Genomic DNA, 72089 nt, shown 5'->3' with positions numbered 1-72089 from the left:
AAAGAGATAGGAGTAGCACATCCTGGCTATTGTTGAGGCAGTGACAGCCTGTCTGCAGGTCTATGTGACCATGTTAGGTGGGACCCATGGCTTCAGAGCCTGGCTGCCACACCATGTAGAAATATGGGTCTACAATTAGTTAACAAATAAAGCTATTTTGGTCAGTAGCTTAACAGAATAGGGCAAGGCAAGAGTTCCAAGCACATAGAGGAGGAGAGAGTAGGCAGAGTAAGTGAGAGGCCATGTAACTGCCACAAGAGACAGATTACTCCAGCAGAGCCCACCAATACTTTGCCAGTAGGCCATGACATCGTGGTGATGTACAGATTAATGCAGATGGGTTAGTTTAAGATATAAGAGCTAGCTAAAAATATGCTTAAGTCATTTGCCAAACAGTATTGCAAATAATATAATTTCTGTGTGATTATTTTAGGTCTAAATTGCCAGGAACAAATGATCAGTCTCTGCCAATATTCTACTGCATTTTTCTCACTTCCTCTGCTACAAATACTGCCCAAACTGCCAATATCTCTTAATTGCACAATTACAATATTCTCCCAATGAGTCTGCTAATCTTATTTTTGTTTCCAGTATTATTCTGAATGTAGCCATCAAAACAACCCACTGGTTTAAGCAGAGGCAGCTTGTTCATTTCCCGGCTGCCAGACCCAAAATAATCACACAGAAACTATATTAATTGCAATATAAATATAAATATATTATTGCAATATATTTGGTCAATGGCTTAAGTGTATTTCTAGCTAGCCCCCACATCTTAAATTAATCCGTTTCTATTATTTTATATTTTACTACGAGATTCATGGTTTACCACTAAGGTTCTCAGGTGTCTGTCTCCTTCAGTGGCTACATTGTGTCTCCCTGACTCCACCTTCTTTCTCCCAGCTTTCAGTTTAGTTTTCCTGCCTAGCTCTATTCTGCCCTGCCACAGATTAAAACAGCTTCTTCATTAACCAATGATAATAAAACATATCCACAGCATATGGAGGGAAATCGCCATAACACTGAGAGGTAGCAAATGACTGAAACACCTCAGACAACCCACTTCATTCATAGCAGAAACTAAACTCAAGCAATATGGTTTTTGTCCTCCCTAATATGTTTCCTGTGCCTCTCTGGCCTTGCTGAACTTTTCTTCTCTTATATTCCACCCACCCACACTTATGTCTTTGCTTTCTGGAAATCACTATGGATGGTGTTATTAAGTTCTTTGTATCCTCTCTCAGGTCCTTCCTAGGTATTTAGTCCAAAGTAGCCTCAGTGTAGATTTTCCTTGTCAGCTCTCTAAAATAGTAGCTCCCCCTTTCAACAAATGTCCTACTTATTTTACTTCTATAATTACTAGGTATTATCCAAATATTACTGTAGATAGAGACTGTGTTTTCATATTCTGGCCACCCTTACCCAAATAACTACACAGAAACTATAATAATTACAAAATTATTTGGCTAATGGTTAAGGCATATTCCTAACTAGCTCTTACATCTTAAATTAACCCATTTATATTAATCTGTGTTTTACCATGAGGCTGTGGCTTACTGATAAAGTCTTAGCATCCTTCTTCTTTGGCAGCTACATGGCATCTCCCTGCACTCAGTTTAGTTTTTCGGCCTAGTTCTATTTTGCCATACAAAGCAGATTCTTTATTAACTTATGACAGTAAAGCATATTTATAGCATATAGAGGGGACTTCTACATCATCTCCTCTCTTCTGTTTAAATAAAATCAAAAGTTTTCACTTTAACATAGTAAAATTACATACAACAAGACAGGTATCTAGCAACAATTATGGTTATAATATTTGTTTGTTAGTCTAAAGTTTCATATCTAATTTATCTTTTATCTTAAATAATGAAAATTATAACTATCTGTCTTCAAGTCCATCAAAGACCTCAGAAGGATATAATATTACCTAAGTCAACAGGAAGTGCATTATAAGAAACTTCCAAACTATAGAATTGACAGAGACATCTTACTGCCTGGACAGTCACCCAAAGTTCTTTTGTAACATTGAAGGCACCCATCTTAGGCTTACTAGCCCATTGTATCTGCCATAGTTTTCCAGGAAGCAGGAAATTTGAAAGACTGTTTTGCCTATATTGGCAGTTTGTCAGTCACTTTCTTCTGTGTCCTGCAGAATGTCTAGCAGTTTCCTCTGTGGAGCAGGAACCCTGAAGGACCATCCCATCTTTTGGAAAGTTTAACAATCATTTTTCTGTGGATCCTGCATATCCAGTTCATACACTATACCATCAAGTAGTTCAGGTAAGAGCAGTTTCTTGTCTAAATGGATAGTTTTGTCACATTGAAGGCAAATTTCATAATGAGTTTCTTCAATGCTCATCAACCTCTCTGAAGTAATTGGTGCTGCCAGAAATAGACATATCTCACTGTTGAGAAAAGTCTAAATTTTAAAAACATTTTAAATGCCATATTCTTTAGGTATTCTAAAGGTTTGAAGAATACTTATCCATTTACAATATATCTTTGTATATCTAGAAACCCCAACTAACATAATAAAAGTTTGATAACTACAGATGAATAGTAATCTGTATTTCTTAACTATATATTACATTTGTAAATGAGTTGTACAAACCCAATACCTTAAACAAGCACAAAAATACATATACACAAAGTAACAAAACTGACCTTAAATTTATATCAATAGACCAAGGTTCATACCAAAGCAAAGTATTTATTTCTGTATCATATCTCCTTTATTGTTTTTTAGAAACTGACTGTGACCATTAATCACTTATAATCAACTCACTTTAAGTGAAAAAATATATAAGCAATCATTTTGGGCATAGTTCTGTCCAAGATGCTTCCTGCTGTTTGTTAAACAAAGTATTTTTAGGGTTTATGGAGACCTTTCAGGGGGCCTTATTCCATCAAACCACATCATCCTGGAAGAAATCCACAGGTTCTCATTTTCTGTGGAAACAAAAGCAGAACCACTTTTGCAAAGCAATATATCCTTACACCCAAATTTTGAAGTCTGGAAACCATATATATATGAATAGATAGATAGATGATAGATATAGATAGATAGATGATAGATAGATAGATAGATAGATAGATAGATAGATAGATAGATAGATAGATAGATAGATAGATGATAGATAGATAGATTTGGCTTAGCAGTCCCCATAACAAATATTTCTCTGCAGACAAAAAATTCAAAGAAAACACAATAATATACATAATATAGACTCTCTGAGTATTTTCCATAATGTTTATTTCATTATCTTTACTCATTTAATCTATAACTATCTATACTTTTTCTTCTCTCTCTCTTAAGTCCATATACACTTTTCCAACACTGATACTTTCAGAGGTCTTTTTCATCTGAATCTGTCTTATTGTATATCTTTAATCATTTTCTGACCAGGAGAGGTTTTTCTTTTTTTCTTTTTGAAATGCTTAGCAGGCAATGACTAAGATTAATGCTACAACTTTACCTGTTGGCTCCACCCTGTCCAACATGGCAGAGGTATATTCTCTGCCTCTGTGAGCCATGCTTGCGTCTCCAGCTCCAGGAATACAGCAGGTCTATGTCACAATTAAGCAACTTGTAGCACTCTGCTCATAAATCCCACTTAGTGCTTTGTAGCAGGACCTCCTGAGAGAGCCATTCATGCCACCAGTACAAACCAGTAAGCCATTTCTTAATGGGGCCATGCCTCTGCTTGCAGCCAGCAAACAGAGCCTACCTGAAAATGAAAATGCGCCTACCAAGAAACTGTGCTTGGCTTCCCTCTCTGTGGGTCTAGAAGTCCTGTTTCTTTTTTCTTAAGCTTTTTTATGTCTTATGTGCATCCATGCCCCAGAAAGTGGATACCATTTTGTAGATGGAAACTTCACTTTCATTTTCCTGCCACCATAACTCAAATAGTCACATGGAAACTATACTAATTACAACACGGTTTGGCCAGTGGTTCAGGCATATTCATAACTACCTCTTATATCCTAAATTAACCCATTTCTACTAATTTATGTATCATCACAAGGCTGGGGCTTATTGATAAAGTTCTGACATCCTTGTCCTTCTGCAGCTACATGGCATCTCCCTGGCTCTGCCTTCTCTCCCCCTGCATCCAGTTTAGTTTTCCTGCCTTGCTATATTCTGCAGGTTTTTTTTATTAACCAATGGTAATAAAACATATTCACAGCATATAGAGAGGAATCCCACATCATATCACAGTAAATTTATGATTTGTTATATTTAATATGCATCTCTCCCATTGTAATGACTGCCGTGTGTGGTTGGGAGCATCTCATTTGTTTAGTGCTTCAGCACCTGGAACCAAGCCTGAAGCAGAGGAGGTTCTCACAGCACCCTGAAAAATAGGACAACTAAATGCCTTGCTGCATCATTTTTAGATTGCAGATATAGTAACAGCCTTCTTTTCTTACATTTCTTTCAAAAACAGTAAAGGCTATTTTAAAAATTTCTTGTATCCTTTACAGCTTTCTATTTTCACTTAAAAGCAGGAAAAGTTGCATAGCTATAAGAGTGTAGGATATGAACTTTGACTGTTTGAGTTAAAGTCTCAGATTAGCCAACTGAACCTTGGCTGAGACAAAATACTGAATGTCATGTCAGGCACTGCCTGTGTCTTTGCTGTCAGATGGACCAGTTCCACATTTGAAAATGGGAAGTCTGATTCATCATCAGAGGAAGGATGCAGACACACTCCTTCCACCAAGGCCAAAATACAGATGAGGCAAGTCTTTTGCTATAAGAGAAGTTGAGTGGGTGTTGAAGGTGCAGCTCAGTGGTAGAATACTTGCCTGCAAGGACAAGGACCTGGGTTTGATCCCCTTCATTTAAAAAAATCAACTTAAGGATTAAAGTTACATAAGAAGTGAATCAAGAGTCTCAGATCTAAGATATACACCCGATGGCTATGAAAAGGTTTATCTCTCTCAGCTGAGACTCAATATAGGAGTCAATGCCCTGAGAGGCTGGAAGTTTCCCTGAGATAATAACTTATTACATTTGCATACATACAGAATTTAACTGTCTTTGGCAAGATAATTTATGAAGCCTGAAAGGAAAATATAACAAATTCCAGGTTATGCTACTATGGCAAGGATTTCTTTTTCTTTGAACTGTTTAATATTTTTTGACAACTAACAATGTATCACTCAATTTATGTTTTTATGAAAAGAAAATAAAGTATAGCATGTGTGGGGAGTGATCACTTCACTGACACATTTTTCCACTTTACTTCATCTGCTTTTCCCAGCCTGTGGATTGGAATCTTGTTTCTTCACATTCTAACACTTATTTCATCATGGGACTTGCTTTAGTCAACCAAATGCTAACTAATTGACTGGACACCAGCAAATGTTTCTCTGCCTTTGCGTGAGGTTGCAGTCAAGCTACCTTGTTGAAAACTGAGATTTAGAAAACATAGCTAAGTCATTCTCGTTGTTCCTTGTGGTCATTAAGCAATAGCCAGGCAACAGCAACCTCTTCAGGTCAGCTCCACAGCCAAACAGCCATATATGTGTCAATATGCTACTGCTTTTTAAATTTTATTTTCTTATTATGGTGATTGATGTGGATGTGTGGGTGCACATGCATTCATATGTGTGCTATTATGTGCTTGTGACCATCAGAAGACAAGTTTTGGGGGTCTCCAGGGTTGGGTTATCAGGCTCTTATGAGTAGCAAACTCTACAGATTTTGGAGAAACATCAAGAATTTTTGACATACATCTCAGCTTTCAATATAACAGAGCAAATATCCTTAAAAGTTCATCTCATTTTTTTTGACCACGTAAAAATAAATTTTAAGATGGCAACATTTTTGCTTCATTTCTATCATTTTTGTTGTTTAAATTAACTTTAAATATTAACTACATCGTAAAGTTATAAAGAACATTCATTATTTTGTAGCTTAGAAACCTGGAGTTCCCCTTAGACAATTTCTAAACCCACAAGTTATTACATAGCATAATACTTGCATTACTTTGATTAAAATAGGTAAGCACTGAATTTTTTTTTTCAAATAGTCTGAAATCTGAAGATCTACAGAAAAGAATTATAGTTAAAGGGAAGCATATGAACAGTGTGAGCCTAATACCCTAGGCTTCAAATGATCTTTTATCAGCTATGCATTTGTGGTTTTCATCATTTGCAGTATGTTCACAAAAAGTATGTTCACACAATATATAACATTTTCACACACAGTACTGAAAACTATAACATAATGTGTTATTTTCCATTGAAACTACAAATAACCTATTGTCAGATTAAAGATTTTTTAAATGTAGAAAATATTATATAAGGTAGACAATTTAAGTAAATGCTAAAAAAAAATCCTGAATTTTTAAAAGGTCCTTGAGCATTATCCTAAAAACAAATTCTTTGCTTAACAATTTAAATTCTACTTCATGAGTGAAAGGAGTAAAAATAACTGCCTTAATTATTTTATTTAATAATGAAGTAAGGAAACTTTGTAGAAAAGATTTTATGTCTTATTAGATTAGATAGAAGCATGTTATATGTTTTAAGGATTTATTTTATCATAGAAATTAGAACTATGCTATATTAGGGAGGAGAAAATATACACAGCAATCACTTTTACATACATAAAAATAATGTGAAAGATACAAAATTGAATAGGAAATGAACATGGAAACTTAAAGATTGCTCTGCCCATGGTACAGTAAGTGATGTGTGTGTGTCAACCATGTTGCAAGAAACTGTCACTACAACCAACAATGAAGCTGGAGTCAACCTCTTAAAGGATCAGAAACCATTATTATCTAAATAAAGCACCCCAGCAGACTTCTAAACAAACTAAACCTGTTCATCCATGACAAGAAATATTTGATGTAATTCATAAAAGGCTCTCATGCGTTATGGTAGAAATAATCACAGCAGTGTATTTATTCTGTCTCTGTAAGACCACCTGTGATATGGCTCATGCTTGGCCTGGCTGTTTCTATCTCTTGTGGCTGTTGGTGTATTTAAATGGAAGTGCAATTAGCTACATAGTAGAAAATATCACATATCATGATTGGGGCATGCAAAAGTCTTATACTGCACTTTGTGGCTTCTATTAACTACTGGTTTGGTGGTCCTCCTACTTAATGAGAAGGTGCTGCCCTGACAAAAATGCATTTCACTTTGACCCTTTCTGGGTCAAACTAAATTTCTGAGGAAAAATTTAAGGAAGGTTACAATATTGGGAATATTTCACAAGACTTTGTATTGCCTTAAAGAAGATAAAACATAAACATTTCTCATTGCTGGAAATTTCCCTTTGAGTTGAAATGCATGTTTATCATCACAAACCAGATGAATTTAAACAGTCTGCAAAGTTACCATTCAGCACAGTAAGAAGGAACTGCACATACATTTTGCCATAGGTTATCTGAGTTCCATGTTCTGAAAGACAGAGACGCTTCCTAAGGATCTTACACTTTTTCAATTAATTATCCAAGTCATTCACAAGTTATGAATTGTTATGATTTTCTATTTTGACTTGCTTTCTGTGAGTAGATTTCTCTCTCATACATTGAGAAATTCATGTGATTTAAAATACTGTACTGTAGGATTTTAGTTGGATTCATGAGGTTTAGCTCAGATCTTTATTTTATACTTTTCTCTTTGCAGTTTCATTGATATAGGAAAAAATCCACTAATCATTTTTCATCTGAATGACCACCTAAATGCTACTGACTGAGAACAGTAAAAATTTACAAAATTCAACCTCGTTAGCTTGAAATCTTTATTAAGGGAAAAGAAGTTGAATTTGTCTTCTTTTACTTAAGAGATTTATGTGAAATAAAAATAAACTGCAGGAAATACCAAACTCTTGCATCTCTTTACAACATTTTCATTCATTTATTTATTTATTTATTTATTTATTCATTCATTCATTCATTCATTCATTCATTCATTTAATTGTTTGGGGTTTTCGAAACAGAATCTTATGTAGCCACATCTTGTGTCAAACTAGCAATGTAACCAAGGATGACTTTGACCCTCTGACTCTCCTACTCCCACCTCCCACATGTTAGGGTCACAAGTGTATAACACCACATCTAGATGATATATGTTTTATTATCAAGACCACTGTTTTACATTCTGTTGGAGATATATTAGAATATATAAGTACAATAATGATAGAAATGGAAAAGAAGGAAATAAGACAATTTGAGAGCTTGGTATGAATGCATTTTAAACAAGAAAACCGATAATACACACACACACACACACACATATATATATATTTACATATATATGTCTAAGATCCTTTTTTTGACATGTCATTAATTGAAGCATGTTTAACTCTAATTACAACAGCTTTTTGACAAAATTAGATGCTATACTACATTAAATGTGTATATTCATTGATTGACCTACCCAAATGTCAAAAATATTAAAATATCAACAATCAAGTTACAAGTTTGCAATCATCATACATAGGAGCATTTTCACTATATAATAGCCTTGTGTGTGTACACACAGCCATGGCTTGTGAGCACATTTAGAGAGACTGACTTCCAGCTGGTGCGGATGTGCATAGATTTGTCTCTCCTAGAGATCTTTCCCACTGTTCAGCTGCAGATGCCTCAGGCATTTGGTGGCAGAGAGGAAAAAGATGAACATCCACCCAGTTCAATACTCAGCAGTCTAAAGCTCCTACCATCTAAAATACAGTTCTTAAAATTCTAAATGCAGCTGAATAAATCTGTTACATAGTGACAGAGGAAAAAAGAAGAAAGATGTAACAACGATACTTTTTTTTTTTTTTTTTTTTTTTTTTTTTGATTTTTCGAGACAGGGTTTCTCTGTGGCTTTGGAGCCTGTCCTGGAACTAGCTCTTGTAGACCAGGCTGGTCTCGAACTCACAGAGATTCACCTGCCTCTGCCTCCCAAGTGCTGGGATTAAAGGCGTGCGCCACCACCGCCCGGCCAACAACGATACTTTTTAAGGGAGGTGTGTAGCTGCTCTGGTTAAGATCTGGGGCGAGCAGAAGGGTCAGCTTTGGGGACAGTGACTCCTTCGCCGCTCTTCACTCTTAGACTCATGCCTACTTAGTGTTCTTTTTATTTTAATGTTCTCCCAGAAAATCACGTTATCTGGAAATGAAGAAATAAAAGTTTAGAAAAACTGAAATATCAAACTTTTAAACATTTTTTGCCTGGTGATCTTCAACCAGCCACCTGGCAGTAGCGTTTAGATTTTTCTCAAGATAAACAGCCGTTATTTCAGCTTCTGGGCAAGGGTCCAGGGAGTGAGTGGAAGGACATGAAGCACACTCCATGTTCTTCTTGGTCATATGTAAATAATTTACCCTGCCAATCCAAAGGAGGGGGGAAGCTTTTCAACCCAGGACTGGTGCTCTCTGTGTGCCTGACCCGGTGTGGTTCAAAGCATAGGTAGACACCTACCTGGGGATCACAACGTGAGAGTGGAAGACCTTACTGTGAGCCCCTAGAGAGTGTCAGGAAAGTGCAAAGTTTGGCTCGTTTTAACAGCGTTGTCATTTGAATCCAGTCCACAGCAAAATGACAAAGTAAAACCATAAATAATATTCTAAAAGTAGAGTGATAACAAACGATATTTATAAAAAAAAAATAAACTAAATACAAAGCAAGGCAAACGAAAGTACTAGACACTATGAGCTACAAACAATTGTTGTGTCGTGTACATACCTTTACATACACTGAAGTAATGTACATATAGACTTCCCCTAAATACATAAGGTCTTCCAGGACAAGAGCCCATGCCTTCTGCTTTTGTTGTGCTCTGAGTCTAACATACATACATTGTATGTACATTCTGTACATACATTCTGTACATACAATGGGTACTTAACACATTGCTAATGATCTATTCATCCACTCAGTAATGCTCCTCTGCTGTTAAGATACTGAGAGAAGTAAATGTAGATGATGCTAGAAAGACAGATTTGGGTAGATGGATATTCTCTTTAAAAAGATGAGTCAGTGGAGGAGCATTATTATGGAAACAAATGTAACAAAAGAATTTCAAACGAAAAGAACTAGGTTTAGTGAGATACAGGAATAGCTAAAATATTTGAAGATGTTTTTCTTGTACTTTTCCTAGCAATACTACTCACATACAGGTGTCTGTTTTTATTAGTTATCAAAAATATTGTTATTGTGTCCCCTCTTGTACTTCCTCCATATCTTCCCTACTGCTTGAAAAGTATATGTATGAAACTAATAATAACCGAGGTAGAAGCTACTACTTACAACCATCCACACACACACTCGTGTCTGATCGTTGTGTCTTTACAAAAGAGAAGCGCTCCTCTGCATAGATTGCCCTTGAATCTCAGTTGAAATATGATGGTCTCTGCCCTAATTATAAAGTTCTTTCTTCACATTGTTGAGGTCTTGTGGGGTCAGACCCTTAACTTTGTAGAGTTTACCCTTCTGAAAGTTTTTACCTAAGAGAGAGAAAATTGGGACTTTGTTTCCAAAATACCACTACCATAACATTCTAGAGTTACTGATTAAATTAAATCAAGATAGAACATGAATGCCTTGGATAATCACAAACTAAGAATGTGTACAGAAACTGGACAGTACAACATTTATTTGGGAGATGTTTTTACAATGGCTAATAGGGCATTTTAAATACAAGTAAGGTAGTGAAACTAGAAAGAGAAAGCTTCATATGTTATTAGAGCTGGGTCTTTTTTTTTTTTTTTTTTTTTTTTTTTGGTTTTTCGAGACAGGGTTTCTCTGTGGTTTTGGAACCTGTCCTGGAACTAGCTCTGTAGACCAGGCTGGTCTCGAACTCACAGAGATCCGCCTGCCTCTGCCTCCCGAGTGCTGGGATTAAAGGCGTGCGCCACCACCACCCGGCTAGAGCTGGGTCTTAACAGATAAAATATGTAGAAAGTGATATTGATTGTGATTTTTATTATTTATTGGGAATCCTTTTAATTTCTTTTGCGTGGTCATTTCATTATATAGTTTGCATATTTGGTAAACTGTGTGATCTAATCATTATATTTGAACTATCTTTAAGTTCTTTCTAAGCTGGCAAATGAAAACCTTTTCAATTAACAATAAAGATAGAACTGACAAGACTAGAATATAAAATCAAAGATACTCTCAGTCAAAATGTATAAAATTGATGGCTACAGAAAATAAACAAGTGAACAGAACAGAACAAAGGAACATAATTAGAGATATCATTTTTAGCAATAAGTCAAACATTTCATTATCACTTGAATGGAGAGAGTCATAGTTATGCATTTCTAAAATTCATATATCCATATTAAAACTTACAAAGAGTTATTGTCATTCTCCCCCTTTTCATGCATACAACAATGACATTGTTCTCTTGTTATCATGAGTGGATGACTGTATCCTGCAGGCACTTTGTCTATAGTCATTCACAAGCATAATTTATTCATCCCAAGGTGTATGTTGGCCAACATTGGACAAGGTTGTTCGTTCTATGAAAGAAACAATTCCTGAGAGACTTCCTTTTCTTCTTTGGTACTATTATCATGCAGACTTGGATATTAATCTCCAAAGGTGATCATGCACTACTTCAAATACTTTCTAGTCCACATGCAAATGAACTCCACAGAAACTATGTTCATGGCTTGATTATTGGGTTTTCTTCATTGTTATTTTTCAAAGATATGGGAATCTGAATATGTAAATTGAGGTGTAAATGTAAGTCTGTCATCTCAATCTCTTTTCTTTTGCATTCTCCGACACTTCCCCTAAGCTGTTCTGCAGTTGACTTTTTCTGTGGTTTTAATTCCCATTAAAATAGGAATGGCATGTCAAGGAAAACAACAAAAAAATGTGTCCTGAAACTGGGACTATTATCTAGACATCAGTAATGGTGCTGCAGGGGGCCTGTGAAGATCTTCTGTGTCTTAATTAGGGTTTCTGTTGCTGTGGAGAGACACCATGGCCATCACAACACTTATAAACATTTAATTGGGGTGGCTTACAGTCCAGAGGGTTACCCCATTATTGACATGGGACATGGTGGTGGGCAGATAGACGTGGTACTGGAGAAGTAGCCAAGTATCCTACATCTTGACTTGCAGGCAGTAGGAGGTGGTCTAAGACACTGGATTGAATTTATATGAGACCCCAAAGCCCATCTCTCCACAGTGACACACTTCCTTTAACAGGCCATATCTACTTGAACAAAGCCATTCTTCCTAATAGTGACAGTCCCTATAACATTATCACAGAAAGCATGAAATGTGATGTTCCACTCACTGTGTCACAGCTTGTTCTAAGTTCCAGAAGTCAGTTTCACGTGAATTTATCTAGCTATAACCTCATCCAGGTTGGTGTTGTACATCATTTTGAAACATTTTCTTCAAAACTGAAATTTCTTCAATGACAAAATATCTTCACTCTTCAAAGTGAGGATTCTGTATTACTTTTAGGCAGTTTGCCACATAACTAAAGTTGGAAAAAAATGAAGTTTTTATGGTCTATAAATTATTTGCCCTAAAGAGTCAATTTATAATGAATAGATTCCTTTTCACACACATACATACATACACATGTGTATATATATACATAAATTATACATATATTAATATATATATATATATATATATATATCTGATTTTGGAAACAGTGTGGTTTATCTCCATAGATGAAGGTGAAAGATAAATTAGGGACAGAGAAAGAAAATTAGTTTTCTTAATGAAAACTAACCCCTTTGAAGTATTTGCTGTTGCTGCCATCAGTAATTGTGTTCCCAGGGACTGCAAAAGCTCTTTAAAATCTGTCCTTACAGCCGGCTAGCCTTTCTGTCTACACATGTTTGTTCACATCATGTGGTAACTCGCTCTTTTTTCTGTATATGAGACTTGCATGCTCAGTGTGGCTTGGCTCAGTAAGAATTCTATTCCTTGATTTTTTTGATGAGGCTGAAGACCACATACATGCCAAGATTTCAAAGTAGTTATATGAGGATATGGAAATGGATTAATTTATCTAAAAAAAAAAAAAAAAACAAATAAACAAGTTAGCTGAAGGAGCAATTCCATATCCCACAGAGGTTTATCTGGAGATAAAACAAAATATTTCCAGTGCTCCTGTGGTCTATCCTTCTCAACAAGGACAGATAGATTAGGATGAGGTTAAAACATATAAGCTTGATGTGGTCCAAATTTATCTGCTTTCATCATATCATTGTATTCGTTATAGCTTGTAGCATATAAAAGAGAAGCTAAAAGGCAGACAGGGAAGGGGTGCTAAAAGATAAACAATAAGAACCTAAGAATTTCCATTTAAAATGAATCTGACTGCAGTATAAAAAGACTTCCTCCACAAGACTCACAATGTGCATTGTTTAACAGCTATGAAAATAATCTGCATTCCAACTAAGGAGTTTAATGCAGGAAAAATGTGGTTAAAAGTTATTCTACTCTTACTGTACTATACTGACCCAGTTGTGGTTTGGAAGTCTATTGGGCTCTTGATATTTTTTATAGCTAATTTTCTTCTGTATCTACCACCTGCTGAAAATTTGCATGTGATTTGAGAGACAGCTCAGCAAAGTAACTGTTTGTTTCCAATAGGCTACCCTTTTAGGGCATTGATGAATAAATATATGTTTTTAAATGTCTCTTCTCATTCTCCACAAGAATCATTGTCCTGTCAAGTAGCCTGCTCTCTACTAGGCTCCTTACTATAGAAGATGATACCAATTAAATGACTACTCTCATCCAAACTTACTCAGCAATAAACTTATTATATAAGTTATATAAAATGAGCTAAATAGTCCAATTAATGTGGGAAAAGAAACTAATTTAGTTCTTTAACTTATGATAGACTACTTTTTTCTAAACTATATTTATCCAGCAGAATTAATAACAAATCATCATGTTTTCACACATGTCATTTTCAGTGTGAGTGTAGAACCAAAGCTTGTGTTTGTGGAACTTATGTGGAGATCCGTAACGCCATCATCTAAAAATAGAGTGTGGCTTCTTTCCAAAATTCATATTCAAAGATGCACTGACACTTTGCAGAGCTATTATACTATTCCATGTAACTAATTCAAGCCCAAAGTTATCACAATAAAATTGCCATTTTTGAAATAATGTGATTTTGAAAGCTATTATCAATGCAAAGTTTCTGATTTTCAAAAAAAAATAAACTTTTAACAGTACATAAAAGATTATCTACAGAAGTTTTCACTTATATTCGCATTAAAATACCATTGGCATTTGAGGTTAAACTCATCTAACATGCCTATATGCCAACCCATTTCTTTTCTTTGCATTTTATATTTAAAATAAAACTTAAGTTTTACATAAAGAAACAAGTATTTTTATTAACAATATGATAAATTTATTTGGAGTCAATATTTCTAAACAAATAACACATTATTTTGATTAGCCATTATACAATAACAATTTTTAAATGAATATGAAACACTCATTTAGGTGTGCTAAATTCTTACAAATCTGCTGAGAGCTTATAGACTGATTGCCATCATAAGCATTAGATAGAAAGTGAACTATATGGGATCTGAGAAATCATGAAGCAAATCAACTGAGGAACACAGAGTCATTGGGTTGAATCAGATTTGGATGAAATGATAGTGGTTCTGTGGCAGCATGAAAAGGTTTAATAGGTTTCTGAGATAAGAAAGAAAGAAAGAAAGAAAGAAAGAAAGAAAGAAAGAAAGAAAGAAAGAAAGAAAAAGGTATAATAGGAAGTTAACAGGATGAATTTCTGTTCACCAACTTCTTGAGGGACTCATACACAATTTGATTGTCAATACTTTATAAATGATTATAGGTTAAATACTATACATCTTCAACATATAATTCAGCTTTATTGGAAGTTACATTAATCACAAAGCAGATTTATCATGAATTTTTATTTATCAGAATTTAAAAGCAAATGCTGTTAATATTACAAACATGAAATATTACAAACAGGGAAAATCATTCTCAAAAGAGAGTAACAGTTGAAGTCCTAAATATGTTAAACCCTAATCTCAGACACAGTTGTTACATATATTATCAAAAGTGGCAGTATTAAATTGTATCAATTGTAGCATACAAGACTTTTTGTGTGCGTGTACACATGTAAGGATAATTCTTCCAATCTTTAATCATTTGAAAACTGTTGCAGGAGGTCCTTCCGCTCCTCCAGCCAACAGCCGCTGAGATACCAGCCCATTGGGGCGTGGTCTCTCTCCCTTTAAAAAAGCGGCCACTTCCCTCCTCGCTCTCTCTTACTTCCTGCTCCTCTTCCAGTGACTAGACTCCCTTCCTGATTGCGCAGAGGGCTGTTGTCTGGGACAGTGATCTGTAAGTTTTTTCCCCTTTAAATAAATAAGCATTCTATTAATCATAAATCCAAACTGGTGTGGGATTGCTTGTGACTTACGCCTTCCTTCGCCTTCAGAATACTAATCCAACAAATTTTCAATTATATCAGAAGAAAATATTTCATAGTAATAATAATGTCATTGTATCATTAAACCTAACCATTTTCCTAGGGTTACTATTGTTGTGAAGAGACACCATGACCTCATCAACTCTATAAAGGAAAACATATAATTTGGACTGACTTACATTTCTGAGATTTACTCTACTATCATCATGGCAGGAAGCACAGTGGCATGCCTGCAGACATGGCACTGGAGAGGTAGCTAAGAGTTCTACATCTGGACCTGCAAGCACCCAGAAGAGAGAATGAATTACAATGGGCCTAACTTAAGCAACTGAGTAGAGTATCTCTCACAAAAGTTTGTTTTGGCAATCCTGGGTTTTTTGCTTTTCCATATGAAGTTGAGTACTGTACTTTCTAAGTCTGTGAAGAATTTTGCTGGGATTTTGATGGGCATTGCATTGAATCTGTAGATTAAAAAAGGGTTGGAGTAGCTTGAATGAAAATGACCTCATAGGCTTATAGGGCACTTTTAGGTTTGGTTTTTGCTGGAGCAGGTATTACTTTGTTGCAGGAAGTGTGTCACTAGGGGCAGTCTTTGAGGTCTCAGATGCTTAAGCTAGGCCCAGTATAATTCATTCTCTCTTCCTGCTGCTTGACAAGATTGCTGGGCAAAAATTGGGAACTGGGGGGTTGGGTGGGATGGGGGAAAGGGGAGACGGGGAGAGACAAGTGAGAAGGGGAGGATGGGGAGAGCTTGGGGGAATGGGATGGTTGGGATAATGGAAGGATGGATATGGGAGCAGGGAAGTATATATCTTAATTAAGGGAGCCATTTTAAGGTTGGCAAGAGCCTTGACTCTAGAGGGGGTCCCAGGGGTCCAGAGAGATGTCCCCAACTAGGTCCTTGGGCAGCTGAAGAGAGAGAGCCTGAAATGGCCCGATCCTATAGCCATACTAACAAATATCTTGCATATCACCATAGAACCTTCATCTGGCGATGGATGGAGATAGAGGCAGAGACCCACATTAGAGCACTGGACTGAGCTCCCAAGGTCCAAATGAGGAGCAGAAGGAGGGAGAACATGAGCAAGAAGTCAAGACCGTGAGGGGGGCACCCACCCACTGAGATAGTGGGGCTGATCTATTGGGAGCTCACCAAGGCCAGCTGGACTGGGACTGAAAAAGCATGGGATAAAACCAGACTCTCTGAATATGGTGGACAATGAGGGCTGCTGAGAAGCCAAGGACAATGGCACTGGATTTTGATCCTACTGCATGTACTGGCTTTGTGGGAGCCTAGCCTGTTTGGATGCTCACCTTCCTAGACCTGGATGGAGGGGGGAGGACCTTGGACTGACCACAGGGCAGGGAACCCTGACTGCTCTTCTGGAGAGGGAGGGGGAGTGGGGTGTGGGGAGTGGGGGGAAGGGGAGGGAAAAGAGAGGTGGAGAGGAGGCGGAAATTTTTAATAAAAAAAATATAAAATAAAATAAAACCAAAAAAATGGAGTAGCCCTAAATAGAGAACTCTCAACAGAGGAATATAAAATGGCTGAAAGACCCTTAAGGAAATGCTTAACATCCTTAGCCATCAGAGAAATGCAAATCAAAACAACTCTGAGATTCCATGTTACACCTGAAAGTGGCTAAGATCAAAAACACTGATGACAACTTATGCTGGAAAGGATGTGGGGTAAAGGGAACACTCCTGTGTTGCTGGTGGGAATACAAGCTGGTACAGCCCCTTTGGATACCAGTATGGTGATTTCTCAGAAAATAAGGAAACAACCTTCCTCAAGACCTACTAATACCACTTTTGGGTATATAACCAAATGATGCTCAAGTATATCGCAAGGACATGTGCTCAACTATGTTCATAGCAGCATTGTTTGTCATAGCCAGAACCTGGAAACAACCTAAATGGCCTCGACCAAGGAATAAATAAGAAAAATGTGGTACATTATACAATAGAGTATGACAGCAGAAGAAAATAATCACATCTTGAAATTTGCAGGCAAATGGATGGATGTAGAAAACATCATATTGCGTGTGGTAACCCAGACCCAGAAAGACAAATATTATATTTAGTCACTTATAAGTGGCTTTTAGACATAAAGCAAAGAAAACCAGTCTACAAATCACAATCCCAGAGAACCTAGACAACAATGAGGACCCTAAGAGAGACATATATGGATCTAATCTACATGGAAAATAGAAAAAGACAAGATCTCCTAAGTAAATTTGTAGCATGGGTGCCATGGGAGAGGGTTGAAAAGGAGGTGAGAGAATGGAGGGAGCAGAGAAATGTATATAGCTCAATAAAATCAATAAATAAATACTTAAAAATTAAAAAAGAAAAGTTAATGTTTAATAACTATTTCAATTCCAATTATATGAACTGAAGTGTTATATCTAACAAAATAGATTGAATAAATGTAGAAACTAAATCCATATGAATATGAATCAAAATTAACCCATACGATTTGATAGAATAAGGGAATACTCCTCCATTGCTGGTGGGAGTGCAAACTTGTACAGCTACTATGGAAATCAATATGGCAGTTCCTCAGAGAACTGGGAATCAATCTACCTCAGGACACAGCTATATTCCTCTTGGGCATATACCCAAAGGATGCTCAATCCTAACACAAAGACACTTGCTCAATTATGTTCATAGTGACTTTATTCATAATAGCCAGAAACTAGAAACAGCCTAGATATCCTTCAGCCAAAGAGGAAGACTATAAGGGGGAAGCTTGGATCTCCTTGAAAAGAAAAAATAAAATAGATTTTGAGGGTGAACTAAAGGTGGGTAGAGATAGAAACAGAAGGGGTACTGTGGGGGTGGAAGGAGGAAGAGAGAATGGGAAGAGATGACTGGAATTAGAGGGCATTTGAGGAGTGATGTGAAAATCTAATATGGTAAAATGTCCCAGAATTCTGTGAGGGTGACTCCTAGTGTTGACTCTAGTAATGGAAGACTTAGAACCTAAACTGGCCATTTTCTGTAACCAGACAATTTCTAGTGTTGGGACTGGGACAACAAGTCAGCCACAAATATTTTTACCTATAATTTGTCAAGTCTTCAAGATGTTCTGGAAAAATGAAGCAATAAATCTTGTAGGAATGGGCAATAAATGACTGGTCTAACTTGAGGTCCGAGCCTCAAGAGGAAGCCCATGCCCATGCCTGGATGACTGGGAAGTGGAAGCTAGGTATCCCAGAGACCTAGGATAGAAAAAAAATCATTAAAATAATTTCTAATAATATTCTACTATACTCAGAAATCAGTGTCTAGCACAAATGTTATCAAGGAGACTTTCTGAACTGATAGGTGATGGGAGCAGATGCGGAGACCCACAGCTGAACATTAGGTAGACAGAGAGATAAATTAGATATCTCCATTATATCCCTCCCTTAGAAGGTCAGGGATATCTGAAGAAGAGGAAAAGGAAGAACTGGAGGACCTGAGAGGACAAGGATACCAGGAAAACACAGCCCACAAAATCAACTAATCGGGGATCATGGAGTCTCACAGAGACTAAAGTGGTAGTCATGGAGCCTGCATGGGTCTGTGCTAGGTCCTCTTCAAGTAAGTTGTAGTTGATAGCTTGGCACTTTGATGGGAATCCTAACAGTGGGAGTGGGGATGTCTCTGACTCTTTTGGCAGCACTTGGAACCCTCTTTCTCCTACTGGGTTGCCTCTCCCAGCTCTCATATGAAGGTTTGTGTTTAATTCTATTGCAACTTGTTATGGAATATAGGGCTGATAACACTGGGATGTCTACTCTTTTATGAAGGGAAATGGTGAAGTGGATCCTGAAAAGAGGTGAGACTGGAAGCAGTGGAGAGAAGGGCAGCTGCATCCTGGATGTATAGTAGAGGAAAGAATAAAAAAATAGAAATTTTGGGGAAAATGCAATAAAATATAATACAATATCGAACACAATTTAAGATGTTTTCACTTTATGTGTGCATGTTTGTAATGTGTATGTATGTACACCCATGCCACAATGTGTGTGTGGAGGGGTCAGAGGACAACTTGTAAGAGATGGTTCTCTCTCTTTCTGCCATGTGGGTCCAAAGAATTGAACTCAGGTTATCACATTTGATAGGAAACTACCTTTACCTGCTGAGCCACCTCTGAAGCCCCACAAAAAAAAAAAGAGAAAGAAAGAAAGAAAGAAAGAAAGAAAGAAAGAAAGAAAGAAAGAAAGAAAGAAAGAAAGGGCAAGAAATGGACTGAAAAATCTTCAACATTTAATATTTTGCATCAATATTTATTTTTTTATTTCAATGTGTTTTAATGGGATTCTAAAGACAGTAAAACCAGTGTTAAGATGTGGTTATCAATGAACATTAAAGGTTAAGAAGTGACTTAAAGAAAAGGCTTAGAAAAGCTTCATAATTCTTTAGAGATTATATATATATAGATATATATAAACAAAAATTATTTATTGCAAAGGAAATTATTTAATTTTTAGATACAGGATGGCAAGCAAACCCTTACTAATATTTTAAACCAGACTATTACTATGCTATAGCTTGCTTTTTGCCACACAAGTTAACTGGGGTTTTCCTGTCCTTGTGTCCTATTAAAAACCCACTGGCTATTTCTTAGATTCATCAACTGTACTAAACGAACGTCAATGTTTTTTTTAATTAAAAAAAATCAAAGGATCTCAAAGTTAACATGACAGAAAATAATAAAAACTTTTGAATTACACCAACTATCTTCTCATTATCTGCCAAAAGTGTTAATCAATAACAAATAATCTCCACAAAGAATTTTTGATGTTTATATCTTGAATAATCATGTAACAGGCTTCTAAAGAATGAAAGAGAGCCAAGTGCTTTAACTATTTAGAGGCTAGGAGAAAGGATTTCCATGATAATGACTTCAGAATGGGCATCTCCAGAAAGCTTGTCAAAGTTCACCCTTAAACAATTATAGTCAGCAGTAGGGGCTTACCTCTCATCTCTATATGGTAACCAAAGGTTCAGAAGTAGGGCCCAAAGATTCCTGAGGTGAAACTGACCTGAATTATTTCCCTCGTGAATATTCCATGGAAAGCAGGGATGCAAACAACTGTGCTACCCAACTATGAACTCAACAAGAGGGAAATCATACCTGGTACTGGAAACATAACTAACTACTTGGTGCTAGTGAATTCATGGTTATTGGAGGAGATCTACAACCACTAATTTACAAAAACAGCATAATCTCTAAGAACAATCTATAAACATTTGACCTTATGCTGACAGATAAGTGTAGTCTTCACCCTAATCAAGGAAACTTCTCTTTGCAATGGTGGAAATCACTACAGAAAAACACATCAAGTCAACATGCAGAGTTGTTGGACCCATTACCAAGGGAAACATCTACAAAACACTCACAGTAAAGGGGGGTGATGAGCCTATGCAGGACAAGCACACATAGGAACACATTCAACATATAAAATACTACATATAGAATCATTTTTGCACATGTCAATGATACAGTATTTATTTGTCCTTGTATTTTAAAAGAAAAAATTCTTTGAAAGAGAACAAGGGAAGTATATTGGAATGGTTGGATGGGGGAAAAAGGAGGAATGATGAAATTACATTTTAATCTCAAAAAAATAAAAAAATTATAAAAAATACTTTGAGTTTCTACATCACTTTTAATCTATTATCCTCTGAGGCAGATTAATGTTCACAATTTTCTACATTAAGAAGAATGCTCTCTAATTAAATTTTTAAAATATTGAATCTTCCAGGAATATAATGAGCTTTTCTTTTTTAAAAAAAAAAGCATACAAATACATGCTAACTAATCATATATGCTACCTTTAAAGATGGCTTCTGAAGCAAAGTTGCTTTTTAAAAAATGGAAATGTTACCAGGTTTATAACTTAGAATTTTTTTCTCTAAATATGTGTGTCTATATCTTTTTGTAAAGTAGATGGCAAAGATAATCTTTGGTAGTTTTATTTAAGCAAGAAAACGAAGACCCTCAGGGCCATTGTTCTCATAAAAAATGACAAAGTGATGTACCAGCTTTATTTAGCTCTGAAGGCAAGAACTTCTATCCCCTCCCAGGAGAGCAATACTTTTAATGACTCTGGAGACAGGATTATTATTTGGAAATCAACAAGCACAGCCTGAATTGACAGTGACCTCTTTGCGTTTTACCTTTTAATGGGAACTAATATTTTCTCCAATTTTTCATTTGTCCCACCTACGAGTAAGCTACTATAAAGAGTGAGCTGTAATGTTTATCCCACGCACTTCTCTACTTGAAAGTAGCAGGACTGATATGCCGAGTCCCTGGACTAATCCTTTATTTGGGGATGGAACATTTTTTCTGAATAAATAAAACCAGAAATTTCATCCTAATAAGACAAGTGTAGCCCTCTGTTACAGTTCCTGTTACTAGTAAATGATCATTGTGCACATCAATTTATTCCTTCGTGGAAAGGAAAATAACTCATACCTTTTATCTGAAGCAATAGTGAGATACTAGGAATATACTTCCTCAGAAAGCATCAAGAAAAGAATGAACAAAGATCTGTGTGCTGTATAATATGATATTCTGTAAAAATATTCAGAAAAGAAAAACTTAGAAACAGTCAAAAAGAATTTCACACCTGGTACCACAATGATCTAACAGGTTTCTGAAATGATGTTTAAACAATGCAACTTTAGCAACTATATGGACATTTTAGTGCAATAACCTAAACTATTTTCTATTCCTTCAGACTCAGATTTCTTCTCAAGAAGTTATGTCTACACAGTTCAAAAGTAGCAATTTTCAAAGCAAAATATAGATGTCGAGTGTCTATATTTCTACTGTATTGCATAATTAAAGCAGAATAAATGAATGAAAAATGATGTTACTCTTTTGCCTTCCCGAGGGACAATGTTACTTGCTTTTTAAAGGACAAAATATTGACTGCTCATACTAACTCCAGTTTTATGATTGCATAAGTTGTTCATGGGAAAATGGGTAATAAATTTCAGGTGGAAATGTATTGGTCATATCAGAAAAGAAGTAAAAACAAAGTCAATTCCATAATTAATTCTGAATTCCCTCATGAATAAATGAGGTACATAGTGCAGTCTCTAAAATTGGGGAATGCAAAGGAAATCCACTTTCATCAGGACACCTGGAGTAAATGCTAATAAATTTCTAGACTCCATCCCAGATGTAATTATTTTATTTTATGGAATCTAAAGTTTATTTATTCCCTGGGGATTTCCTATTACTTGGGTTGGTAAGATGACTCAGCTGGTTAAAGATACTAATGACAAGTCTGAGGACCCAAAGTTCATCTCTGGGTCCTTCATGGTAGAAGAAGAGGATGGACTCCCACAATTGTTTTCTGACACCCACATGTGGACCCGGTGCAGGAGAATTATCTGTATTCATGTTTTAAATAAATGCTGATTGGCCCATAGCCAGACAGGAAGTATAGGCAGGACAACCAGACAGGAAGTAGAGGCAAGGCAAGGAAAACAGGAGTTTTCTGGAAGGAGGAAGCCCATTCCTACACAGTCCTGTACAGACACCAGAGAAGCAAGATGTGACCTACCCCACTGAAAAAGGTACTGAGCCATGTGGCTAATATAGATAAGAATAATGGGTTAATATAAATTATAAGAGATAATACAAAGCCTGAACTAATGGGCCAATCAGTTTATAACTTATGTAGACCTCTGTGTGATTTTCTTTGGGGGTTTACCAGCTATGGTAACTGGGCAGGAAAGAAACCCCAACAAGCTCACTCCTCCTGTTACATTCAGCCCTCTCTTTCACACACATTCATGCACACACAGATAATGGAATATAAAATAATTATTCATAATCATCTCATGATTTTATTAACAATTTGCTTTTACCTTTTAATACATATACTTAAATAAATATGTGACTGAGTACATACATGTGTGTGTACCTCAATTATAAAGCATAAAAGTATTAGAGAATCAGGGAGTATTCAACCACAAAAATTTCTGCTAACAAATGTGTTATGATAGACTCAAATGAAAATGAAAACACAGCTTTCTGGAGCCTTTAGAATATATTTAAGGCAGTTTCAAAAGGAGAGTTTATAGCAATAATTGGTTGCATTTTAAAAATGAAGCAATCTCAAAAAAAAATAACCAATTGATAAACCTCAAGTTTCAAAAAACAGGAACAAGACAAAGACAAAGGCAACAGCTGAAAAGAAATAAGAGAACTCAGGACATAAAACTGTACGCAGAGTAACCTAGACACAAATTGTTCTTTGAAAAATTATACAAAATGCACAAACTCTTATTTTATCTAACTAAAAGAGAGAGAAGATCAAAATTATTAAAATTAGAGGGACTGGTACAAAATATTATTTTATTTTTATTTATTTATTTATTTATTTAAGATTTCTGCCTTCTCCCCACCACAAAATATTTTTAAATTATTTTTTATTGATTATTCGGGAAACTCACATCATGGACCTGAATTGCTCTCATTTCCCAGTCTTTCCAAGTCTACTTTCCCTCTACTATGACCCCTATAACAAAAAGACAGTCCCATTTTGTGTGGTCCATATATTCATTGGAATATGGTCAAATTCCTAATGGTGAGCCCCCTAAAAGGATAATTCATTCTCCCCCTGCATCTATAACAGACGCCATCAGTTAAGGAGAATAACATGGAGCTGGGTCGAACCAGGTCTCCCTGGTCCGCACCATCACCTTCACTGTGGGGCTGTAGACAGGTGAGGGGCAGGATTAGCTCTCCCATGCCCAAGGATGTTAACATGGCTTCAAGCATAAGCCCCAATCATAAGCATCTGCATGGACTTTGGTGGCAACACAGGCCACAGACATCAGTACCACCCATGGCTCTTAGAACCCCTGATCCACTCATGTCCCACAGTGGTTGCATGGAACATAAGCTCTCACGGGGTCTCAGATGGTTACACATGCCACTCCTATCAGCACGACTCCTTGGGACAGCAAATCCTGAGGACAGTACCAAGGCTTTAGGCAGCATCAGAGACTACATATGCTCACATGGGTCTGGGGAAACAACATGGACCACTGACACCAGCGTGAGCTTGCTTGGGATCACAAACCACAGTACTTCTATAAGGAGGTACGATATAGAAAGTGAAGCCTTCCTCATCTAGGGCTTCCTTTGTTATCCAGAGTCAGCAGGGTCCTGTGGCTAGGTGGCAGGTTCTGGGGCTGAGTCTACATCTGCATAAACTCTAGGCTGTTGTACACCATCTGGCCAATCCTACTGAGTGATGACACAGTATGTTGACCTCAGCCCTCTCTCTCATCTGTCACCACTATCATGTCTTCACTTCTGCCTCTCTCCATAGTACATGTGCCACTCAGCCTTTCTCTTTCCCACCTCTTTATTTCATTCTTGTTCTTTGTAGTGGGACATTCAGGTGGTGATTAATGATGGAAGCTACAAAATAATCCCACACTAGTTCAGAATTATGTATAATAAAGGGTTATTCATTTGGGGTAGACTCACAGATCACAGTTCTCTGCACAAATGGGGAACAGGAACCGAATCCAGCGGGAGGTGAGAGTAGGAAGTGAGAGAGCAAGCACATGATTTAGAGCTGCATTTATAGTATAAGAGACCATGTCCAAATGGCTTGGTATCTTAAAGGCTATTGGCTGAAAGAGCTCTCACAAGTCCTCCCACGTTTGTTTACGTAAGAGAGTTCCAAACCCAATACAAAACTATGTACACTACAGGCGGCCGAGACACTGGCGCGCAGGCAGGCACAGGCAGGCCCCGGCGGTGGAGACAACAGCACGCAGGTAGGCGCAGGCAGGCACAGGCAGCGGAGACAAAGGTGCACAGGCAGGCACAGGCAGGCCCAGGCGGCGGAGACACTGGCACGCAGGCCAAGCCATGGAGACACCAGCGAGCAGACCCAGCAGGGAGTGGGATAGTCCAAGCATGAAACAGTAAAGCCCACACTGAGAGCAGATCGCCCACTACAATTAAATCAAACCCATTAGATAGCATCGATAGGAGGAGATGGGCAGACGCCAAGGCAAGAATTCACCCAACAATCTGAAAAACAACATGAAAACACCAGAACCCAATGATCTTACAACACAAGGACTTGAACACCCTAACACAGAAGAAGAGGAAAAAATGGACTTTATGAAAGCAATAGAGTCCCTTAAACAACATGTAAAAAACATCCTCATAGAAATGGATGAAAAGTATAATAAAAAGTTTGAAGAAATGAGTAAATACATAAATGATACCCTGGGAAACCAAGAAAAAACGATCAAATAGGTAATGGAAACAGTTCAAGAATTGAAAACTGAAATGGAAGCAAGCAAGGAAGAAAACACAAACTGAGGACCAGCTGGATATGGAAAATCTTGGTCAACGAGCAGAGACTACAGAAACAAGCATAATCAATAGAAAACAAGAGACAGAAGAAAGAATCTCAGATTCTGAAGACACCATAGAGAAAATAAACACACTGATGAAAGAAAACAGCAAAACCAACAAATTCTCATCACAAAACATTCAGGAAATATGGGACACAATAAAAAGACCAAACCTAAGAATAATAGGGATAGAAGAAGAAGAGTCACAGCTCAAAGGTCCAGAAAATATTTTTAACAAAATTATGGAAGAAAACTTTCCCAACATAAAGAAAGATATTCCTTTGAATATCCAAGAAGCATACAGAACACCAAACAGACTGGATCAAAAAGAAATCCCCTTGCCATATAATAATCAAAACACAAAATATACAGATTAAAGAAAGAATATTAAGAGCTGCAAAGGAAAAAGGCCAAGTAACCTATAAAGGTAAACCGATCAGACTTACACCTGACTTCTCTATGGAAACCATAAAAGCCAGAAAGGTCCTGGATAGAGGTACTGCAGAAACTAAGAGACCATGGATGCAAACCTAAACTACTATACCCAGCCAAGCTATCATTCACTATCAATGGAGAAAACAAGACATTCCAGGATAAGACCAAATTTAAACAATACATAGCCACAAATCCAGCCCTACAGAAAGTAACAGAAGGAAAATCACAGCCCAAGGAATCCAACATTGCCAACACTGCCTACAATAACTCAGGCATCTAGTGACCCTTCAACAGCACAACTCAAAGAAGGGAGACACACAAACTCTACTACCAAAAGCAATAGGAATAACCGGAGTAAACAACCACTGGTCGTTAATATCACTTAATATTAATGGTCTCAATTCACCTATAAATGAATGGAAATAGAAAACACTATCCTGAGTGAGGTAAGCCAGACCTAAAAAGAGGAACATGGGATATACTCACTCATATTTGATTTCTAGCCATAAATAAAGGACATTGAGACTATAATTCGTGATCCTAGAGAAGCTAAATAAGAAGGTAAACCCAAAGAAAAACATATAAGCATCCTCCTGAATATTAACCTTCATCAGGTGATGAAAGGAGACAGAGACAAAGACCCACACTGGAGCACCGGACTGAAATCTCAAGGTCCAAATCAGGAGCAGAAGGAGAGAGAGCACGAGCAAGGAATTCAGGACTGCGAGGGGTGCACCCACACACTGAGACAATGGGGATGTTCTATCGGGAACTCACCAAGGCCAGGTGGACTGGGTCTGAAAAAGCATGGGATAAAACAGGATTCGCTGAACATAGTGGACAATGAGGACTACTGAGAACTCAAGAACAATGGCAATGGGTTTTTGATCCTACTGCATGTACTGGCTTTGTGGGAGCCTAGGCAGTTTGGATGATCACCTTACTAGACCTGGATGGAGGTGGGTGGTCCTTGGACTTCCCACAGGACAGGGAATGCTGATTGCTCTTTGGGCTGATGAGGGAAGGAGACTTGATCGGGGGAGGGGGAGGGAAATGGGAGGCGGTGGCGGGGAAGAGACAGAAATCTTAAGAAATCAATAAATTAATCAATAAATAAATAAATAAAAAATAAAAATAAAAAAACCTATGTACACTAAGAAGAGATATCAAGTATAAAGTCAGAATTACAACCAACATAAACAATATTAAGCAAGGAACACATCCTAATGTTTTAATAAACATTCTATCCTAAGGAGTCTAAGTCATGTATTGGAAATGGCTTGGCTAGATTATAAGAGGATGGTAAGGACGACCATTTAATCTTCAACCCCATTGAAGGCCTGAGAAGGGAGATAATATTACTTGAGTAGTCAGGAAATGCAGCCAAGCAGCTTCCAAAATATGCAATAAATAACAGAGACAATTGGCTGCCTGAGAAATCACCCAAAGTCTCATTTGCAATGTTGAACAACCAACTTTGGCTAAGTCCTAGAGTAACTGAGAGACCATTTTCAGAGGCAGGAAAATTTTCAGAACTGTCTCACCTTCTCTTGGCAAGATTGGCAGTAATGTTATCAGTAATTTTTGCATTTTTTCAGATTCAGGCAATTACAATGAATCAGAATAGGTGTAATAATCAATATTGGCCAGCAGGTGTCGCAGTTGTAGCCACGTGGCTGAGATATGCTAGTAGCAGCAAACAGCACATGTTGCTTACTTTGATATTGAAAAATATGCTTTGTTTAACAAATTAAGAGCAGTTATTAAGACGATCAAATGATTCTGAAAGTTGGGAAGAAAACCCAAAGTTTTCCATCAGTGCGAGTTGCAGACTATGTGCACTGAGGGAATCACAGGCAGCAGTGTGTGGGCTGGCATGTAACACACAGAGTTACAGTGTATGTATCATGAGCTGGGGAGCACTGAGCAGCAGCCTGCTGCATCTGAGTACTGGCTAGAGCTGCAGGTGGGAGAGTCAATGCCCAATGCACCATATGGCTGGTAAACTGATCCCATAAAGGGTGGACTGGTCCCCACATATAGGCACCAGATGATGACAGAAGTTATAAAATAATCCCACACTAGTTCAGAATTATTTATAATAAAGGGTTATTTATTTAGGGACTGATTCACAGATCACAGTCCTAGATCACAGTCCTCTGCATGAATGGAGAACAGGAGCCAAATCTGGCAGCTGGATGTGAGCACCAGAAGCAAGAGAGAGAGTACACGCTTTACAGCTGCATTTATCATATAAGAGACCACACCCAAGTGGGCTGGTATCTTAAAGGGTATTGGCTGAAGGAGCTCCACAACACATGATTGCTTGGGTGTCTCTGGGCCACCTGGTGTCTTGGGCCCCCCTGACTGGTGCTTGCTATAATATAAAATATTCTGATAAAATTTAGAGGATAAGGGTCACTGTAGAACATTCTGAAAACTTAAAAATTAGTAATAATAAAATCTTAGAAATCTGAAAGAAATGGATAAGGTGCTTGAAACATGTAACCTATAAATTAAACAATAATGAAGAACTTAAACAGACTTATACCAACAACAAATGGCTAAAGTGTCAGGGTCCTGCACTGGACTGACATCTGTCAGGGTATAGACTTGGTGGATTCATACATTCCAGGGTAGGGGCATGTGGATTAGAAATGTTAGGTAGAAAAAAACAGCAGTACAAGAAAAATAAACAGAGACACAGAATGGAGTCCGAAGGGCAACACAGTGAATACTAAATTTCCCCATGTTTATTTTCCATATGCTTTATTTAAATACCCCAATCCGAAAGGGGACAGAAAAGACAAGACTTCTTTTTCATGACTCCAACAAAGATCAAGGAAATTACTTCTTCAGTACCTGAAACATCAAGTAACTGTATCCTGAGAAAATTATTTTGCTGTTTTGGCAGGGCATGGAGTGAACACTCCCTGTGTCAAACCTCCTGTCATAACATTGAAAGAGCAGGAATAGGCCTGAAATCTCTGAATTCTGGTCAAGGTGGAACAGATCCACAATCATGGAATCGAACATATCCCCCATCTTAAATTCATTTATTAAAGCCTGTGCTCCTGCTATTGTACAAATGACTATGCCTGGCTTAGGTTGTCTTCTTCTACTTTCCAGATGTATCCATCATCAGTTCATACATTTCATCATGCATGCTCTGTCTTACACTACCTGAAAGAAAAATATTTGTCATTGACTACCACCCTTTGTTTATAAAGAGTTAAGGGACAATGCTTAGTTAGATGCTGTGCATCTCTGAGCCAACCTTCTTCCATCAAGAGAGTTCACAAATAACTGGATAACCATAGCCAGCAGATAACATTTTGTGATATACATGCTCCTATGGCCACAACATTTCCTAATAAAGAAATTAAGGATGACAAAGATGGGATGGTCTATTTCAATTGGTTTAAGATGTCTTTAACACTTTTTAGCTGCATATAAACCCAAATTTGTCTTAATAAATATATTAAATCTAAGGACTCATTAGCTTCATGTCAAAGTTTTCTCAGATAAGCTCTTAACCTTTTTCTAACCAGTAACATCTCCATAGTGAACCAAAGTAGTTACTAACATTAACAAGTCAATAACATAATTCTAGTATGAAATTAACAATAAACACACAATTTGTCAAATTAGAATTTTCATAACTTTGTTCAAATCAAAAAACAAGAAAATGTTTCTATGATTGGTGAGCCACGAATCTTTTTTTCTCTCCTATAGTCCAATTGCATTGCTGTTTCTAACTTTCAAAGATAAATTTGAACTGTTACAGTCCCATGAGCAAGGCTTTTGTCCTATTCCTCCTTATCAATCTGGGGTGTCCCTTAAGTACCTCCAATGCAGTTTATTGTACTGATGAGGGGCTTTAGCCACACACTGCCTCTACAATAGGTACAATTGTTTCAATGTGTCTTTTTCCCATAGAGGATAAATCTCTGAGGCACCTGTTTTTCAAGCTTTCTATTGAACAGCTGACAAATACTATACTAGCAAAAACGAGTTCCATATTCCAAAATATAATACAGATAAACTGCCAAACATTCAGCCAGCATTCTTGGGCCAGCTCCAGAGTAAGTAGGAGTCTCTAATGTGTGGAAATCTGTGTAGCAGGTCTATCAGGAAGGTAAGAATCATCAACCATCATTGTAATCGTCTTCCCTTTTCAGACTGCAGCATGATGATATCAGTGAGTCAGGAACAAGGGTTCAGTAATCTCTCTCTCCAACTCCTCCAGGCAAACCTCAGCAGCTACTGTGTCTGGTACTCTTCTGTTCCAGAGACTGTCATAAAACTTCATTTTCTACCTGTGAAAACTCACAAGCATGCCTTCAACTGCATATTAAAACAGGATCAGGTCTTTCCCAGCATAAATTGTGGGTAGAATTCCCCCTTATTTATTTTTTGAAGTTTTCATAGCTCTATGGTCACATTAATCGCATGCTTCATTAAAGACAGCAATTTGTTTCACCGTTTACACAAGCTGCCAGGAAAATCTAGGGTCATTACTCCCCTTAAGAATTTCATTGAGGGGCTTAAGATCCCTTACAGATAACTTTCAATAGGGTCATAGCCACTGGATATCTTGCAAATAACTTCAGAAAATCAAAGTTTGTAAGACATCTTTCTAATCTAAGCTACAGAGCTCCCATTAGATAACAGGCCGCAATTTGCAGTTTTACAGATGCCTGGCTCAGGATATACTTGAATTTTTACAGACTTCTGACTGGGTGTGCCTAGAGCTGTGCTCTGCAAGGCTCTGCTATCCTGCCAGGCAACCTGGAACCAGGAGACACTGGTCCTCATTACCTATTGTGCCTGGGCGGGGTACAGACCATGCTCTCTGTTCTTGGTTGGCTGGGAGATTCAGTGGATAGATGCTCTGGGAGCACATTCCACCCCTTCATCCACTAGCCTTTGAGAAACCACCCCACTTGGGTGTGATCTCCGATACTGTAAAAAGAACTTGTAAAGTGTGTGCTTGTACTCATTTCCAGCTCCCACTTCCAGCTGCTAGACTCTGCTCCTGTTCGCGCAGAGGACTACTATCTAGGATCTCTAAGTTTTTCCTTAAATAACCTTTTTATTTTTCATAATTCTGAACTAGTGTGGGATTATTTTGTGACATCCATCATCATTTGGCACCCAACCATTTGGCTTTAGAACCTCCCGGTTCTGCTGCATGCCACCAGGCTCAGAGCATGCCTGGATTGGCATGAGTTCTCCCTCAGCCCACATTGGCCACAACCTGTGCCCAGAGCCAGCAGTTCATATAGAATTCTCATGCAGGGGTTTTCTTCCAATGGATCAGCTGCGGCTCTTTATATATTCTCTTTACATGCCTCAGAGTGGTTTCAAGTCCCCATGCACCCTACTGTTTGCCTCTTGCCAGCACACACTGGGGAAATTCAGGCAAGATGCAGGCTTCCCCAGTCTGAGTCAGCTGTTCTGTGGCTTTCTAACAATTTTTTTTTGCATTTTCCTATTCCACTGCTTGAGAGACATCTGCAGAGCACACAGTCTGTGTTTTATCTTTCAATATTTCACTCTAAAATGAGATTCAGACCAGCCACATGATTCCAAGTGTGCCATTAAGCCCAGCTGGGTTTGTTTTGTTGGTGGCCCACAACACCAACCGGAAGGTAATGGTTATAGCACCTACTTCAGCTAAAAATATACCACAGGTAAGGATTATAACTTGAAATACTTTATAAATTAAAAGGGCGATATGTCAGACAACGTAACCATCCAAGGTTTCAATAGCCTCTTTACTTACACCATGTACGAGGTTTTACAAGACTTTTATGATTTCCCTCCTATATCACTATTTTTGATTCTGGGGATTAGTCTTGTCCTCTATATTTTTTTCTTAGAAATATGGTTTGACAATAGGGCTAAGAATGAGGCACTTTTAGAAATGGTACAGTCTTTAGAGACTGATACCAAGCTTCTCAAAAAAGAGGTTTTAGTTCTGAAGAAGGATACAAATAATTTAACTAACAAAACTCAGTCAACTGAGGTACTTTTAGGAATGGTACAACTGATAGTAATTTATTTAAAGAAAAATTCAACACTCTGGAGAAGGATACAACCAATTTGGCAAGTAAAACCCAATCAATGACAATGGGTGCCAAAATATTATTTTATTTGAGAGAATTTGTACAGTTGAATGTATTAATTAGACTCTGGGTATGACAGATTGATTGATAGAGTGTTTCTCCAGGAAGGTAATATGCATACTAAGAAAATTATGTCTAAGGATGAGACATTATCTCTCCTGGACAGACTTCATACCTTGGAATCTTCAATGAGGGCATTTGAGCAGAACACTGAAAAGGAGATCCAGACTTTTACAAAAAGGCAGTGGTAAACAGATTTGAAAAGATTGAGGAACTTATTGGATTTGATGACCAGGGACAAAAGGTATGAAAGCAAAATTTAACCTCATCAGTAAATAAAATCTCTGGGATAGCTTCCCCTGAATTCTGACTGCCTTTTCAGTAATAACATCAGAAAGAGTACCTGGTCTCAAGTACCCTAAGGTTGCCAAAGAATATTCCTGGCAGCCCATACTTATGACTGATTTAAAGAAAATTAAACAAGCAACTGTAGTTTACAGACTACATTCATTTTTTTTGTTAGGGAAATGGTCAAATCATGGGCTTCCAGTAACAAATTAATGCCACAAGACTGGATTCAGTCAATCTCAGCAGTCCTAGGAAGTGGACTGCAGTTACTTTGGAAGTGCTTTTTAAGAAGGAGGCTAGAATCTTAGAACAACAGGAAAAGCAAAAGGACTTGAACTTTTCCTAGATCAAATTCTAGGAGAGGGACTTTACTCTGATCCTTAGGATCAAGCTCTTTGTGATGACCACACATTGTCCCTATGTAGCACAGCAACTTTAAAGGCTTGGGATAGGATTCAGAAACTAAGAAAGAGAGTTGAATCATATCTTAGAGTTAAATAGGGTGAGAAAAAACCTTTTAATGACTTTTTACAAAGACTAATATGGACTGTACAAATAGGGGTAACTGACCCAGAAGCTATATGTATAATAATTGAATCTTTGGCTTCTGAGTATGCCAACACAGAATGCAAAAGGAACCTTGGGCCTTTAAAGATCAGATCAGCACCCATGGATGAATGGGTCTTGCATACAATGAATGTCAAGACACTTGACTATGGTACTGAAGCTTGGGTAGGAGAAGCAATTTCTACTCATAACAGAAGACATCAAAATACCAAATGTTTTAATTGTGGTAGGATGTAAAGTTATTCTGTCAGACTATACACACACACACACACACACACATATTTCTACCTCTGTTTGGGACATTTTGTATACCCAAAACATCAAATAATTATATTCAGATTTAAGTATTCTGCTGTTTTGGCAGGGTATGCAATGACAACACCTTAGGCCAAGCATCCTGTAAGTAGCTACACCCTGGGTGGAACCTTCTGTTACAACCTTGAAGGAGCAGAAATAGGCCTGAACTATCTGACCTTTAATCAAGTTAGAATGGATCTACATCCATGGGCTCCAACACTAAAGCAATAATGGCCTCCCTACAAGGGAAAGTTTTTACTGACTGTATTCACTGCTGAGCTCTATCCACCCTCTAATGAATGAGCACCAAAGTTTGGGAAAGCTTTCTGTACAACAGAAAGAGAAAAAAAACGCATTGAACTACTCCAAAGCCAGCACTACCCTCACCAAAACTGTATATAAATGTGCACAAACAGAAAACCACAGGTCAATTTTGCTAATGAATATAGTTATAAAAATGGTTAATAAAATAGTTGCAATCTCAATTGAAGAACACATTAAGAGAAGGGAGTAGGGGATAACTAAGATTAGGGATGTTTGAACAAAAGCTGAGAAGCATTCCTCTGAACATAGAAACACTGGGGTACTAATTTTTCTACTTTTACTCAGTGTAAAGTTAAAACCATAGCCAGAGCATTAACAGAAGAAACACACAAAGTAAAACTAGAAAGCGGAGATGTCCAAGTGTACCTGTTTACAGATGGTGTGTTTCTATACTTAAAATGTACTAAATATGTCACCAGAAAACTCCAAGATCAGATAAACACTTTGAGTAATGTAACAAGTCACGAAATCGAAACCAGACACCTAGAAATGCATCTAACCCAAAAGATCTAAGATTTCTACAAAAAAACACTTAAACACAAGAAAGTGATGACACTAAAAGATGGGAAAGTATTTTATCCTCATTAATTTTGAAAATATTGTGAAAGGAGCTAAATTACGTAAAGAGGCATACAAACTACAATGTAACCCCTTTCCCCCATCAAACTAAACTCTTCACAAACTGAGACTCATTCCAAGGCCCAACAAAATGACTCAGTTGGTAAAAATATGTGTCATGCAGCCTGACCACCAAAGTTTGCTTCTTGACTACAAAACCACAGTGGAAGAAAAAGAAAACCAATTACTAAAAGTTGTCCTTTTTCCTCTACATACGCATTATGTTATGTATTCTCTCTCTCTCTCTCTCTCTCTCTCTCTCTCTCTCTCTCTCTCCCTCTCTTCTACCTCACACAATTATAATAATATTAATTAATAAACATTTAACCCCAAAATTCATTTGGAAGTACACAAGACTCCAGGTGGCCAAAGAAACCATAGGCAGAACAAGGAATGCTAGAGTTACCAAAATAGTAATCTCAAACTATACTGGATAATCATAATAACAAAAACAGTATATACTGGTAAGATTTATAGATCAACAGAATATGTCAGAGGGTAAAGAAATAAGCTCACAAAGCTACAGTCTCCTATTTTTTGAGAATGCTATAAAAACCATACATAGACAAAAGTCAACTTCTTTAAAAATGGTTCTGGGAAAACTGTGTTTCCATACATAGAACAATGAAACTGGGTTTATTTCGCTTGCTCAACAGAAAAATCCACTCAAAATGGTTCAAAAACCTTAATGTGATGACTGAAACACTTAAAAAAATCACAGGAGAAACACTTTATGATAAGGGATTTGGTAAGAACTTATTGAAGGGATTCTGAATGTGAAATAATCCTAAGAACTGATAGAAAAGAGCATGTAAGGTTGGAAAGGTACTGCACAGAGAAGGAAACAATTTCCCAATGTTAAGATACAGCCCAGGAATAAGAGAAAATCTTTATCATGTGTCGAGAAGTGATTACTATCTACCATATAATAATGATAAAAGAAACAGAAAAATTCAAGCATCCAATCAATAAAAGGGCCAAAGAACAGAATAAACAGTTCATGGAAGAAGAAATGAAAATTGCTAATAAATATTTTTAAAGACTCCAACATATTTAGCCACCAGGGAAACAATTTAAAGCTGTTTGATATTGTATTGTATCCCAGTTAGAATGGTTATCTTCAAGAAAACAAACAACAAATGTTGATGAATATTTATTTTGACAAAGAACCTTTCTTCATTGTCGCTGGGAACGTAAATTGGTAAAGCTGCTGTGTGAATCAGTGAGAAGGGGCCTCAAAAAAACAGTAAAAATACAACCAATATATATGTTATGAGAGACTCAATCTACATATCCCAAAGATACCTGCATATCTATACAGTATTGCACAACTCACAATAACTATTCCATAACACCCTACATGTCTGACAGGAAGTGAATAGATGAAGAGAATATAGTATGCATATGTACACACTGGAATTTATTCAGCCATAAAAGATGAAATCATGGCACTTTAAGGAAAATTTATAGAACTGGAAATCATCATGGTATGCAAAATAAACCAAACAGAAAAATGCTGGATATTTTCTTTCATATGTGGAATATATGTGTATATTGCATATAAATATATATTATATTACATATAAATATTTATATAGAAATTATAGAGAGAGAGATGACAGAGAAGAAGGGACTATAAGAGAATAGAGCAGTTAAAAGTGAAAAAAAGGAAGGATAAGTGATGGAGGTGGGTCATCTTTCTATCTGTTGTTCCATTGGTTAAGTAATAAAGAACCTGCCTTGGCCCCTTTAATAGGACAGAAAATTAGGTAGGCGGAGTAAACAGAGAGAATGCTGGGAGAAAGAAGCCGAGTCAGGAGTCGCCATGATTCTCCCACTCCCGACAGACGCAGGTTAAGATCTTCCCTGGTAAGCCAGCTCGTGGTACTACACATAATATTAGAAATGGGTTAGATCAATATGTAAGAGCTAGCCAATAAGAGGCTGGAACTAATGGGCTAGGCAGTGTTCAAAAGAATACAGTTTCCGTGTAATTATTTTGGGGCATAAGTAAGCCATGCGGGCAGCCGGGTGCCGGGGACGCAGCCCTGCCGCTCTTATTACAACAGTGTGGCACCCAACGTGCTAATGAACTCCACGTAAAACCTGAGAGGGCTTAAAAAGGACACAGAGAGAATTTAAGACAGCTTTTTGCTGTTTGTGGGTTGCATGCGGCAAAAAAATTGTCCTGACTCAGCAACAGGAAAAAACTGGCTGTTTTAAAATGCTGGCTTTCTGGGCTGTGCCGCCATTGCAATCTCTGTCTGGCTCCTGCGGGAGACAGAGCTTTTGAATAGAGCATTTGGACTAAAGTGCTACGATTTGTTTGATGGCAACTAGACTCACTGTGTGCCTAAAAGGAAGTCATTTTGTGCTGCGGCTCAGAGGCACAAGCAGCTCCACCACGCTACTGGTGCAATGTGCAAGAATCAGAGGCACGAGCGGCTCCGCCATGTTGGACTGGGCGGGGCAAGCAGGCAGTACCTGTTTTTGACCTAGGAATGTCACAGCTTAGATTCTTAAGTGCTTAGCGATTTAAAAGCACAAAACAAAGTGCTCCTGGATAGTAAAAAAATTAGATTCACAATAGAACTGATTCAGACACTGTTGGATGAATATACGTAGGCTTGAGAGAGAGAAAAATATATATATAAAGAATAAAGTTAATGTCTTAAAAAAAAGGATAAAGTCTTTAAAGAGACAGAGTACAGATAGTTATAGATTAAAAGAAATAAAGAAAAATAAGCCACGTAAAAATGGAAAATTCACAGAGAGTCTGGATTCTTTGTATTATTGTGTTTTCTTTAAAATTTTTGACTGTGAAGGAGCTAAGTACAGAGAGACATTTCATTATATGGGCTGCCAAGCTAAACCAGAATGGATACAAGGGTATTATGATTTCAGAATATGGGTCTAAGGATATGATGCTTTGGAGAGGGTCTTCTTTTGTTTTCACAGAGGATGCGACCCTGTGGATTTCTTCTATCCCAATATGGTATGATAGACCACGCCCTCCTGAAAGGTTACTGTGAACACCCTCAAAAAATTACTTCACTCAACTGCCAACTGAGATGACCCTGGCACACAGGTTATCCCATAAAAGACCTGAATAACAGCGCCCCAATACAGCAGGAAGCAGTTTGGAGAAAAAAAACTGCGCCCATGTTCCCAAATATGGTTTATAAATGTTCTTTTACATTTAAAGGGGGATATGATATAGATATGAATAATTTGCATTGGTATGGATTTTAAGGTCAATTTTGTTATATGTATATGTATTTCTGATCTTGATTACTGTATTGTGATTGTATAGTTCATTTAATATGTAATGGATAATTAGGAAATATAGGTTGTTAATGGACAATCATCAATAATAGTCAAGCTTGTAGTCATGTTAGTTAGATTTTCTAGATGTGCATAGATATATTTCAGTTAGATAGGCATTCTTCATATCTTTCAAAGACTACAGAATATGGCATTTAATGTTTTAATAACTTAGGGCTTTTCATGACAATGAGACACGTCTGCTCCTGGCAGCACCAATCTACTTCAAGAGGATAATGGGCATTGAAGAGGCTCCTTATGGAGTTTGATAGCCATTTGGGCAAGAAACTGTTCTTGCCTGGACTATTGCATAAACTGGACACAGAGAACCCTCAGAGAGAGAACTGCTAAACTTGCCTAAAGGTGAGATGATCTTTCGGGGTTCCTGACTCATGAAAGAGTCTGTGAGACATTCTGCAGGACACAGCAGATAGTGACTGAACTGTCTTTGGAATTTCCTGCTTCATGAAAATGTGTCTGCTGGATACTATGGGCCTGTAGGCCGAAGATGGATGCCCCAACAGTACAAAAGAACTTTGAGTGACTGTCCAGGCAGCGAGATGTCTCTTTCATTTCTAGTTTTTGGATCTCTTGTTTGCTTAGGTAATATTATATCCTTCTGGAGTCTTTGATGGAGTTGAAGAATGGATAGATAGTTATAGTTTTCCTTAGTTATGATAAAGATAAAATAGATATAAATATTGTAATTGTAATTCTTGCTTGATAACTGTTTTGCTATATGTAATCTTACTATGTTAAAGTGAAAGCCTTTCTTTTTTGTTTAAACAGAAAAAGGGGAAATGATGGAGGTGGGTCATCTTTCTATCTGTTGTTCCATTGGTTAAGTAATAAAGAAACTGCCTTGGCCCCTTTAATAGGACAGAAAATTAGGTAGGCGGAGTAAACAGAGAGAATGCTGGGAGAAAGAAGCCGAGTCAGGAGTCGCCATGATTCTCCCACTCCCGACAGACGCAGGTTAAGATCTTCCCTGGTAAGCCAGCTCGTGGTACTACACATAATATTAGAAATGGGTTAGATCAATATGTAAGAGCTAGCCAATAAGAGGCTGGAACTAATGGGCTAGGCAGTGTTCAAAAGAATACAGTTTCCGTGTAATTATTTTGGGGCATAAGTAAGCCATGCGGGCAGCCGGGTGCCGGGGACGCAGCCCTGCCGCTCATATTACAACAGATAAGAAAGGATAATAGAATATATGGAAGATGAAAGATAAGGGGAGGCTATTTGGGAAGAAAATAAAGATCAGCAAGATAGGAAAGAGAGAATAAGGGAGGGTAGGAGTACACAAATCAGAACAAGATATACTATCTATACATTAAATGTCCCAGTGACTTTCATTTTACTATATGCTGACCAGAATTAACTTAAGAAGAAATTAACATTAAAGAAAGTAACAATAAAACTTGGGTCACTGAAAGTGTATTTGTTATGTTTTCTGAGGATCAGAAAATAGAGATACTTCTTATTCTTCATTAATTCTTTCAGAATTTCGTACATTGTATTTTGTCTTCTTAAATAAAAGTTTTCATAGACAAGTTCAAAATAGCATTTGATGCTGTTATGTAGCTTTTGTTGCACAGAATTCCCTTCAAAGTCAGGGGTAAGTCCTCTTGATGTGAGCTGCTGCTTTTCACCTAAATCTATGTAGTATTCTCCATCTTTTGCTGCAATTTTAGCAAGGCTACAGAACTTCACAGGGAATAGACTCCACCTCAAGGAACGACGTTGTTTGCAAACATACTACTCATCCATCATGGTTTTATCACTAGCTTATGACTCAGTTGTAACTTTCCAAGCCACTTCCAGTTCCCTTACTCTTTCCACCAGTTGTTTTCTTCACCAGTGTCTTAAATCCATGAGGGCTGCAGTTGACATCTTCTACAATCCAGACAAAGTGATGTTTGATGACCTGTGAATCACATGGTTTTAGAAATAACTACAAAGCAAATCCTTCCCAGAAAGTTTTTAGTTTACTTTGCTTAGACTCAACATAGGAAATATTCCCTATGGCTTCATAACCATAAAGTTATTAAATGCCTTTGAAGTTTGCAATTGCTCCTTGATCTATATACTTTGTGGTAAATGTGGTCCCAGCATTTACTACTTCCTTATCTCACTGCAGTGGCAATGTATCTAAGCAAGTTAAGATGAAGGAGGGATTTCCTTTGGCTCACAGTTTGAAGGTATGTTATGTCACGGTAGGAAAGGCATGGTGACAAGAGTATAAAGCAGTTGTTCACAATGAATACGCAGTTGGGGAGCAGAGACTGATGAATGCTGGTGCTCAACGCAGCTTTCTCGTTTTTATTGAGTCCTAAACACAGGTGATGAGGTGGTGTCTTTTACATTTAGATAGTACTTCCCTCCTAAGTCAAACCTCTCTAAAATCCTCATCTACATCGAAGTCTGTTTCCTAGGTGATGATTCCAAATCTAGTCAAGTCTACAGTTAAGATTACAACACACAAGACACGAAAACAGAAGAGAAAGTGGGAAGTACTCTACAACACATGGGCACAGGAGAACACTTCCTACGTATAACCCCAGCAGCACAAACACTAAGGACATCATTGAATAAATGGGACCTCCTGAGACTGAGAAGCTTCTGTAAAGCAAAGGACACTGTCACTAAGACAGAAAGGCAACCCACTGACTGGGAGAAGATCTTCACCAACCCCGCAACTGACAAAGGTCTGATATCCAAAATATATAAAGAACTCAAGAAATTAGACCGTAAAAGGTTAATCAATCCAATTATAAAATGGGGCACTGAGCTGAACAGAGACTTTTCAACAGAAGAAGTTCAAATGGCCAAAAGACACTTAAGATCGTGCTCAACTTCCTTAGCAATTAGGGAAATGCAAATCAAGACAACATTAAGATACCATCTTACACCTGTCAGAATGGCTAAAATCAAAAACACCAATGATAGCCTCTGCTGGAGAGGTTGTGGAGATAGGGGCACTCTCATCCATTGCTGGTGGGAATGCAAACTTGTGCAACCACTTTGGAAAGCAGTGTGGCGGTTTCTCAGGAAAGTCGGGATCAACCTACCTCTCGACCCAGCAATACCACTATTGGGAATATACCCAAGAGATGCCCAAACATACAACAAAAGTATATGCTCAACTATGTTCATAGCAGCATTGTTTGTAATAGCCAGAACCTGGAAACAATCTAGATGTCCTTCAATGGAAGAATGGATGAAGAAAGTATGGAATATATACATATTAGAGTACTACTCAGCAGTAAAAAACAATGACTTCTTGAATTTTGCATACAAATGGACGGAAATTGAAAACACTATCCTGAGTGAGGTAAGCCAGACCCAAAAAGAGGAACATGGGATGTACTCACTCATATTTGGTTTCTAGCCATAAATAAAGGACATTGAGACTATAATTCGTGATTCTAGAGAAGCTAAATAAGAAGGTGAACCCAAAGAAAAACATATAAGCATCCTCCTGAATATTAACCTTCATCAGGCGATGAAAGAAGACAGAGACCAACATTGGAGCACTGGACTGAAGTCTCACGATCCAAAGGAGGAGCAGAAGGAGAGTGAGCACGAGCAAGGAACTCAGGACCGCGAGGGGTGCACCCACACACTGAGGCAAAGGGGATGTTCTATCAGGAACTCACCAAGGCCAGCTGGCCGGGGTCTGAAAAAGCATGGGACAAAACCGGTCTCGCTGAACATAATGGACAATGAGGACTACTGAGAACTGAAGAACAATGGCAATGGGTTCTTGATCCTATTGCACGTAATGGCTTTGTGGGAGCCAGGTAGTTTGGATGCTCACCTTAATAGACCTGGATGGAGGTGGGTGGTCCTTGGACCTCCCACAGGGCAGAGAAACCTGCTTGCTCTTTGGGCTGAGGAGGGAGGAAGACTTGATTGGGGGAGGGGGAGGGAATGGGAGGTGGTGGCGGGGAAGAGGCAGAAATCTTTAATAATTAAATAAATTAATTAATAAAAAAAAGACATGAAAACAACAATTTTATAACTCTTGAATGACCAGATGTGTGGTAACATTTTGAAAGGAATATGGATTTTTTTTCTTTCTTTTTTTATTCTTTTTTAATTAAAATTTCCACCTGTCCCCGTTTCCCATTTCCCTCCCCCTCCTCCCAAATATTACCCCCTCCCCCTACTCCCCTTTCCCTATCCCCACTCCTCTTCTCCTCCCCCCACTCCATTCCCCCTCCCTCTCGATACTGAAGCGCAGTACAAATTCCTGCCCTGCGGGATGGATTTTTAATAAGTAGCTCTCAATAGTGTGTTTAAATGTTTTACTAGCTCTGTTTAAACAAATATGCTATGATTTAGGCTTTATTGTTTTTATTTATAGAATATATTGTCTCTATTTATAGAGAATAAGTAGGGTATTTATGCAGACAATTAAAACACAATTGTAATGTAATTAATTACATTTGCAACGTAAAATGGAGTCACTCACCATAGATTACAATAACAGATGTAACAGTTATTATTAATTATAATGAAAGATTTGAAATTATTTCTTAAAATGAAAAGCCCTAACATAGACAAGGACAACATCCTGGAGACAGGGCCCCATCAGATTTGCTCTGGCTGGTGTAGATGAATATTTCTTTGGGTCACCAGTTCACAATAAGATGATACAGAGACTTATTATTAATTATGAAAGTTTGGCCTATACAGCCTTGTCCCACTAGCTCTTATAACTTAAATTACCCATTTGTTTTCATCTAGTTTCTGTCCCCTGACTTATTATTTCATCTTTCCATATTGCTCATGCTGCACCCTACACACCTGACTGGCGACTCTTGTCTTCTTCCCAGGGTCCTCTCCATCTAAAGAAGCTCCGCTTAAACTCTTCTTGCCTAGTTCATTGCCAATCAGATTTTTATTAAACCAATTACAGTGACACATCTTTATATGTTGTAAAGGAATATTCCACAACAGGCTGGTACCATGATAGGTTGGAAAAATGCAACAACTGCAAATCTCTGTAAAGTGAAGTACCCCAAAGCATGCTTGTGGTGACTTTCATGCTGTGAAAATATGCTTGGAAATTGGGTCAACATTCCCTGATGCTTGGAGCTAAAATCCCTACCTTAATTTTAGGTGGAAAACACTTGAGAAAAAGGAAAAACTCCAGAGACTGCACCTGGATCACTTGACTTTAATTGACACAAAATGATGCTATTTCTACTAGGGTTGTTGTTGTTGTTTCCTAAGGGTCAAGTAAATGTCACAGAATGATAATGGCTTACAAAGATTATTGCTGAGGAAACTACAACTGGTGAAGGCAATAACACAAAGATGAATTCTTTTGTCAGGGTTAGAAATAAGAAGTCATAGCAGGGTAAGTAACTAGTAGCTATTATAAAAGACTCCAAGGCTCAATAGAGGTAAGAAATGGGTAAAGGATTTTGTGATTGTTATTACTTGCTGCTGCTGCTGGTGTGTGTATGTGTGTGTGTGTGTGTGTGTTGTTTTGTTTTTGTGTGCAGTAGTGATAAAACCCAGGACCTCCTTGTGGTGGGAAAGTGCTGTGAAGTGGGGAAGTGTTGTAACACTAAGATCTTTGTGCCTTTTACTTCTAAGTTACTAAGGCTGGGTTTGAACTTACTCAGTACTTTAGGAGGACTTGCGATCTTCCTGCCTCAGTCTCCCAGGTAGTTGGAGTCAGACCTGAAATAGGTAGCCTGGTTAAAAACTGGTCATCTAAAAACATATAAATGCCACTTAAGTATCTCCTAGGAATTATATCTTGTAGAAAAGCAAAAACAAATAATAACAAAACCCAGTTAAATGACATTAGCTAAAAGAACAGATATTTATTTGTTATTCCCACTAATGTCTCTTTCCAATTTCAAAGTAGAATAGTGAATGGAGAGAGATAAAAAGACTTTAGAGAAATGGATAACCCAACAATGTATTCTCCAAAGATGGTCAGGCTACAACTGTAGCCAAAAAAGAAGAAATAGCAGCACATTTTAAAAATTGTTATGAAGTACAAAGCTTGTTTTAGAGTAGAGAGTTGAGCTATTAATACAGGAGAAAATCTCTTAGATATGCCTTAGAAATTTCTGAGGTTGTAAAAGAATATTTTATATTGCATACTTAAGAATAAAAAATATAAATATGGTATGATTTTTCTTATATTCCTATCAATTCTAGCAAATTAAATAAGCTTGCTGTAATACTTCTTTTATAATTTAGTTATTGCTCAATTAAGTTGTGGTAGGAACTGTTGTAGGAGGCTGCTTGTTCATTTCCAAGCTGCCCAGGCTCCTGAACAATCACACAGAAACTATATTCTTTAAATCACTGCTTGACCTATTAGTTCTAGCTTCTTATTGGCTAGCTCTTATGTCTTTGGTTAACCCATTTTTATTATCTTACATTTTACCATAAATGTAAATGTAACTTTCTGGCAATGTTCCACTTGGCAGCTTGCTTCCTTGTCCTTTGGTGGCTCCATGGCTTCTCTGTGACTCTGCCTTCTTCTCCCAGCATTCCTCACCTAGCTCTACTCTTTTGCCCTATCACAGGCCATGGCAGTCTTTTTATTCATTAACCAATAAAAGCAACACATATACAGAAGGACGTCCCATATAATTTTCCCTTTTCTGTTTAAATAAAAATGAAGGCTTTAACTTTAACATAGTAAAATTACATATAAGAAAACAGATATCAAGCAAAAATTATGGTTACAATATTGATATCTACTTTACCTTTTCATAATAACTAAGAAAAACTATAACTATTCTTCAACTCCATCAAAGACTCCAGAAAGATATAATATAAACAAGAAGTGTATTGCAAACAACTTCCAGAACTCTAAAATTGACAGAGATATCTTGCTGCTGATCAGTGATCCACAGTTCTTCTATATTGTGGGGGCATCTATCTTGAGATTATAGGCCCATAGTATCCAGCAGACGTTCCCATGAAGCAAGAAATTTCAAAGACCGTTCCGCCTATATTGGCAGTTTGTCAGTCACTTTCTTCTGTGTCCTGCAGAATGTCTGGCAGTCTCTTTCATGAAGCAGGAACCCAGAAGGACCGTCCCATATTTAGACAAGTTCAGCAGTCATCTCCCCATGGGTCCGACATGTCCAGCTCATACAGTATAACATCAAGCAGTCCAGGCAAGAGCAGGTCCTTATCAAATGGATAACAAACTCCATAAGGAGCCTCTTCGATGCCCATAATCCTCTTGAAGTAAACTCGTACTATCAGGCGCAGATGTGTCTCATTGTCATGAAAAATCCTAAATTCGTAAACATTTTAAATGCCATATTCTGAAGGTCTTTGAAAGATTTGAAGAATCCCTATTTAACTGAACTATATCTCTATATATCTAGAAAGCCTAACTAACATGACTACAAGCTTGACTATTATAGATGACCCTTTATTAACCTATATTTTTAATTATACATTATATTTTAAATGAGCTGTACAAACACAACACCTTAATCAAGAGCTAAAATATACATATTACAAAATTGACCATAAATTTCTATCAATTTACCAAGATCCATATTAATGTAAATCCCTATATAAATTCCCATTTTAATGTAAACAAAGATTTATAAACAGTCATTTAGGGAATTTGGGTATAGATCTCTCCAAACTGCTTCCTGCTTTTTATTGGGCAAAGTAATTTTTGGAGCTGTTCGTGGCAACCTTTGATGGAGGGTCTTGGTCTATCAAACCACATTAGTCTGGAAGCAATTTAGAGGTTCTCATCCTCTGTGGAAACAAAAGAAGAACCTCTTTTCCAAAGCAACAAATCCTTTGACCCAAATTCTGAAGTCATGATGCCTTTAAAATATATATGCTGGTTTAGTTTAACAGCCCATACAATGAAGTGTTTCTCTGTACTTAGCTCCTTCACAGTCAAATAATTTAAAGAAAACATAATAATGTATGTAATCCAGATTCTCCATGTATATTCCATCTTATGTGACTTATTGTTTTTACTCCTTTAAATCTATGACTGTCTATACTCTGTTTCTTTAAAAACTTTCTTTTATTTTTTATTATTTACTTCTTTTTATAAGTCTCTATATTCTTTTTCTTCTCTCTCCCAAGCCTATGTACATTTATCCAACACTGTGTTGCATTTAGAAGACTTTTCCACATGAATCTGTCCTAATTGTGTATCTGTAATCCTTTTCTGAGCAGGACCCCTTCTTAAAATGCTGAGCAAGCATGACTAGGACTAAGGCTGCTTTTCCTTTTGACTCTGCCTAGTCCAACATGGTGGAGGCATGTTCACCACCTCTGTGAGCCATGCACACTGTCTCTGTTCCCAGTATACAGTGGGTCTATGTCACCCCATTAAGCAGTTTATAACATGCTGTTCACATGCCACTTTTAAATGCTTGGTCTCCTGAAAGAGTCAGAATTCATGTTGGCAGCAAGGACCAGGAAGCTGCTGTTTTTAAAGAAGCCACACAGTTTTTACTGCACCTCTCTTAAAACAGCTGCAGCACCCCTGCTCACCGCAAGCCCATCTAGAAAAAAAAAAAAAAAAAAAAAAATATGTGGCTACCAAGAAACTGCTAAATTCTTTTTTGTTTTGTTTGTTTTTTGCCTAGAATTCCTTTTCAATCTCTCTCGGGTTTTAAGTAGATTTATTTGGCCACATTGGGTGCCAATCTTTTGTCAATAAAATATTTTAGTTTAAGTTTCTAGACTGTATACTTATATTTTAGATATTTTTTTTCATTTGATCCTGCATTTTCCTATATCTTCCCTAGTATTCCATTTATTCTGTTTGATAAATATAGAAAAGAGCATACTGACAAAGTTTTCAGAACTCTTAATGCTCAATCCTGACTCACCCCTCAAGTACTGGAGTTTTTAATGTTACTTTTTAATTTTATCTTTATTGAATGTGTGTGATGTGTATGTGTATGTGTGCATGGCAAGCATGCCTATGAAGGCACCCGGAAATCAGAGAACAATTTACAGTAGTAGGCTCACTCCTTCCATCATATGAGTCCTGTGAATTAAACTCAAGTCACCAAGCTTGGTGGCAAGTACCTTTGCCCACTGGGCCATCTTACACACTGTCAAATGTTGTCTTAAATGAAAACTAACAAACTGTTTTTGTTTTAGAGATGTTCAAGCTACATAAATTTGTAATCAATGTCATAAATATCTATGGCAGATTAAATAATAAAAGAAAAAACAAATCAAGGAGTGGGTTTGAAATTTGGTGGAGCTGAGTCTAGAGCAGAGGGGACCTATATCATAAAAGAAAACTTTGTGCATAGAACTGCTTCTACTTGCAGCACAATTCTTACTACAACTGAGCTAACGTGCTTTTGCTATAATGAGCAAAAGCAAGAAGAACAAGAATGGTCAAGTCAAAAAAACAAGACAGAAGAGGAAAGGAAAAACAGGAACTGGAGGAAGAAAAGAAGAACAAGGGAAAGGAAAATTAAAAAGGAAGAAACAGGCAGAAGTCAGCGACAGGATAATGATAGAAGAGGAATGCTGATGAAGGGCAAAGTTCAATCTGAATGTCTGGTCTCATGGAATACCACAATCACTGCTTTGGGTCTTAACTAAGTTGAAAGTTGTAATAGTTGGAATGAAATTGAAAATTCAGTTCTGCAATTGGACTGTCTTTCAATCATTCAAGAACATGTATTGGAAAGCACAAAATCATTTGCATCAATGTCTAAAATTTTTCTGAATAAAATGTTGTTATAAAGTTTAAGAATCCACTGAAATGGATTTTTTTTTCTTCAAGGAGTAATTGTTCTTGGAGGGCAGAAGCTGGTCAATTTATTTTTACTAAGTAAAAAAAAATCTTAATAAAGATTCTGTGTAGGGACTGAGTAGGACTAGTTATATAGTACAATGATATGTGCATGACATAACAGAACAGACACAATGGAAGCCTCCTGGAAACCTGATGTTAGTCCACAGCGAAGAAGTTCTATTTTTTATGATGTCTTTACTTAAGATATCCACATTACTATATTCATGTCAAATATTATTTAGACTCATGAGTGTTGAGTGTTTTCTACCTAATAATTAATGGGTTGATAACTGTATGAAATAGAGCAATGTAAATATCGTGGAGACAATTAACATGGTAATTGCTAGAGGACCCTGGTAATGGCATTTAGCTGAAATCATTTAGAACAGGACCTATCCCCACCTTAAGTCTGCAAGATAGGCAAGTTTGGTTTCTTTAATGTTACTTAACATTGTTTGTACTCCTTAGAATAACAAGATAAAGAACAAGCTTGAGAACTTAAGTTTAACAATCCAAAGCACTAAGTCAATAGACACACACACACATACATTGCCATCACAGGAAGAATAAAGAACAGAAAACAAATAAAGATATGGCAGTTGGCATTTGGGGGTTTGATTTCAGGGTCTTGTTTGTAAGCCTTAAGTGTCTGATAGTCTGATACTTGATCTCCGAAAGTATAAGGGGTGATCCCATGCTTGCTTTTTGGGGAAAAAGTCTTACTTTTTTTGTAGGCTCATTTAATCCTTCAATAACATATGTTGGATAGCACAAGCTCATTACATCACTGATAAAAGTTCTTTGGAGAATATTCTGTTATGAAGCTGGATATTTAGCATTCGGTGTTTTAAATCATAAATAATGAGCAAGACCCCTAGTGGAAAAACTGGTGACCTGAGTATGTGCAGATTGTTTATGAGCTCTTGTTCAAGGTTAGGAAAGCTACGCATGAAATCTGAAGCAAGTGAAGTTTTTTGGCTCTGCTACAAGTTTTAATCTTCATGTGTGTTGATACTGCTGTGAGGCAGGTAAAGCCTTAAGTGAAACGGTGTAAACGAACAGCGAACAGAATTAACCAGGCTAGCTTAATATAATATATTCAGCTTTAATAAGGGGAGAGCTTACAAATCCAGGGTTCCAGCGAAGAGCAGGAAACAAAAAGGAAGTGTGGGGAGCACACCCGCCAGATTTTTTTGTTTGTTTGTTTTTCGAGACTGGGTTTCTCTGTGGCTTTGGAGTCTGTCCTGGAACTAGCTCTTGTAGATCAGGCTAGTCTCGAACTCACAGAGATCCGCCTGCCTCTGCCTCCCGAGTGCTGGGATTAAAGGCGTGCGCCACCATCGCCCGGCTCACCCGCCAGATTTATAGGTAAACATTCGCCTAAGGGGTACCCGCCCTACAAATAAGGTGATAGGCTGGGGCTTCCCCTACACTTAACAATCTCTTATTGTAGTTAAATAGGTTAAAACATCCATCTCTATCAATTAAAAACACTTGAATATTTCCCAAATATAAAGTCCCTTTGTTACTGTTTGAGTGTATGAAGAGCATCTATCAGACACCTGTAACAAATATTCACAGCTACATAGGAGGCATAACATAATATAATTGATTTTCTTACTGAGTTGAATCTCCAAAGCCTGTCCTCCTGTGTCATGTGCCAATAGAAGCAATGTTTACGACAACTTTTAAGTAATAATATAGTCTCATATGTTTGTTCAGGTCAAGGACTCATTCATGACAGCTTCAATAGGTTACCCAGTTCGTCAAAATCATGTAGTTGGGGTCTACTACATCATTTTGGACCCACAGATCCTTAGCACTGATATCTGGCTAGGGAATAGTCACAAACAATATTTTTTTTCATATTTGAGGACAAGGGAAATCTATTTTTTGTTGTGTTGTGACCTATGTAATGCATTTGGCTCAAATAAAATTGGGTTTTACCTGTAGGAACATTAAAGGTGTCATATGCTAACACTGTCAACATGCAGACAATACCAGAGAGAATAAATTTTGCAAAATGTGAAGTTTTATTCAGGAAAAAAGTTATCACATTTTATGCAGCTATAGTTTATGCATAAAGTGTTACTTTTTAATCTTTTGAATTTTGATGGTTCTTTTTAAAAATAGTTTGACTTATTATTGGATAGACACATGTATATCATGGAGAACATGTGGAGCTCAGAGGACAACTTCCAGGAGTTAGTTCTCTCCTTCCAAACCTTATGGAGAAAAACACAGCTTGTAGTTTCGGTCATGCTCCATCCTCAAGGCAAGATAACCTGCAAGCTTCCAGGAGATTCTCTTATCCCCAGCCATCATCCTCTGGAGAGTGCACTAAGATTACACATGTACACCATAGCATTCCGCATCAGGCAAGAATTAAACTCAGGTCATCAAACTTGCACCTCAAGTGCTTTTACCTGTTGAACTATCTCTTGATTTTGTTTTTGAAACAGAATTTTGCTGAAGTCCTGTGCTTAGTCCGGGTTGCTTTGGTCTTGGGTAGAGTGTTTGCCTAAAATGTGTGATTTTAGAAGTTTTCTAAAAGAGCACTGAGAAAACTAAATGCCTCTTTGCTAGAAGTCTTTAGGATCATGGTTATGTAATTGCAATAGATTAGAGTATGCTACTGTAAACCTCTAGAGCATAATTGTTGATATATATTGTTGATTTTCCAAGTGTGTGCAAATATATATCACTAAAATATTTTGTTATTCGGAAAAAGAAATGACATGTTGGTTATGTTTATAATCAAGTGTGCAGTCTCAATATCAACATAATATGGAATATTGTGTTTTTCTAGTTATGTGTCATTTCTCCATTTTTGCTAAAGGTAATTATTGGCAGATCAAACCAGCTACCTACCCTGAGGAGTATTATTCTATCAATCAATTTATCTTTGTTTTGTTTGTTACAATTTTGTTTCAAATACTTTCCCATGGTTGATTTCCTTTGTAATATTTATATGACCCAGTCTCTAGACTAGATGTAAGGTTGTCCTCATTATTGGATTTAGTGGATGATTGTATTTTAAAAATTTCTTTAAAGATACGAATTTTTCTTATAGTGTATTTTTATTTAATTAACTCTCTATAAAGAATTACATAGTTCCTTGAGGTCATGAAGAGGTAGTGACATGCTGTTGCACATGTTTCTAGATAAATCTGCACATGTAGTCTTAAGACTATTTGTATAAAAATGTAGAAATAAAGATTGTTGTATTCAGATTCTTATAAAGACTAAAACATCCCATAAAGAGGTAGCTTATGTGGCCTCTGAAATCATAGACTTAATCCTTTTAGTGTAAAAGACTTGCATTGATTCCTCTATTTTTAAGGGAAGACAACAGGAGAAATCTACGAGGTTTCATATTGTTTTAATATGACTTATAATAAAATTTTTATTCATACATCACATTAATCAGTGTGATCATTAATTTATTCTGTGTTTTTCTCACTAAGTTTCAGGACTTCTGTGTCCCACAAGGTAATGAACTAAGCAATAGATACCTAGATGGTTCAGAGTATATATTGCCAAGACAATTATGGAGTCTTCGGATAACTTTTGTCTTTTCTTAGGAGGTTTTGGGAAGTATTTATCAGGATTGCATGAATCTGACCAAGAGTTAAAGTCAGCAAGATTTCGTGGGATGAAACTTTTTCTCCAAAGTTCAACTGATTAGTGCTGCAGTGATGTGATGTGCAGAGATTGCCACGTTGTAAGTTCAGAAATTTATCACCTTTCCTCTGGCTAGTTTCACTTCCCTGAACTTCTTGTGCACATCTATGTCAGAGCTAACATCCTGTAATTAATAAATAAATATAATGTTCAAAATCTATTAATTTAGCAGAACACTAACTTCCACCAAGCCCAAAGCTTGTCATCAGATAGCATCTGAAACCTAGAGGAGAGCTTCCCACATCTTGTAAATGTCTCTTTGATGCATCCATCACTATTTTAAAACTGTCTTAATCTAGGATTTTTTCTTCTATAAATCTTCATATAACTATTTCCATATGGCATCATGAATTATGAGGTAACCAAAATCTATGTTCCTAGGCCATGGTCACTCGCATTTGGCTCCATAATAAACTACCTTTTATTCCCTTTAAGGTGAGAGCTATGAGGTATTTTGTTTTGTTTGGAGTGACAAAGCTAAAAAACCAACAAAGTTTTCTGTCCTCTCTGTGTAGGTTGAGAATCACTGCTTAAGTAGTACAACAAAAGAAAAGATTTACTAAGCTATCCTGCTACTGTGAGTCCAAGGAAGTTGGTATCCCGGGAACTCCAGAGTACTCTAGCATCATGGAAGGGAAGCTGATCTTCATTTCCATTGTATGTTGGAAGACTGGTTGCGGTTGTTGTCAGCATCAGCCAGTGATTATTAACTAGGAGACAGGGGAGATGCCATTTTGCTCATCAGAGAACATCGGTCAATGTCTGAATACAATTTTGGTTCTCATAGCAGCTGGTGATAAGGGTAATTTAGGCTTCAAGTAAGTAGAAACCAGTGATACTGTTAAGCAACTTTCAATGTATAGACTATCCTCCAACAACAAAAATGTTAGTTGTAGAGAAATTTAGAAGCCCTTACAGAAGCTTTTGTGCTACAAATAGCAAACATGAATGGTCTCTAAAGAAGAACATGTCTTAGAAAAGGAAGAAAGATTTTTTTCAATGCATTAGCAGAATGGGGCAATTGGTGTAGGAGGTCCTACTGTATTTGTGTTGATTCCATTGGTTGAATAAAGAAGCTGCCTTGGCCTTTTGATAGGGCAGCCCTTAGGTTGGTGGAGTAGACAGAACAGAATTCTGGGAGGAAGAAAGCAGAGTCAGGCAGATGCCATGATTCTCCTGCCCAAGACAGACACTGGTTACACTCATGCCGGTAAACCATAGTCAAGTGGCGATACACATAAATAGAAATGGGTTAATCAATATGTGAAAGTAGCCAGTAAGAGGCTAGAGCTAATGGGCCAGGCAATGTTTAAATTAATACATGTAATTATTTTGGGTAAAGCTAGCCGATGGCCAGGAGCAGGGTGGCAGGAAGAGGTCCACTGCTCCTTCAAAAATTGGCGCTCCAACGTGATGGACTAAATCCACTAAAAACCTGAGAATGCTTAAAAATGAAAGAGAGAGAAAGAGAATTCAACACAGCTTTTTGCTGTTTGCTAGGGTGAGCTGCAGAGAAATTTTCCTGACTCAGCAGCCTCAACTGAAAAAAAGCTGTGCCACTTTAAAACGCAGCTTCCTGGACCCTGCTGCAGGTGCAAACTCCGGTTATGGTGTGTTTGTGTGTCTGCTCGGGACCAGGAGGAAATTAGCTGAGACCATGCCCTTGGCTCAGCTCTTCCTGCCTGGGAAGACAGTGGAATCAGGCTTAGGCAAGCGGGAGAGCATGGCAGATTTCTGCCGCCATACACAAGAGATATTTCCAGGCTGCACAGCGCTGTGCCTGGCAGATTTGGATGTAACTCAGATAAAAAGCTCATTCTCAGAATTAAAGTGTTGAGTGTGGCTCCTACCTGGAGGCGATAAAAAAAAAAAAAAAAGAAAAAAAAAAAGAAAAAAAAAAAAAAAAACCCCTGCACAGTACACCCTCTGGCTCCTGCAGGAGACAGAGCATTTGAATGGGGTTGTGAGTAGAGTGCTAAGGCTTGCTTGATGGCAATGTGAACTTGCTGTGTGCCTGGAACTGTGCTCAGCTTAGGGGCACCAAACGGATCTGAGGCTCCTGCCACGCTGAACTGTGCTGACCTCAGGCAGAAACTGTCATAATTATCATAATAACAGCACAGTTAAGGTTTAGACTGGACAGGAAACAGGCAGTACCGTACTACGTATTTAAGAACTGCTTAACATTTTAAGAAGTACTCCTGAACAGTAAAGAATTACAGATTCACAATAGGACAGATTCAGACAGAAAAGACCTCTAAATGGGACATACTGTTAGATAAACATAGGTTTGGGAAAGAGAAGAAAAAGGAGTATAAAGAGTCATAAACAAAGTTAATGTTAAAAAAATGGTAAAGTCTTTAAAGAGACAGAGTACAGATAATTATAGATTAAAAGAAATAAAAATAAGCCACGTAAAAATGGAAAATTCACAGGGAGCCTGGATTCTGTGTATTATTGTGTTTTCTTTAAAATTTTTGACTGTAAAGGAGCTAAGTACAGAGAGACATTTCATTATATGGGCTGCCAAGCAAAACCAGAATGGATATCATAAGGGTATTATGACTTCAGAATTTGGGTCTAAAAATATGATGTTTTGGAAAAGAGTGTCTTCTTTTGTTTTCACAGAGGATGAGACCCTTTGAATTTCTTCTATCCCAGTATGGTGACAGACCATGCCCTCCTGAAAGGTTGCTGTGAACACCCTCAAAAAATTACTTCACACAGGATACGCTGTAAAAGACCTGATTAACAATGCCCCTATAGAGCAGAAAGAAGTTTGGAGAGAAATAACTACATTCATATTCACAAATATTGTTTATAAATGTTCTTTTACATTTAAAGGGGGATATGATATAGATATAAATAATTTGCATTAGTATAAATCTTGGTTTATTGATATAAATTTAAGGTAGATCTTGTTATATGTATATGTATTTCTGATCTTAAGGTATTGTGATTGTATAGTTCTTTTAAAAATGTAATGTATAATTAGGAAATATTGATTGTTAGTGGATAATCATCGATAATAGTCAAGCTTGTAGTCATGTTAGTTAGATTTTCTAGATATATAGAGATATATTTCAGTTAGATAGGCATTCTTCATATCTTTCAAAGACTACAGAATATGACATTTAATTGTTTTAATAACTTAGGGCTTTTTATAACAATGAGACACATCTACTCCTGGCAGCACAAATCTACTTCAAGAAGAAGATGGACATTGAAGAGGCTCCTTATGGAGTTGGTTAGCCATTTGGGCAAGAAACTGCTCTTGCCTAGACTTGCATAAACTGGACAGGAAGAGGACTGTTGAACTTGTCTAAAGGTAGACGATCCTTTGGGGTTCCTGTTTTATGAAAGAGTCTACTATACATTCTGCAGAACACAATAGAAAGTGACTGAACTGTCTTTGAAATTTCCTGCTTCGTGGAAATGTCTGCTGGATACTATGGGCCTGAAGGCTAAAGATGGATGCCCCAACAGTACAAAAGAACTTTGGGCAACTGTCCAGGCAGTGAGATGTCTCTGTCATTTCTAGAGTTTTGGAAGTTGCTTACTTCTTGTTTACTTAGGTAATATTATATTTTTCTGGAGTCTTTGATGGAGTTGAACAATAGCTAGTTATTGTTTTCCTTTGTTATGATAAAAGATAAAATAGATATAAATTTTGTAACTATAATTCTTGCTTGATAGCTATTTTGTTATATGTTATTTTACTATGTTAAAATGAAAGCCTTTCTTTTGTGTTTAAACAGAAAAAAGGGGAAATGGTGTACGAGATTCTACTGTATTTGTGTTGATTTCATTGCTTGAATAAAGAAGCTGCCTTGGCCTTTTGATAGGACAGCCCTTAGGTGGGTGGAGTAGACAGAACAGAATTCTGGGAGGAAGAAAGCAGAGTCAGGCAGATGCTATGATTCTCCTGCCCAAGATGGATGCTGGTTAGACTCTTGCCGGGAAGCCACAGTCAAGTGGCAATACACATAAATAGAAATGGGTTAATCAAGATGTGAAAGTTAGCCAGTAAGAGGCTAGAGCTAATGGGCCAGGCAATGTTTAAATTAATACAGTTTTCCATGTAATTATTTTGGGTAAAGCTAGCCAGCAGCCAGGAGCCAGGTGGCTGGAAGAGGCCTGCTGCTCCTTCAACAGGCAATCAGAGTTCATTCAGTCACTTGAGAATTCACAGTCAGAAATGGTCCTCCGAATACAAAACAATGATCATTTCAAATTAGCAACTACCAGTTGAGTAACTAAATTCACCAAGAGGCATGAAGAAGAAGTTTAGAGCTAAAAAACATGTTCAAAAGAAACAACTGTGAATGACAAAAACAAGAGTTCACCATTTAAAGATGTGTTTCTAATGTGTATGAAACACAGAAGAGATCCATGCAAGAGGAAATACAACCAAAGCAGCAAGGCTCTGCCCAATAGAGGAACACTGATCCTTTATTTTGGTTGAAGCTGGTGTATAAGGTGAAATACACTGTGCAGTGTTGGCCTTACCAAGGCAATGGTATTTAAGGGAGACTGTAAGACCTGTGCTGTCTGCTTTAGAGTCAAATTGGAGATTTTTAATTGAGGAGTTTTAACCAACAGCCTCTTATCATGCTGATCTTTGTACGAACTAAATGGAAGTGGGTCCAGTGCTTTCCTGTGGTGAAATGTCTTCCAAAACACACATTCAGTTAAAGTAGTTAAGGGTAGAACATGTGCAAACTAGACTGCCTAGATTGTTTGTTCTGCTTGAATTAAATCTGTAAAGACTTCAGGTTTCTATTTGGCAGGATGGCAGCGAGATTCTTTGAAAATGTCTTTTAATACAAATGTCAGTTCTCCATCCAGCATTTGTGCTTTTAAATGGTTCTCCACTAACTATTTTTCTAAGAATTAAACAATAATATTTGAACAAAATTGAAGGGGTTTCAATAGGTGAAAATGCCTTCCTGATGCCTTAAGGGAGAGAAAATGACATTCTCATGAAAGGAAGCCTGCCAAGGGAAGTACTTTTCACAAAGGATCTCCCACAAGGCAACCAGGCAAAGACTAAGGGCCAGAGATATGCATATGACGATGCACAATGTCAGGTAATAAACAGGCCCGTTTCTTTTTAATGGGCAATCTTTTAGCTTTCTGCCTGGATGATGTTATATAAGGCCATCATAATCAACAATTTCCCTGCTGCTCAGAAAAAGTGAAAGTCTAAACACATCAGCAATTTCTTAAGAAAGTGCAAAATGCCAAACAAATCAGGAATTCATTAACTAGATGGTGCTGACATTTCCCAGTGGCTTTTGGAGAACTGAACCATTCATTCTTGAATCTTTACCCAGAGAACAGGAGCTCTCTGGTAGTACTATGAACTGTGATTTTGTTTAGACTTCTTAAAAATCCTGCTCTGATGTTTACCCTTACCTTCTGTGTTTACTTGAACATAACATGAGGGGATACACAGAGCAACAGAGTTTGCACATCTTATTCCCAATTCTTTTCTCTGATCAGAAACTATGAAATATTAACACTACCCTTAATTTCTTGTATTGTTTTGCTTTTATTCTACACTGGTTTGAGTGGCAAATGCTCTACAAAAAGTTCTGTGTTCCCTAACCCACACTGGAGGAAATAAAGCAAGAAAAAGGTCAGGCTAACAGAGCCTCAGGGTGGCCAAATAGCTTGATTTTCCTCTCACATCCCAGAATTTTTCATTAAGATTTACATCATGATGCTGACCCAAGTGGCAAACCAGCTTTTTCATACCTGTAAAAAAAAAAACAGCTAATACTCTCCAGTTGGGTCAACTAACCTTTTCTTGCTCAGAGCCAGTGATGAAGTTTGCTTCATGTGAATGAGATTGGCTACTGGACACATATTTTCACATTCCAGTGAGGTGAGTTCCCTGTGTGATAAAACTGCATTCCATTTATTAAAGTTGGGGGAAAATTCCTTTTTCTTTTTGCTTATTAGTGAGTCTTTTAAAAGCTATCTATAAACTTTTTAATGTGTAGATTGCTATTAAAATTTCCTACATGGTTTCCAAAAGCATTTGGAGATAAAAATTAAATTCCTTAACTAGAAAGCTTTTTCAGAGTTCTCCACACTGATTTCCAGAGTGACTACACCAGTAGTGAATAAGGGCTCCCTTCCCACACCTCTCCATCAGTTGCTGTCAGTTGTTCTGTTGACCTTTGCCATTCTGACTGCGGTAAGGTGAAATCTCAAAGTTGTTTTAACTCATATTTTTCTAATTGTTAAGGTGATGAACATTTTTCGAGATAGCTGTTAGCCATTTTTTTTGAAAATACGCTATTCAGGTTCCAGAGCCATTTTTTGGATGAATCGTTTGTTTTGTTTATTCTTTATACTGTCTGCATATTAAGCCTCCGTCAGACATATAGCTGGAGAATATTCTCTCCCATTCTGTGGGCTTCCACTTCACTTGATAGATTGTTTCATCAGCTGTGGGGGAACTTCTTAGAATTTAGTTTTATGAAATCCCACTTTTTGATTTCTGACCTTAATTCTTGGGATAAATGGAATCCTATTAATAAAGTCCTTTCCTATATCTATATCATACAGGTACTACCTATGCTTTCTTCTAGCAATTTCAATGGTTTCTAGTTTCACATTTTGTCTTTGACCCATTTGGAGTTAATTTTTGTACAAAGAAGTAGATATGGATCTAATTCAACTTTTCTGCATGTGGGCATCCAGTTTTCTCAACAACTTTTGTGAAAGATACTTTCTTTTCTCCAGCATATGTTTTTGAATTCTTGGTCAAATATTAGATGACTGAAGTTATGTGTACTCCTTTTTGGGTCTTGGAGCACTGCCTATTGGACCCAGGATAGATGGTGACCATTCAGGATGGTGTGTGGTTGGAGGGGTCAGGCAGAGTCATCAGCCTAGACCCTGGAGAAGCATGTGCAGGACTTGGTGTGTGTGTGTAGGTGGATGTGCTCAAGTATTTCATTTGCTAACTAGCACCAACTGGTTCTCAAGAGTCCACTGCTGTTGGCAGAGGTTTCTGTCTTGCCCAGTCCTGCAATAAGCACATAGAAACTATTTTATTTGCAATACTGTTTGGCCAGGAGCTTAACGTATTCCTAGATAGCTCTTATATCCTAAACTAACTTGTCTCCATGAATCTGTGCATCACCATGAAGTTGTGGCCTACTAGCAAAGTTTCAGCGGGCTCCTAGGGAGGCATCTGTTTTCTGCGAGTGGCTACATGGCTTCTCATTGACTACACCTTCTTTCTCCAAGCATTCAGTTTAGTTTTCCCACCAAGCTCTATTCTAAGCCACTGGCCAAAATAGCTTTATTCATCAACCAGTAAAAGCAACTCATATACAGAAGGACATCCCATACCATATTGCCAAAATGTTTGTTGTCTCTGTACAAAAGAAAAGTACTCCTGCCTTGAAGGAGAATCAAGACTCAAGCAAAGACCCTCAAATGCCCAATATTGGTAACAAATATATCTCACACAAATACGCTGTGTACACTGGATCGGTACGGAGGTGCGAGAAATAACCAGACACAGCTTACACCATCATCACGGAAAAGCATCTCAAGCTTCTCTCTATCCTGAAGATCTATCCGTGTTTATTGTACAAGACATTTTTAAACCCTCCCCCCGCCCCGGTAACCCATGGTGGAGACCTCGTTAATATTCTCTTTCTGGGGAATGCAGGGCTAGGGAAACACCTGCAACTCAGTCATCAGCTTCGGTAAACACCTCTCCCCAGGCGATCTACATTTTTTTTAATATTTATTTATTATGTATAGAATATTCTGTCTGTGTGTCTGCAGCCAGAAGAGGGCATCAGATCTCATTTCAGATGGTTGTGAGCCACCATGTGGTTGCTGGGAATTGAACTCAGTACCTACATTTTTAACTAAGGAGAAAGGAGCAGCACATCCTGACTATTGTTGGGGCAGTGAAAGCCTGTCTGCAGGTGGAGCCCATGGCTTCAGAGCCTGGCTGCCACACCATATAGAAATATGGGCCTACAAGTCATTCACAGTGTTATGATGCAGTAGGACTAATGCTGGAAAAGTCAGACAGATGCTGAAAATACAGGAGTATTTATAAAGATGACTTTTTCAGATTTTACTGTGAACACAGCATGACATTTGAAAAGAAATCATACTACTTTTTAGAAAATAACCACATTTAAAAAAATATATTCATATAACAATTTCCTCTAGTTATCATGTCTCTTAAAAAGTTCATTGCTAAGCATCAAATATAAATGTTTGCATTGTGTGCTTGTTTTGTTTGTTTGTTTGTTTTTTATTTTTACTCTTTGTTCCTTGGGAGCCCACCACCCCACCCAGCTCCCAAATGAATGCGTGGAGACCTATTCTAGCTTATGAATGCCTGGCTTTAGCTTGGCTTGTTTCTAGCCAGCTTTTCTTAATTTAAATTATCCCATTTCTCTTTAACTATGTTTTGCCTCTGGTCTTCTTACCTTTTGCAAATCCTATATACCTTTCTTTCTTTCTTTCTTTCTTTCTTTCTTTCTTTCTTTCTTTCTTTCTCCATGGACTGTTGTGTGACCGGATGACTGAGCCCCTGGTGTTCTCCACTCCTCCTTTTCTTCATCCTCCCTCTTCTCTCAAACCTAGATTTCTCCTTCTATTTATAGTCTCTGTATGCCAGCCCTGCCTATTCCTTCCCCTGCTGAGCTACTGGTCATTCAGCTCTTTACTAGACCAATCAAATGTTTTTGGCAGGCAAAGTAACACAGCTTCACAGAGTTAAACAAATGCAGCATAAAACCACACATTTTTGCATCATTAAATAAATATTCCACAGCATAAACAAATGTAATACATCTTCAACTAATATTCCACAACAGCATAGTTGAGGAATGTACCATTTAATGCAGTCCTTCAAACTATGAATGGCATCTAAAACAATAAAAATTCCCCAAACTAGCTAAGCATCAGTTTTGTTATTATTACTCTATATTGAATACTTGTTTTGTAATGCTAATAATATTTCTCCACATTTTAGATTGTTTTAACATGGTGTGAGTGTGAGGGCACATGTGCGTGCATGTGCATGTGTTTTCTATTTTAGTTTTACCTTAAGAACCTAATTTTTTTTACTATGGATTATTTTTTCTGCAAAAGTTAGTATATCAACAAATCACACAGGACCTTGTAAAAAGGTAACTTTTGATTCAAAATCTGAACGTGGCATTTGTTTCAATTATTATACTTTTCAGTTTTCAAAATTTAAATATATTGTGATGGCCAATCTCAATTATCAACTTGATGAAATGTAACATCACTGCAGAGACAGCCTTATCCTATGCCTCCAGGTATTACCTTGATTGTGATCATCACAGTAAGAAGACCTGCAATAGTGTTTGGCACCTTTTCCTGGGCTGAGATCCTTGACCATATGAAAGGGAGAATGTGAACTGAACACAAATCTTCATCTTTCTCTGCTTCTGTAATGTCACCAGATCCTACAGACTCCTTCTGTAAGGACTTCCCAGCATGGTGGACTAAACTCTAGAACTGTGAGCTCAAACAAGCCTTTTTCCCTTAAGTTACTTTTGTCAGTGTTTTTTATCTTAACCACAGAAAAGTAACTAAGACACATATGAAATTGGTGTTTTAATAAAGTTCACTTTTATATTGAAGAACTTAGGCATATTAACAACAAACAATTCCTACAACATAAATACTTATGCATTTACTTTATTATTTATATATATCTAATAATTGTTTTGTTGGTTACAAATACAAATATAGATTTATGGTAGATATAGATAGACAGACAATATACATAGTTGTTATAATAGAGACACACGTGAACTTAAGATGGAAGTTAACAGCAAACATATGGCAATAATATAGCCCAAAATACAAAATGTCAAATTAGTGGCCCTATTAATACAAAATTGTTTTGTGACTTTTATATTTATTTTAATATATTTACCAATCAGAACATCAGCAGGGAAAGCACTAAATCTCATTTAGATCACTATCAAAAAGATCTGCAGCTACTTCGTGTTTCTCCAGAACAAAAGCACTACAACAATTTGTCAGAGAAATTACTGTAGTTTACTAGGATAATGCACTCTACTAAATCTGCAATGAGTTAATCATAACAAATACATAAATAATATATGTATAAAGAAAATAAAATTCCCACAACTGACAAAGGTCTGATCTCCAAAATATATAAAGAACTCAAGAAACTAGATCGTAAAAGGCTAATCAACCCAATTATAAAATGGGGCACTGAGCTGAACAGAGAATTCTCAAAAGAAGAAGTTCAAATGGCCAAAAGACACTTAAGATCATGCTCAATTTCCTTAGCGATCAGGGAAATGCAAATCAAGACAACATTAAGATAACATCTTACACCTGTCAGAATGGCTAAAATAAAAAACACCAATGATAGCCTCTGCTGGAGAGGTTGTGGAGAAAGGGGTACACTCATCCATTGCTGGTGGGAATGCAAACTTGTGCAACCACTTTGGAAAGCAGTGTGGCGGTTTCTCAGGAAATTCAACCTACCCCTAGACCCAGCAATACAACTCTTGGGAATATACCCAAGAGATGCCCTATCATACAACAAAAGTATATGCTCAACTATGTTCATAGCAGCATTGTTTGTAATAGCCAGAACATGGAAACAACCTAGATGCCCTTCAATGGAAGAATGGATGAAGAAAGTATGGAATATACATGTTAGAGTACTACTCAGCAGTAAAAAACAATGACTTCTTGAATTTTGCATACAAATGGATGGAAATAGAAAACACTATCCTGAGTGAGGTAAGCCAGACCCAAAAAGAGGAACATGGGATATACTCACTCATATTTGGTTTCTAGCCATAAATAAAGGACATTGAGCCTATAATTAGTGATCCTAGAGAAGCAAAATAAGAAGATGAACCCTCCTGAATATTAACCTTCATCAGGCGATGAAAGGAGACAGACACAGAGACTCACATTGGAGCACCGGACTGAAATCTCAAGGTCCAAATCAGGAACAGAAGGAGAGAGAGCACGAGCAAGGAACTCAGGACCGCGAGGGGTGCACCCACACACTGAGACAATGGGAATGTTCTATCGGGAACTCACCAAGGCCAGCTGGCCGGGGTATGAAAAAGCTTGGGACAAAACCGGACTCGCTGAACATAGCGGACAATGAGGACTACTGAGAACTCAAGAACAATGGCAATGGGTTTTTGATCCTATTGCACGTACTGGCTTTGTGGGAGCCTAGGCAGTTTGGATGCTCACCTTACTAGACCTGGGTGGAGGTGGGTGGTCCTTGGACTTCCCACAGGACAGGGAACCCTGATTGCTCTTTGGGCTGACGAGGGAGGGAGACTTGATCGGGGGAGGGGGAGGGAAATGGGAGGCAGTGGCGGGGAAGAGGCAGAAATCTTTAATAAATAAATAAATGGAAAAAAGAAAACAAAATTATAACAATAATGTAACTAATATCACTGTTTGCTATGTACACATGCACCCTTAAACATGGGTCTCCTTTGTGGTCTCTAATCTATCCCTCTAGTCAAAGAGAAAAGACCTGCCCACTAGTGGTCCTGAATCATTGAATTGATCATTTCCTTGATATATAGCATCCAGAAGCACAGTTACAGAAGCAGAAATGAGTATGACAGTTGCATATAGGCTCTACAGGTTGTCATTTGGCTATCAGGAGACTTACATTGAAGACAGGTGGATCCTTTCCACTCAGGGAGTGGATATTCAATGAATCAGTAACAAATTCAGTTCCAAAATGATTTGTCTCTTTCTTATTAAGAGTAGTAAGTAGCCACATAGGCTGTAATTGTCTATTCTTCACATTCAATACTACAGACCTTAAAACTTGTTGAAAATTCAATGCCTCTTTTTCAACTGTCTGGTGCCTCCTGTCTATGGCAAGTGTGCTTAGGGAAGGATTTGAGCATAGAGGCAAGGATGTGCTGTTAGTATAATACTGCAGAATATTATCCTATCTGGTTTATAGACCATAGTGAGAGACGTGTCATTAACATGACACAGTGAATGGTTACATTTTAAGAGAAAATGCTTCAAGCTAAAGTACTGTTATAAGAACACTGAGTACAGTATCTGCTGGAAACATTTTTGGTACATAAATACTAAATAGAACATCTGTCATCTTCTATTTCTGTCTTTTGATTGATATAGTTCAGAAAAGATCACATAAAGCTGACAGAAAAAAATGTTTTAAAAGTCTGTTAAATGGATGTCTGCCAACATGACAGGCTAAACTGATTTAAATAAATATTCTCTCATTATAAACGCATGGGTTGGATGCTATGCAACAAATTACTTCTAAATGCATCAATAAATTCAAAATATGAGAAAGAGACAGAGACATCTACCAGCCATCATAAATAAAAGACAAATAAAAGGAGAGTCTAAACTTTGCAGGTTAATGGAGGTATCTAACTAGCTATAGGGCCCAGGGTCATGAAGACTGGGGAGTTAATGGCCATATGAGGGAGAAAACAGTAACATAAGCTATAGGACGTGAATTAGCTTCAGCCAGAACTTGGTATCTGCTGACAACTCTCACATCTATTCCGATAACCAAAGCCTTAGTAGGAACTGGTCCTATTATTCTTCACCTTTGTAGATGCCCAGCATCTGATCCATTAGGCCAGTTAGAGTGGGTGTATCTGTATACAGAGATGGAGGGCAGGGGACCAAGACAGAGAATCAAACTCCAAAGGAGATGATGGGAAAATCACTGTAGGAGTAGAAAAATGGCTCTGAGTGTGTTTTAGGATTCAGGCAAAGTGGAAGGCCATCTACAGGGGATGCAGAGGAATTCAGGGAAGGCAGCCACCAATGTGGATTACAAAGCTAAACAGAATGAGGCAGCATGTGCCCTGGAGATGGGTTACATGAGGGAATATTACACGGAGTCCCAGAATTATTGGTCTTGAATCAGGGTTGTCAGTAAACTACTAGCTTTACATATACTAAATCAAATAAAAATGGCTATAATTAATATATGTATCTGTGTGTGCCTATATATACATATCCTCATATAAGCCAAAGCAATGAACACCATAGGCACAGGGACTTGGTGTTAAACAGCGTTATCAGGCTAGCAAGATGGTTCAGTGGCTAAGGCACCTGCTGCCGAGGCTGATGACCTGAATGGGATTTATGGTACCCACACAGTGAATGAAATGGAAGAGAACTATCTATTAAAAAGAAAAGTTCATATGTGTCTGGACTATTTGTTGAGCTAGAAGGCTAGGGTGCCCTTCAAGGTCAATGGGTTCATGCCAAAAAATAACATGCAAAGCCAGGAATAAGATGCAAGGTACAGCAATGGTCCAGTCCTGGGAAGTGCTTGGAAAAATAATGCTGCAAATGGATTCCAGTCCATGTGGTAAAGCAAGAAGCTATGGTTTGTGTTGATGAATTAATAAATTAAAGCTTTTAGGAAAAGTATATGATTATAAAATCATACCCCAAGTTCTTACTAGTTACATAATTAAAAGATTAAAATGATGTATTCCACGGTATAGAAGTAGCCCAATTGATACAGGACTTCCCCTGGGTTCAATCTGCAGAACAACATAAAACTGGATACAGTAGCTCACACCTGTGATTTCAACATTTGGGAGGTGAAGGCAGGAGGATCAGAGCTAGAAATCCGCCTTGGTTACATAGCTAGTTCCATGCCAGCTTGGAGTACATGAGACTCTGTCTCAAACATACATTTGATGTCCTCGGAAACACCGCTTTATTAAAGGATCAAAAGGAATATCAGCAGTGTCAGGACAAATCAAAACTTGTTCATCACTTTGACAAGAACACTGATGTACTGTATGATATTTTTTCAAAAGAAATCCAGAGTGAAGCTGCTTCTGAGGAAACATTAAACCAAATTGAGTGACTGTCTGCAAACTGTATTCTCCTGTAATCTTTAAAAGTGTTAAGGTCATGAAAGCCACAAAAAAATCCAGAAGTGACCCAGCTGAATGATGCTCCACAGCCAAATGCCACATGTAAATCTGAATCTTTTCCACTGAAGAACATCATCTATAATAAAGGCTGAAACTTAATTGGTTTCTGAAGATCATGCATACAGTATCAATATCAATGTCTTATTTTTTAAAGATGGCATCATGATAATATCAAAAATTACATTTGTTTGAAATATATGCTAAAATATTTTGGATTATGGATTGCTGTATGAAAAATAATTCTCAGATGGTTTAAGCAAAAAGATAATTTTTCATTTTTTATGGCTTCTACTATACTTCACTTCAAGGTTGTTTCAACATACACAGCAAGACATTGTTTTTTAAATGTCAGTATTTCATGAGCATAAATGTGACAAATCTAAAGATATTTTTATAACTCAAAACTGCTTAACACAAGAAATGACAGAAAATAATTTTGAGAACATCTGTCAAATTTCAGCTAACTGAATTCCAGAGTAACACTATGAGAGTCATAAAGGCAAGCTGAAGGCTCAAAAAAGATATGAAACTTGCCCAGAATTTAAAGTATCAAAGTTAGGGTTGTACTTTTGTAAATACTTATAGCCTTTTTAGCCACATAGAACATAATTGGTCCACAATTTTATTTTAGAATATATGTTAATACTGCCTTTATTCAAATGAAAAATCTCATGATCCTTTTAAACTTTCAGATCAATTTAAATATAGAATGTTTCTCAAGGATTAAGATGGCTTCTTCCAAAGAGAATCACAAAAAAGCTCTCTGCTCAAAGCCAACAAAGGCAGCCTTAAGATGAGTGACAGTCTAGCTAGCTAACTGAAGAAGTGGTTTGGCACACCTGAGTCAGAGGTGATTCTCCTATGGTTACACTCACAAACAAGGTTGAGTTCAGGCAAGAGACAACCTGAGAGCTATCCTCTCAAAAGAATGGAAGTTGTTTTGGAGTACTAACTCAAATGAGTGTTGAAACAGTAACAGTCAAGATCACTTAGGCCTTCGATGGGAAATTGGAGAAAAAAAGCTGAAAACAAAGTCAGATTTATTCAGAAATCAAATAGCCTAAGCCATCTGCATTCCAAATACAGCCCCATTTGGAGTTGTTCTATGTATGTGCACAGGTCTAAACAATTACTTCTCCTTCCATCTCTATACATTCCAGCTTAGTGACTACAGAATTTTTAAACTACTTAAATATAAAGAAAATAAATTAACTTTTAGTTCATAAACACTCCGACAAATAGAGCATCAGATACTTAAAAAGATTGTGCATAAGAGAAAAAAGATTAAAGATAGATTGAACTATACATATAGAACAGCCATCAATCAGATATAAGCAATGGGAAAATGGACAAAAGATGTAGTCAGTTAAAGAAGAGAAATATTGAATGTCTAAGAAACATAGATTCTCAAAAAAGGAAGAAAAACTTTCCACATTTATGTATAGAATATTCAGGGTAATATTCACACATTGCCTGGAAGTATACACTGTGGCATTTCAACCTTATCCCAGAATGTAAGGCTCTAAATAAAGGAAATTTCCCAATGAGGTAGACTAAGCATTGCCCTGATTGGGTCATCTATCTGGAATGGGAGATAACTAGATGAGTACCTCCATACCAGCATATAAGCTGTAGCTAACAATCTACAGGGATGGCCAGCCACAAGAAAGAAAAACAACTGGGAAATCTCTAGGAATGCAGAGTGCAAAGGTATTTGTGGCCCATGCATTCACAGTGGCCAGCAGTGGAAGGTTTTTATAAACAAGTGGAAGAGTCCCCAACCTGATGACATTAGTGAACATCCTCTGCCACTCAATTTATTGCTCAACAGGATCATAAAAAGTAGGCATAGCAATGGGTAGGAGCTAATACACAGACCAAGTAAAATAGACTGACACAACCACGTCTGGTTTTGGCAAGTTGCCGAAACCGTGATATGGCATCTTTCTGCAGAGGAACTGGCCATCCAATTGGTCTTGAATGATTTCTGCCTAAGAAAGAACAATCCTTAGTTCATCCTGAGAAAATTTGTTCCTCTGGCCTTGTCTTTGATGTTGTCAATGCTTCTGAAAAAATTACTGTTTGTTGCATTTAGTGCAGTAAAATAACATGTGGTATCATTCCAAGCAAGGAATTCATTTTTTAAAATTATTTTGGTTTTAGAGATTGTAATTACATCATTCCTCCTTCCCTTTTTACCCTCTAGAGCCTCCCATGTACCCTTACTTGCTTGTTTTTTATCAAACCTATTGCTTCTATTTCCAATAAATTGTTGTTGTCGAGCATGTCAGTGCTCATTGCACGCATGCTTGTTACCTCCACTCTAGAGCACATTCCCTGTTAGATTATTGCAGTCAGATTTTAAAGTCTGTAACATGAAGGGCCAGGCCTGCTTGTTTGTTGTGGTTTTCTGTCCTGCCCGGTACCCCACAACTGTTTAGCCTCAAAGAAAATCACACATAGATCTCTATAAGTTATAAAGCTGATTGGCCCATTAGCTCTAGCCTCTCATTGGCTAACTCTCGCATCTTGATTAACCCATTTTTCTGATCTGTGTTAGCCCTGTGGCTCATTACCTTTTTTCAGTGGAGCAGATCACATCCTGCTGCTTCGGTGATCTGGGCAGGAGTGGGAGGAATCAACTTCCTCCTTCCCAGAATTCTCCTGTTCTCATTACATCATTTCTACTTCCTGTCTGGTTTTCCTGCCTATATTTCCTGCCTGGCCAATCAGCGTTTATTTATCACATGATTGACAGAATACAGACAATTATCCCTCACGAAAGGTCAATTCAAGCCTAGCTAGGTGGCAAACTCTTCCATGCTGGGGCAATGTCCTCACTGATATAGTATGTTGTCTGCTAGCAATACATTGTGCTATTCAAGAGTAGGCATACATGGGTCCAAAGAACAAAACAGGAAATCAGAAAAAAAAAATATGCCACTCCTATTTTACTAGTAGATTAGTAAATATTCTGTATCTCATCCTACAGTTGGGCTCAACTCAAAAGAATGTTTCATTAGGGGACATGGTAATAGTTTACTAAACCTGGAAATCAATACTGCCACATAACCAGTTTTAGCTTCTATATTATTAAATTAACAAAGAAGAGGATTACATTGTTAGTTGGGTGGTTTATCTATTGTGGACATGAGATTGCTAGTATAATAGAAATATGAAAAGGATTGCCTAGAATGCGGTAGATGCCCCAGTCAACCTCTTCTCTTATTGTTAGGTTAAATACTTCATATTAAAGTTACCAGACAGCTAAAGACTCCAACTGAGGGAATGCAGATAAAGGCCTGAGCCATTCAGGAACAAAGATCCTGGTAACAACACTAGTAACACCCTCCAGCCAGCAAAGATTGAAAGGGACATAGAATTAGAAATAAGTGCAATGTGGTAGAGCTGCTTTGTCAATCTGGTGGGGTTTATGAAGTATAAGTTTGACATTTGGTTGGGCTCAAAGAACATTACCCCTACAATTTCATGAGGGTTTCCAGTTACAGCAGCCCTAGAGCCACTTTCAAGAGCCCATGAAGACAGAGTGAAGAAGCAGCCTTGTTTGTCCAAAAGTGAATGTGCTTTGTCAGGCTTAGGTGAATTTCCAACATTCCAAACCCATAGATCTTCCAGCTACTACCAGTTCATTTATTTCAGCTTCTCAATGAGGAGGGAGAAGGCAGCTTTTCAGTTAAAAAAAAAAATCATCTTCTCAGATAGGTCATGTATATAAGGAAAGTCAAAGGCTTAAAATGGGCTTTCTGTAAGTAATAGGTTTCTGTCTATCTCATATTTCCCATCCCCTTTTCTAGACAAATCCTTGCTGTATGTTTAGTCAACTAAATGAATCAATTCTACCTTTTTTTTCAGTGACAATATAAATTACAGAAATTGTGAGGAAGAGTTAGAAACTCAATTATCCTTATAAATAAGAAAATATATAAGCTTTATGAATAAAATCAGTATAGTATTTTGGTTTGTGAGTATAAGAAAGAATATTAGCAGTTAAAAAAATAGACTCAGAAATATAGGCAAATTAACATATGATAAAGGCTGAATTAAGGCAATGTGGGAAAAACTTAAAATTCCACAGTGTTAGGGGAAATGTATACCTACTTCTCACATTGAAATAAGCACCACTTGGAGCACAAATACAAATATATAGAAAAAAATAAAAACAAAATAAAATCACTAGCACACAAGAACATCCTGCTGAGAAGGTCCACTAAGATAAAAAACTCATGGAGTATGATAGCTAACATTGCTTATGAACTTGACAGGATCTGGACTGGATAAGAGGCAAGCCTCTGGACATAGCTGTGGAGCATTATTAATATTCAGTTAGGCCTTCAAAGGCATTATTTTAAATAGTTAACTGAATAAGGCCCCCTAGTATGACTGCACTATCCCATGGGCTGGAGTCCCAGACTGAATAGGAGAAAGTGAGCTGAGCACAAGGTTCCTCACTCTCTGACCCTACTGTGGATATGATGTGACAGCTGCTGCAAGCTCTTGCTGCCATGACTTCCCTCCTGTGATATACTATACCCTTTAGCAGAGAGGCAAAATAAACTTTCCCTGTCAAGTCACTTTTGTCACGGTATCGTCTCAGTACAGTTGAGAAATAATGAAGATACAGCAATACAGAAGGCAACTGCCTCCTTTGACTCAAGAGGATGATATCCTTGTTCTCTGTGCTCTATAGATTCTAAGGGTCAGACTGAAGCTAGACTCCTATCCAGACCACATCATCAGTGAAATCATGTTCTCTGTGCTCTACAGACTCTAAGGTCAGACTGAAGGTAGACTCCTGTCCAGACCATATCACCAGTGAAATCCATGTTGTCTGTGCTCTACAGATTCTACGGTCAGACTGAAGTTAGACTCCTATCCAGACCACATCAGCAGTGAAACCCATGTTCTCTGTGCTCTACAGACTCTAAGGTCAGACTGAAGCTAGACTCCTGTCCAGACCACATTATCAGTGAAATCCATGTTCTCTGTGCTCTACAGACTCTAAGGTCAGACTGAAGCTAGACTCCTGTCCATACCACATCACCAGTAAAATCCATGTTCTCTGTGCTCTACGGACTCTAAGGGTCAGACTGAAGCTAGACTCCTGTCCAGACCACATCATCAGGTGTTCTCCACTTTACCCTCTTTCTCTCTCTCTCTCTCTCTCTCTCTCTCTCTCTCTCTCTCTCTCTCTCTCTCTCTCTCTCTCTCTCTCTCTCTTTGTTAGGGCATCTCCCTAGAAATCACTTAAGAAGTAATCTCCATTTTATTTTTATCGAAAAAAAATATTCACACAGTATATTTTAATTATGTTTCCCCTCCCCAACTCAAAACAGATTCTTCACACCAAACTTCATGCCCTCTCTCTCTCTCTCTCTCTCTCTCTCTCTCTCTCTCTCTCTCTCTCTCTCTCTCTAACTCCTAATGACATCTTGCTTTATCCACAGATCAGTGCCTTGCACAACTCTCATTAGAGAAGCTTCTTGAAGTAGATGGGAATAACAAGAGAACCACAACTAAACAGTGTGCCAAGAGTGAGTCACCTTTCAAAATTCCATCATAAATGGATGTCTCCATCAAACCTCTTCCCTAGAAGCTCAGGGAACTATTCAGAAGAGGAGGCAGGAAGATTGTTAAGAGTCACAGGTTATAGATGATTCCAAGGAAACAGCATCTTCTAGAAACAACAGCACTAATGCAAATATGGACTAAAACACACTTTGGCAGTATGAACAAGATTGCTACAGGTTTAAAACAGACTAATTAATTTTTATTTTAAGATATGCTTTCATAAACCAGACATAAAACACTGATGAATTGCCTTCCTGTTTAAAAATGCTATTTAAACAAAATAAAGTCCAGTTTTTAATCTTGACCTAAGCTTTGTTTTTACTATTTAGTACATCATGGTTATTTATTTATTTATTTATTTATTTATTTATTTGATATTGAACTAAGCCTCATAGAAACAAGATAGTAAGTTTGAACTTGGCCTCCAACATTGTCACATTCTGGTTCACAAAGCTGGATTAACATGATCAGTCACTGTTACATTACCCTAAAGCATTGAGAGTCTACCCTCTGATATAAGAGTGAGAAAATGAAAAAAGTGGGAATTGAATCCGCCAGATTTTCTGTTCTAGCACCTGGCACTTGGGACCATATGGTGATGAAACTAGAAACAGCTACACAAACACAATACCTTAATCAAGAGCAGAAATACACATATAATGAAATTGATCTTAAATTTGTTTCAATAAACCAATATCCATACCAATGCAAAGTATCCATCTCTATAGCATATCCCCTTTAAGTGGTAACAAACATTTACAAACAATATTTGGAAATTTAAGCATAGTTTTCTCCAAACTCTGGTGTGGGACAATTCTGTATTCTGTCAATTACATTTTAAATAAGCACTGATCGGCCAGTAGCCAGGCAGGAAGTATAGGTGGGACAACCAGACAGGAAGTAGAGGAGAGTCAATGAGAACAGGAGAATTCTGGAAAGGGAAAGCCAATTCTTCCCAAGGCCTACCCAGACATGGAAGAAGTAAGATGTGAACTGCCCCACTGAAAAAAGTACCAAGCCATGTGACTAACATATACTAGAGCATGGGAAGGCTTTCCACTTTCTGGTGTCTTCTTCTACTTCTTTCTTCAAAGATTTAAAGTTTTTGTCATACAAGTCTTCCACTTGTTTGGTTAGAGTTATTCCAAGATATTTTGTGCTATT

Source organism: Chionomys nivalis, chromosome 15, assembly GCF_950005125.1.
Source record: "Chionomys nivalis chromosome 15, mChiNiv1.1, whole genome shotgun sequence".
NCBI classification, from domain to species: domain Eukaryota; kingdom Metazoa; phylum Chordata; class Mammalia; order Rodentia; family Cricetidae; genus Chionomys; species Chionomys nivalis.
Note: the sequence above shows the minus strand (reverse complement) of the source record.